The sequence below is a fragment of the Lethenteron reissneri genome, chromosome 29 (genome assembly GCF_015708825.2).
Source record: "Lethenteron reissneri isolate LAM-NWPU_2019-01 chromosome 29, ASM1570882v1, whole genome shotgun sequence".
In the NCBI taxonomy this organism is placed as follows: domain Eukaryota; kingdom Metazoa; phylum Chordata; class Hyperoartia; order Petromyzontiformes; family Petromyzontidae; genus Lethenteron; species Lethenteron reissneri.
Genome location: NC_083807.1, coordinates 2,182,021 through 2,254,109, shown reverse-complemented (window position 1 = coordinate 2,254,109; position 72,089 = coordinate 2,182,021). Strand labels below are relative to the sequence as shown.

Below are 72,089 nucleotides of genomic sequence, written 5' to 3'. Positions count from 1 at the left end.
GTATATTTGGAGTTTGCGTGTCCTCCGCTTTTCCACCCCCAACGTTTAGAATCAACATCACGCGTTTAGAGCGTTTGGCTGCTGCTCTAAATTTCCACGCGATGATCAGCCACTTCGTTGAGCTACCATCTGTGGCCAGGTCGCTTCTAAACAAGAGCTACATAGCTCAGTGGACCTTACATGGTAAAATAAAATAGATAGCATAGTTTATAGTTTAATTAAAATCAGCTTCTCCCTCCCACTACCAATTCCCCCCAACCCCTCCCCATTGTCTCCATCCTCCATTCATTGTCCTACACTCACCACACGGTCACATCTGCTGCCGATTGACGCCCTTAATTCAGCCAGGTTGAGCGACTATTGAGTGACCGGGGGTAGACTCATTTTGCAATCAAGACCAGCACACAAAATCCTCTCTCTCTCTCCCCTCTCTCTTCTCTTTCTCTCTCTGGCCGCGGCTCCAAATCCTCGCGCCGTGTAACGCGATCTCAAAACAGACCCCGACTGCGCTCTTTCAAATTCGTAGAATGTAAGTCACGCGGCTCACCGCGTTATTAAGACCGCTGTCCTAAAATTACAACTGCGGGGCTATTGAACGGCGCGACGATCGGCCGTGGCAATCGGCCAGGAAGGTTCCCGCCGCGCGTTCTATCCCAAAGAAGAAGAAGAAGACGAAGAGAGAAAAAAAATCTCCGCCGCGAGAAATGTTGCTAAATATGTTGCTTGCGGCGACAGCGGCCTCCAAAAATATTATTTTGACTGCGTGCGAGGCGGCTGCGAGTTTGTCGGGGTAAACGCCGTTCCGGATTAATTCTCAGCGGCAGCCGCGCCACGGCCCCTTGCCAAGAGAGGGCCAATGCCAACACTTCAGGTTACGCGGTGGTGCAACAGCAACAATCCTAATCATATTACTATTAGTGGTGGTGGTGTTGTTGTTAATAGCGCACCGCGGCGTTACTGAGCGGCCGTGCCGCCGGAGGAGTTCCGAGGCGTTGTCGGCTTCGCAGCCCCCGTGGAGAGGAACGGGAGACGAGACTCGAGGTGGAGAACGCTGCTGCCGTGCGACATCGACCGCCGGATGTGAGCGTGGGACGCAGGGGCGGGGCGGCGGCGAGGGGGGGGGGTCGTTGTTTTATTTAGAACTAAATCCGTTCCGTGTCTTCATTTTTTTTTTCAAAAAGTTTGAGAATCGTTTGGTGATGCCGTTTGTTTTTCCACCTTACCAGGCCGGGAACCGTTCGTCGTGGTGTCGAAGCACCTCCTATGAGCACGAGCGGCTACGTACGGTGTGAATGAAGTTCAACATACAAACATGCACATTCTCCGAAAGCAGCTGTCGTGAGCATGGAGTCGAAACAGCAGCTATAACTAACGTTCGCAGGCCACACCTTTTCCAATAACGATATTATGGAAATAAATATCGTGTCGACCAGGCATACAGTGACAGCCTTGCAGTGACTAAAGTTACCTACCGAGTGTGACCCGAAAATGGTAAGCAAAGTGGTAGTCTTCTTCTTGGTTCTTTCGGTAAAGTCACGTAGAAGGGAAATAATAAAATAATAATAAAACATAATAAAATACAATTCTCAAGACGTTTCGGCCACAACGCAAGCAGCCGTCCTCAGGTGAAGAACATGACTGTCGGAAAGACTGTACCGAAAGAACCAAGAAGATGAATCCCTGCAGTCACGAACGCTTTAAATTGAAATCAAAGTGGTAGTCTCCGGGCCGAACTTATCACCCCTCTACCACCCGATTAGTGCGACTAAGATGCTCGCAGTGACGCCGTCACAGCAGTCGTCCGCGTGGGACTACGATGGCAAGTACTCACACACAACACGGCCCGTGTTGTTTGTGAGTACTCGATGGCGAGTTGTTAACTCCCTCGCCTGGTCTACATGAGGTCGGTGTGTTCGATCTCGACTCCCTGACGATGCCTGCTGTATATTTGGAGTTTGCGTGCGTGTCTGTCTTCCCATGGTCGCGTGGATTTTTCTCCGGCTCATCCGGTTTTTCCCCCTCCACATTTTGAATCGACAACATCACGCATTTAAAGTATTTGGCTGCGATGAATGTCCACGTGATAAGCCACTTCGGCGAGCTTTCATTAGTGGTCAGGTCGCTTCCAAGCCTTTCCTGGTAAAAAAACAAAAACACACACATACATAATCCTTGCGTCTCATCACTCCTCGATCTGCTCAGCTGAAGTTCTTGTGTTGATTCTATTCAATTATTTATTTTGTCTGGACGTGCTGTTTGTGTTTAAATGCTTGCCCTGTACAGCGGTGTGTCAAGATGCCAAACTAAATAAGATATATGTGTGTGTATGTTTTACACGTTTCAGCCGTTTGTCAATCTACTGCTGGATGAAGGATTTCTCAATGCCCCGTGTGGGTCATGGGATCATTTGAGCGTTATCATCATCATCATCATCATCGTCACCGTCGTTTCTTATCTCGAGGTACCATACGCGCTGGTCAATGTGGGTTCAACTCGGGTTGATGGTGAGAGCTCAAATAAGGATCATGGTTCCTGTAGAACTGCGTTTTGTGTTTAGTTTGTTGTCCTTCCCCCGCACCTCCGATGAGCAGGGTTGGCTACGTACGGTGCGAAAGAAGTTGAACAGACGGTACATAACACAACATACAACAATAATACATAGGAGATGATGAGTCTCATTCGCAAGAGTGACCAGGGCCAACAAAATGGTACGGGGGAAGAAAAAAAAAGTTAAGGAAAGTTATAGCAATGAAGTAAATACAAATGAGCGCAAAAACAACTGAAATATAAACATTCCAAGTTCAATAAAAGATTCCATGTAAGAGTAGGTGTTACCCTTTCTGGCAATACAACAGGTGCAAGTTCACCACAAGGTGTCTGTTTGGTGTTTGAACGTCTTAACACATTGTTGTGTTGCCCAGAAAGGGTGAAACCTATTCTCATTTTTTATACGTTGATGCTGGTAGGCCATAGCTAGAAATATTCAATCTGATTAATAACTTTAATCGTTTATAAAGTTGGCATTTTGCTGTTTCAATGGACAAGCTGAGATTTACAAACACGACTTAAAGCGAATGCACTCCTCTCGCTTTGCCAACTGGAACCCCGGTGATTGTCCAACGATGTCCAACACAGCAAGAATCTATGGCGCTTCCTTCCAAAAACACACACACTCACACAACATTAACTCTTAAAATTACCACTGCGCTCCCACCTTCCCCCACGCCGACAGAGCCAAATCATTAGCCTAACGATGTCAACCCACAGCCTCGTTAAGTCATTAGGACCGGAGGAGACCCAATATAGAACAAATTCGATTTTCCTCAATGCTGTAGTTTCCTGGATAGCGATGTAAGTGCGTCTGTGTGTCTGCATGGGTATGCGTGTCTGTGTGTCTGCATGTGTATGCATGTCTGTGTGTCTGCATGGGTATGTGTGTGTGTGTCTGCATGGGTAAGTGTGTCTGTGTGTCTGCGTGGGTATGTGTGTCTGTGTGTCTGCGTGGGTATGTGTGTCTGCATGGGTATGTGTGTCTGTGTGTCTGCATGGGTAAGTGTGTCTGTGTGTCTGCATGGGTATTTGTGTGTGTGTGTGTCTGCGTGTGTGTGAGTGGCAGTGTAGCGGTTAGCGCGCTGCGCTATGAACCCGACGACCCAAGTTCGATTCCCGCTCACGGCCAACACCAGTGACGAATATCTGAACCGGTTCTTGGCCTCTCCTAGGTCGACTCAGCCTTTCATGAGTACCCGGTGCGGTGTGTAAGCATCGCCACTGGGGGAGACAAAGGCGGTCGGGCGTGGTGCTAGCCACCCCACCCTTCGTGTGCCGTGCTGGCCTTCATAGATGCTCGCTAACAGCACTTGCCCCTACAGTCTGCTCAGGCTATACAGGGGGATCTTTGTCTTTGTCTGTGTGTCCATGTGCGCTCGAGAGAGAGGCGGCTTAGTTGTTTATGTGCTAATGATGCAGAGCCGACACGTTTAGGGCAAACTTCAAAGAGCCCCACCAAAGGCGAGACAGCTTGCTTCCCAAGTCGCTCCACTTGCATAAACACACACAGGGCTCGGCGGGGAGCGGTGGCGCAGTGGTTAGCGCACTGCGCTGTGAACCGGGCAAAATCGAGTTCGATTCGCAGCAACGGCTCGCGTCAGTGGCGAGTGAAACCCGAAACGGTCCTGGGCAATCCACATTGTCGTGTTTGGTGAAGTATGGTCAGACATTGACAGACTGTATTAATAATGGCCTGCAATGTCATTATTGCCGTATTTTATACATTTGATTGATCACACAAACAGAGCACACGCAAGACAGGTTGACGCTCAAAGCTCCGCACAGATCGATCCAAGAATCCAAATTCCGCATTTGCTCAACTCCGCTTTAACTTCCAACGATCCGAGCAGATCGGGCAACATTTGGGGGCGGGGGGTGAATTGGCTCGGACTTTTATGAAGAAAAAAAAAACCCCGACAAAAAAATAATATTGCGATATAGTAAAGTGTGCTCGGTCGATTGACGACACGCCTGCGGAAGCACGTGTCACAGCGCACCACTGATGCTGTCTCGGAGCAGAAGTCCGACTGTGAAGCGGTGCCACTCGCCGACCCGAGACAGCCCCCCCCCCACCCCTCTGCCAACGTCTCCTGTCCATCTCTCTTCTCTCTCTTCTCTCTGGCCACAGCGACTCCGACAAGCTACTGAAGCTCCGAGGCTGCAGGAACGTGCCCCTCAAGAGTGCCCCCAACACAGCGCTCTACACGTGCTGTGTCAAGGCGCTCTACACGTGGCTGTGTCAAGGCGATGCATTCCCGGGACCTGGCCGACCTAACCGGACACAAAATGGAGAGACCATTTCTCTCCCCTCATTGCGGCCGCTCCTCAGTGGAAACAAATGTACAAGTCTCTGGGAGCCAAACGCTGCGGTGCCAGGGAGGATCTGCCACACCAATACTTACACTGTCAGTGGCTCAAACCAATGTTCCGCTTTTTGGGGGAAATCTTCAGGAAACTGGGGGTGCACTTCTACAACAGCAGCTTCGTATATGGGGTGGTGCCTTACCTGGCTAACAAGCGCCATGACCTCGCCAACTTCGCCTGTGCTCAGGCGAAGATGGCGGTGTACAGAACGAGAAAAAAGATGCTGGAGGGTGACACTGACGGCTGCTCTGTGCTTCCAGTGTTCATAGGCCGGCTCAAGGCGCGGTTCCGGCTGGAGCACGCAAACCACACACATGTCGGTGATGTGCACGTCTTCTTCGAACGCTGGGGAGCCGGACAAGCCCCTCTCTGCACCAGCGTGGAAGGCACCCTCGTGGTGTTCACCTTCTGAAGCGCTCGCTCGTCACCGTGGTGTGCGCGATGACCACCACCAACCACACGTGACTTTTCTTTCGTGTTGTGCGCGGTGCTTTTAGCGCCACAGCGCGTGGATTTGTAGCGTTAAATTTCATTTGTTTGCTGGTGACTTTGTGTATTTCATATCGAAATCGCCTCCAGTGCTTTTGCTGCTGGCGGCAATAAAAGTTGTTTAAAAGTCAAAAGTCTCGCACTCTCTCTTCTCTCTCTCGTGGCAAGCGTCGCTCGTTGCAGAGAAACCGCCGCTTTACATCTCCACAATCGTACACTCGCTGACGCAGCGATACTGACCACGCCGATAGCTACCCGCCTCTATAGCAAACCCGTCCCTAACACCTATAGCTATCCGTCCCTATCCCCTACAGCTACCCGTCCCTAACCCTATCCCCTATAACTACACGTCCCTAACCCTATAGCAAACCCGTCCCTAACCCCTATAGCTATCCGTCCCTTTCCCCTACAGCTACCCGTCCCTAACCCTATCCCCTATAACTACACGTCCCTAACCCTATAGCAAACCCGTCCCTAACCCCTATAGCTATCCGTCCCTAACTCCTATAGCTACTCGTCTCTAACCCCTATAGCAAACCCATCCCTATCCCCCTATAACTACCCGTCCCTATCCCCTATAACTACGCGCCCCCAACACTCACCCCTATTACCTGCCTATCCATAACCCCAACCCCTATACCCCCCCCCCCCATTCATAACCCTAACTCCTATACTTACCGTACCCCTAATCCTGGCCATCTCTAACCCGATAACTGCCCACCCCTAACCCCAACCTCTGTACCTGTGAACCCCAAATTGGTCAATCCTCACCCCGACGCTGTCGCCGCGTGGCAAAAGCTCCCACCCCCCGCCACCCCCCGCCACCCCAAAACGCCGGATTAGCCGTGCGCGGTTTCACCGATGCGGATCTCTTCTGTCCCCCCAACCCCCCTCGACCACCCCCCACCATCACCATCACCACCACCACCATCACCACCACCATCACCACCACCATCACCACCACCATCACCACCACTACCATCACCACCCACCCACCTCCCACCGCGCGTCTGCTCGAGGCCCCGAGCCCCGGAGGCGCTCAGCACCCAGGGGGTCAAACTCGGCGAGCGAGCGGAGAGGATTCAGAGCGATGTCCGTTACGCGCCGCGGATGGGGGGGGGGGGGGGGGTACGGCATAGCGAGCAGGTAGCGTCGCAGCCTCATCCATCTATGTCATTCCCAAATCAACCACCACCACCCCCAAGTCAACCACCACCCCCAAGTCAACCACCACCACCACCAAGTCAACCACCAACAAGTCAACCACCACCACCACCGCCGCTGCTCAGCATCCCTCGAGAGTCTGCGTGGTCTCTCTCCCCGTGGTCGCGTGGATTTTGTTTTCCCGCGGTCCTCCGGTTTTTCCCTCCACATTTGGAATCAACATTACGCATCTAGCGACGCACGCGTGGGGTCGAGGCGACGCACATCGGGTCGTGGTATTTACAATGACGGGACGGCGTATTTGCGAAACCACGTAAAAGAGAGAGACGCAATCTGGGTATTACAATAATAATTAATTATAGCGTCGTCCATGTGCAACCGCATCTCACAACGCCGACTGGAGTTGGTTTTGAGCCTCGGCTCAGCCACCGTGAGTTTAAAGAGAGGATTAGGGGCGGTGGTGGTGGGCACGTCGAGAACACACACAGACACACACACAGACACACACACACAGCCACACACACAGCCACACACACAGACACACAGACAGACACACACACAACCACACACACAGACACACACACAGACAAAACAAAGATCCCCCGTATAGCCTTAACAGAATGTAGGGACAAGTGCTGTTAGCGAGCACCTATGAAGGCCGGAACGGTACACGAGGGGGTGGGTGGCCAGCACCACGCCCGACCGCCTTTGTCTCCCCAGTGGCGATGTTTACACACCGCACCAGGTACTCATTTAAGGGTGAGTCGACCTAGGGGAGGCCGATGACCGGTTCAGATAATCGTCACTGGTGTTAGCCGTGAGCGGGAATCGAACCCGGGTCGCCAGGTTCATAGCGCAGCGCGCTAACCGCTACACTACCGCTCCCCACATTCGTGGCCAGGTCACACACAGCCACACACACAGACACACAGACACACACACAGACACACACACAGACACACACACAGACACACGCACACAGCCACACACACACAGCCACACACACAGACACACACACAGACACACACAGCCACACACACAGACACGCACACAGCCACACACAGACACACACACACAGCCACGCACACAGACAGACACACAGACAGACACACAGCCAACCCCCCCCCCCCCCCCCACAAACACCCACATCCTTCAGATCTGTGGCGATAACAGAGGTCCCTTGGGGTTCACTTGCCAAGCTTACAGACGGCATGTGCGAAACGCCGTCTCCCCCCCCTCCCGCCACCTGCCCCCCACCTGCGGCCCCCCACGAGAGGGAATCTTTCACCGCGGCTCCCGTGAACTTTCCACGGCCCTGTCAGAGCGAGCCGTGAGGACGAGTCGGGCGATCCTCCAATATCCGTGGCCCCAACGATCGAAGCGGGACTCAGGTCCCACCCCGGCGCCGATAGTCTTCTGCGCTGACTATCCGGGTGACAAAATAACAGATAGCATCATCAGCATCATCATCAGCATCATCAGCAGCATCATCATCAGCATCATCAGCAGCAGCATCATTATCATCAGCATCATCAGCATCATCAGCATCATCATCATCAGCATCATCAGCATCATCATCATCAGCATCATCATCAGCATCATCATCAGCATCAGCAGCATCATCATCATCAGCAGCATCATCATCAGCAGCATCATCATCAGCATCATCATCAGCATCATCAGCATCATCATCAGCATCATCAACAGCAGCATCATCATCAGCATCAGCAGCAACATCACCAGCAGCAGCAGCAGATGCTCGCTAACAGCACTTGCCCCAACAGCCTGTTACAGGCTTTACGGGATAACTTTGTCTTTTTTAAAATTACGTGGATGAACACCACAACAGCATGTGTGTGCTATAAAGAAGGCCCATTGCCCGAAACGTTCACCAAAGCGAGGGGGGATCTTGGGCCGGACGCGTCGCGAGAAGGGGCAATGACGAAGTAGTGCGTATGTAACTGTATACATGTTGACCTTCTTTCGCACCGTACACAGCCAATCACGCTAATCAGAGGTGCGTGGTCAAGACAGCCGATGGAGACGATCGATGTCCAGTGTGCTCTCTCTCTCCCTCAATCATTGAAGGTTGAAAAAAAAAACATTCCAAAATTGTTATCATTATTATCATTAAATAAGAGCGGCTGTGTTTTGATTTTGGCAAAGTTGCAATTTGGATAGTGGACACTTTTTCATTTTGGTTCTGGCACGGCTTTTGCCGTTTAGCTCATCCTAGTGCTGTCCTCCCTCTCGGGGGTCAGGGAGTCACGCACCACGTGCGTGGCACACGCGCAAGATCCGACGGGAGAAGCCCCCCGTTCCATAAATCTTGTTTCGGATGGGGATGATGGGCACCATGGAACTAAAACTTAACTTTTGATTCAAAGCTTTCGTGACTGCAGGGATTCATATTGTTGGTTCTTTCGGTAAAGTTACTTAGAAGGGAAACAGTACAATTTTCTTTCTGTGGTTTTCACGCCTGATGATGATTGCTTGTGTTGCAATCGAAACGTTGTGAGAATTGTATTGTTTTATATTTTTATTATTTTATTGTTTCCCTTCTACGTGACTTTACCGAAAGAACCAAGAATATAAAACTTAATTATTATTATTATTTTAACCAGGTAAGGCCCACTGAGATATATAGATGTGTTTTTTCAGAAGCGACCTGGCCACAAATGATAGCTCAACGAAGTGTCTCATCACGTGGACATTTATAGCAGTAGCCAAATACTCTAAACGCATATTGATTCTAAATGTGGAGGGAACAACCGGAGGACCCGGAGAAAAATCCACGCGACCACGGGGAGAGAAAGAGAGGCACGCAAACTCCAACTATACAGCAGCAGGCGTCAGGGTCGGGATCGAACCCACGCCCTCCGGCATACCAGGCGAGGTAGTTAACTAAATGAAGCGAGCCTTCTCCGAGGATGCATCCATGGACATCGGCCACGGTAATGCATCCCCGCCCATCTAAAATAAAAGCAAAGCGTGTTTATCTTTCAAGGCGAGATGGGTCTGCAAATATTGCCCGTTCCGACAACATAAGATTTGTTGTGAGTGGGGTAAGGCAACTGACCCTTGCGACCCCCAGTGGGGATTGCATGAGAAGTCTGGGGACTGGGGGGAGGTGGGGGGGTCGATGGGGGTTCAGTGGTCAGATGCATTACACGTCTTGAGTGATATTTTCCCCGTAAGCTTGCGATGTAAATCCGCGTTGAACTAAGATACACTTTCACTGAAGTCCTTTTTGTTACGTAAAAAAAAACTTGCCACTGGCCCCCTGATACACAGCAGAGCGAGATCCTCAGGGTGACTGCGGAAGGAATCAAAGTCAAGGTCACGAAGAGGTCACCGCACACTGTCATCGCTTCCTTCCTTCTGCCAGAACCCGCAGCAGTATCAGCAGCTGCACAGCCGACGTATCGTGACCTGCAATCACTTTTGGGTTTTCCTTTTCCCTCCACAGTTTGCTGAGAAGAGGCACACAACGTGAGGCGGCCAGCAACAAAAGGCACCGTCAAAGTTGTAATCGAGGAGATTGTAGCACGCGTCTTGAATTGAGCGAGGTTCATCTTCTTGGTTCTTTCGGTAAAGTCACGTAGAAGGGAAGTAATAAAATAATACAAATAAAACATAATAAAATACAATTCTCACGACTGTTTCGGCCACAACGCAAGCAGCCGTCCTCAGGTGAAGAACAGGGCTGTCGGAACTGTCTTTCCGACAGCCCTGTTCTTCACCTGTCTTTCCGACAGCCCTGTTCTTCACCTGAGGACAGCCCTGTTCTTCACCTGAGGACGGCTGCTTGCGTTGTGGCCGAACGTCTTGAGAATTGTATTTTATTATGTTTAATTTGTATTATTTTATTATTTCCTTTCTACGTGACTTTACCGAAAGAACCAAGAAGATGAATCCCTGCAGTCACGAAAGCTTTAAATCGAAATTTGAGCGAGGTTATTATTCATTACACTGGTCAATAACAAAAAAAAACTGGCCTGGACTTTTGCTTATTGCTTATTCCAAATCTGATCTCAGATTTGCTCTATCACATCTCATTTTTATGCTATCGGCATACCTCATTTTCATTGATTTGACCCGAAATTGACTCTGTCACTTATGATTGCAAGTTGTTGCGAGTCAGTGACTGCTTTAGTGTTCAAATATGGTGCTGTATTTTTAGGATAGTGTGTTTATAATATCATTTTATGTAGATATCCACATTTATTTAATATTTTTCTTCTGCAGTTTTTATTTAAAATGCAATATTTGATAACGGAACTTTCGTATCAAGTTGCTACGAGGGACTATTCGGGTGACGCGGCTTTTGCCACTGTGCAGCTCCCAGACGGTGGAACAACGTTCTGCGCCGTTGGTAAAAAGTCAATCAGAGTCGTTGAAGCTGTTGAAGCCGTCTTTTCGTTGAGTGGGTGAGTTAGTGGGTTAGTGGGTGGGTGAGTGAGTTCGTGGGTGAGTGAGTGAGTGGGTGGGTGAGTGAGTGGGTGTAGTAGGTGGGTGAGTGGGTGGGTAACTGAGTGAGTGGGTGTGTGAGTTAGTGGGTGAGTGAGTTAGTGGGTGAGTGAGTTAGTGGATGAGTGAGTGAGTTAGTGGATGAGTAAGTGGTTGAGTGAGTTAGTGGGTGAGTGAATTAGTGGGTGAGTCATTTAGTGGGTGGGTGAGTGAGTTAGTGGGTGGATGAGTAGGTGAGTGAGTTAGTGAATGAGTGAGTGGGTGAGTGAGTTAGTGGGTGAGTGAGCAGGCTTTTGCCACGGTGTAGCTCCAAGACTATGGAACAACGCGTTGCCCTTCCTCATAAATCAATCGGAGTCGTTAGATTATTTAAGTCTGTTTTAAAAACTCAACTCTTTAAATATCCTTCACCCCATGGCTAGTAATGACCGTGCACCCTGCAGGCTTCTGTTGATTTCCAGGCTTCCCATACACGGCGGGAGGCGCATTGGTGAGGAATCTACAGCTGAAAAATTGCGCCACTTTACAAATGCAAATTGTAATCATCATCGTTAATGAATTATAATTCACGATACAGAGGAGCGGCCACATCGGTCAGGGATGGGCGACCGTGGGCCCCATCGCGGCCTCATGGGGAGCCAACTGCCCCCCCCCCCCAAAAACTTCTAAGAACATAAACAGACAACGCACTTCGGAACGAACGCCTTACAAGAATCCCCAGTAAGACACGGGGACGCTGAGGCCAACGTAGCCCTCACCTCCCACCCCCCCCCCCCCGTCGTTTACAACCAAGTGGAGACGACTTTGTGCTCCAGACGGCTTTGCGGGGCTTTGCCGGGTCCGTGGGCGCGGGTCGGAGGCATTTTCTTTTATTTGCATCTCGCCTCGACCGCGTCCTGGAATCGCCACTGCCTGACGCGACCTTCACCCCTACCCCCCCCGTCTTAAAAACACCGCGTCAATTACAGGGGATAAGAACCTGAGCTCCCCGCTCTCTTAAGCTCATAAGCGCTGCCCTTAAGACTCCACAAAACGAAGACAACGATCCCCCGTGTAGCCTTAACAGACTGTTGGGGCAAGTGCTGTTAGCGAGCACCTATGAAGGCCGGCACGGCACGACAAGACGGTGGGTGGCCAGCACCACGCCCAGCCACCTTTGTCTCCCTAGTGGCGATGTTTACACAAAGCACCAGGGAGTCATTTGAGGCTGCGTAGACCTAGAGGAGGCCAGAACCGGTTCAGATAATCGTCACTGGCGTTGACCGTGAGCGGGAATGGAACTCGGGTTGCCGGGTTCGTAGCGCAGCGTAGCGCTAACAGCTACACTACCGCTCCATGCTAAACTCTCTCACACACACACACACGCATCCACACACACACACATCCACACTCTCACACACACACATCCACACTCTCACACACACACACATCCACACTCTCACACACACACACATCCACACACTCTCACACACACACATTCACACACTCTCACACACACACACATCCACACTTTATCACACACACACATATCCACACTCACACACACGCATCCACACTCTCACACACAAGACAAAGATCCGCCGTAGGTCCATAGAGACTGTAGAGGGCAGGTGCTGATATACATACTCGCGTGTAACTCACAAAGACACGCACACCACGCACGTACACGCACAACTCACGTACAAAAAACAAAGACACACACACACGCACAACACTCTCACACACACACAAAAAAGATAAAGATCCCCCGTATAGCCTTAACAGACTGTAGGGGCAAGTGTTGTTAGCGAGCACCTATGAAGGCCGGCACGGCACACGAGGGGGTGGGTGGCCAACACCACGCCAGACCGCCTTTGTCTCCCCAGTGGCGATGTTTACACACCGCACTAGGTACTCATTTAAGGCTGAGTCGACCTAGGGGAGGCCCAGGACCGGTTCAGATAATCGTCACTGGTGTTAGCCGTGAGCGGGAATCGAACCCGGGTCGCCAGGTTCATAGCGCAGCGCGCTAACCGCTACATTACCGCTCCCCATACACACACACACAACGCACACGTGTGTGCTGAGCCCAGGAATGTGAGCTCTTCACCCGCGCCGCCTGCTGCCCTTGGCGTTCGCCCACCTCCCCTCCCTCTCGCGCAGCGGCAATCGCAGCCCCAAAGATCGAACAGCGGAGTGGAGCGACGTCACTCGCCGGTCAACGCTGCGAGCGAAACGCCAAAGAGCGAACCACGAGTTCAGAATTTGATCGAGTGGCGTGCCAGACATGGGGCTCGTGAGGTTTGGGGGTCGAGCAATAGTGGTGAGGTCTGTTTGCATTGTGTGGTTATTAGGGGTCTAGCAATAGTGGTGCGGTGTGGTTGGATTGTGTGTATACTGCGGTGTGTACTGTGCTGTGTAATGCGGCGTGTACTTGTATGCTGCTCGGCGGGCAGCAGTTGTCGCACACAGCGAGACATACAGAGATACAAACACAGCTATATACAGAGAGAGAGAACGCAGATACATACACAGATACACACATATACATGCAGAGACACACACACACAGATATAGAGATACACACAGAGAGATACACAGAGACAGCATTGTGTGTACTGTGTGTACTGTGTGTGCTGTGAGCGCTGTGTGCGCTGTGTATACTGTGTGCGCTGTGTGTACTGTGTGCGCTGTGTGTACTGTGTGCGCTACTCGGCAGGCAGCTATTTCCCGGTGCGGTGACATTGTGAGATGAGGGACCGTGCGGTCCACGCTGCGCGATGTCGCTTCGTGCGCTTCCCCTCGGTTTCTTTTTTTTGGAACGCATCTACTACCGCATACAGCGAGGGTGCTGGGGGTACCTGTACAGGTAGTGCGTACAAGCCGGGCGGTGGGTGGGGAAGGCTTGATAACTCAGAGTAAATGTGCATGCTTCGCCACTCTTCGTCTTCTTTCGTACGGCGGCCGCCTGATGTGGGATGTCAGAGCCACGACTGCAATTTCACATTGAAGGTGGCCAAGCCACAGATGACCTGCGTCAGGAGCAAGCGGAGTGGGGTCGCTGTGATCTTCGCAGTTGTGGATCGGGGCATGATTGCGTCGTCACGCGTTGTGTTACGGTCTGTTCTGCATGGCCACAGTCGCACACTGCTCCTGGAGAGGTGATTTATTTATTGATTTCCCATGTGTGCATCGGGTAACCCGCATCTGCCGACACGGTTTGTGCAGTGGATGCGATTTAGGGTGGGACTTGAGCAGTTTCGTGAATGAGTCTCTATGTGAAGAGTTTATATGTGGGTCTGTGGTTCTCTATGTGAGTGTATCGGTCTCTATGTGAGTCAGTGGGTCTCTGTGTGAGTCTGTGGTTCTCTATGTGAGTTTATCGGTCTATATGTAGGTCAGTGGGTCAATATGTGAGTCTGTGGTTCTCTATGTGAGTTTATCGGTCTCTATGTGAGTCAGTGGGTCTCTGTGTGAGTCTGTGGTTCTCTATGTGAGTTTATCGGTCTCTATGTGAGTCAGTGGGTCTCTATGTGAGTCTGTGGTTCTCTGTGTGAGTTTATCGGTCTCTATGTGAGTCAGTGGGTCTCTATGTGAGTCTGTGGTTCTCTATGTGAGTTTATCGGTCTCTATGTGAGTCAGTGGGTCTCTATGTGAGTCTGTGGTTCTCTATGTGAGTTTATCGGTCTCTATGTGAGTCAGTGGGTCTCTATGTGAGTCTGTGGTCTGTGCTTGGCCAGATCCAGCCAGGGACGGCGGGAGCGTGCGGTCTGTGTCGGGGTGAAATCGGGGGGGGGGGGGGGGTCGAGAGCGGGGATCTCCACGGTTGGATTACGGGACCCGTCGTTTGGGACACGTGGGGGTGGGGGGAGGGGAGTGGAGGGTCACGCTGGTGCCAAGCCCCGTGCGCATGGCACGGAAGGCAAGGGCATGTGACCGGCACACAAGCCCCGGGCTTCTCAAAGAATGTGTCAGATGTGGGCTGGGTGGCTCGTAATGGCCCTGTTGGCGGCACTAAGCCGACGCAGCTGATGTATCCGCGGTTCGAATGCGGATTTAGCCGCCGGTAGATTAAAGCGGGTGTTGTCGAGTGCGACCAGTTGATTGGTTTCAGGGTCGTTCACCGATTAACTACATCGATACCCATATACTCACATAGAGACCCACGTAGAGACCTACAGACCCACATAGAGACCCACAGACTCACATAGAGACCCACGTAGAGACTCACGGACTCACATAGAGACCCACAGACTCACATAAACAACCCACGTAAAGACCCACTGACTCACATAGAGACCCATAGACTCACGTAGAGACCCACATACTCACATAAAGACCCACGTAAAGACCTACAGACCCACGTAGAGACTCGCGGACTCACATAGAGACCCACAGACTCACATAGACAACCCACATAGAGACCCACAGACTCACATAAACAACCCACATAGAGACCCACAGACTCACATAAAGACCCACGTAGAGACCTACAGACCCACATAGAGACCCACGTAGAGACGACTCACGGACTCACATAGAGACCCACAGACTCACATAAACAACCCACGTAGAGACCCACTGACTCACATAGAGACCGATAAACTCACATAGAGAACCATAGGCCCACACAGAGACTCAAGAACGCGCATAGAGACCCACACGCTCGCATATATTGAGCTGTGATTAAACTCGGTTCTCCAGTCCAGAGAGAGAGGATGGGCCTCAGCCCCGTCACTGGTGACTGCATGAAAACTCCATCGCATTATTGCATTGATTTTGTTTGTCACTCGAGTCAGACGAATTGCAGCTCTGAGGATTCAACTATTTGGTGCGCTGCCACGCGCTGAGCGATCCCATTGTCGGGATAATAAACACGGGACGCGCTTTGCGGATTAGATGTGCCGAGGTCAACTTTCCAGACTGCGACTTTTGCGTTCCATGATCATACATCCCTTGGTCGATCCACTGCTGGATGAAGGCTTCTCCCCCAATCCCCCCCCCCGTCACCCACACCCCTCCACACGCACCAATGCAGTCACAGGGTGCGTCGTGCCGTGCTTCAACACGCCGGTCTACGCGGGATTGACGCCTTCGAGGGTTCGAAGATCGATCCGAAGGGACCCACGCATCGCCGACGCAGGCTTTCGTGGTCGGTAATCGAACCAGGGTGGGCGGGGTTTAGAACCCACTGCGCGCTAACCACTGCGCCACCGCTCCACTCACAGCGGCAGCACCCGACGGAAACGCGTGGGGGTGGGGGGAGGGGGTCGAAGTGGGGGGGGGGGGGTGTCGGATCGGGGGGAGGGGCTAATGAGACGCCGCAGGCATCTGGAGTGTCGAAAGCCCCTGTTCACGTCGGCCGCGCTGGCAAGCGCTCGGTCGTGAATCAACATCCCGGGCGCGCGGATGCTTCTGCGCCCAACAGCGTTCAGCACAGGATCTCAGGACCACACACACCCAGCCATCGTGATGGGGAATCGAACTCTAGCGCACTAGCGCTTCGTGTTGTGTCATCGCCCCCCACTCATTTACCCACCCGCTCATTCCTCACCTCCCCCCCATTCACCCACGCACCCACCCGGTCACCCACCCACCCGGTCACCCACTCGAGGGCGGGTGAGCTCCTCGATGATGAAAGCGTCTCCGCACCGCTTTCATAAACTTGTCATCTCACGGGAGAAGAAAGCGCAGAGAGGGACGCCAAAGGGGGGAAACTGCAGCCAACGAACGTTCAAATACGACGCCCAAATATTTACAAAGGGGACCTTCAAAATGTCTCGCCCGAGCAGAACAGCGCTGCTCCGTCACTCTGGGTTTTTGTTTTGTTCCTGCGCCAAAAAAAAAATAGAACGCATCTCTCTTTGATACACCGATATTCGGACGGGACTTACACCAGGGACGTACATCTCGCGAGTTGGATCAAGGTGGGGGACAGATTTCAGTGGCGTCAAGATTCCTGCAGATGGTAAAATTCATATCGGTGCTAAGATTGATGATGATTGTAACGATGGTGATAATGATCATGTTGTAGATGGTGATGATGTCGATTGTGATTTTAATTTTGATGGTGATCTTGTTGCAGATGAAACGTTGTACCCGTGGTTATACCAAGGGAAGCGGAGTAGTCAAGGATGTAATGAATAGAGAATGAGAAAGGAATGGGAGAGAGAAGAGAGAAAAGGAAAATGGGAAATTAGAGAGCCAGCAGAGTTGGAAATTCCACAATTAGCTGTCAGCGGCTAGTTTATCCACAGGGCAACCTTTATCGACATCCCACAAAGAGGTACTAATTTTATCGACCCCGGAATGATGATGGGTTGGGTCAACCCCTCCCAAAGCATTTGACCTCCCACACGTGAAAATTAAAGTAGCATCAGCACCGTGCCAATCCGCATTGGAGTACTTGTAAGGTTTATGGACCAAAAAAATCGTCAAAGGCAAAAACACTTCCCTATTTATAACGGTGAACATTACTCGCAGCAGCAATGCCAACCCAAATTGTCCAATATTTTGTTTTCATAAATATGATTTAAAAAAATATATATAGCATGTACTTATTAACAGTGCATGCACTTCATAATTGTATTCTGCCAGGTCTTGGAGAGGCGAGGGGGAGCTATTGTTCCGCATGGCATGAAATACAGGGCTCATTATCGAGGCACACGTGCGCGCACTCACTCACTCGCTTGGCAGCGCCATAAACAGGGCGCTGTGTAAACCACCGCTGAATTTATCATCGCCAGCTGAGTTATGAACGGCGTGCGCGCGTGGAGAGTTTATGTGGCGTGCGCCGAAATATGTCACTGGGTCGTGCACGAGTGAATCACCGCGGCCCAGGTGCGCTCCTCGAGCCGTGGAGCCAGACGGGCTCGGAGTCTCAAGGGTTGTGAGTTAAATTCCCGGTTGGGGGGTTGACTCAGCCCATCATCCTCTCACAGGTCGATAAAATGACTGCTACCAATTTTTAGGGGAATTGTCGGCAATGGTTGTCTTATCAATTAGGTTCGCCCCCCGCCATAAGAATGTGGAATTTACACCCACCGGCAGAGCAGGGCTGTAAATCAGAGATGAGCAATCAATGGTTCAATGCTCATTTAAGTAGCAAACTACTTCGATTTAAAGCTTTAGTGACTGCGGGGATTCATATTATTGGTTCTTTCGGTAAAGTCTATTATTTCCCTTCTACGCGAAACTGATAATACACAGGTTTATGATTTCCCTTCTACGTGACTTTACCGAAAGAACCAAGAATAGCAAACTACTGTTTTGTTTTACTTTCGCCAGTAGCGAACCCGTTGTTACTCTGCAACAGGAAACAGCGAGACAGCAGCTGTCATGTCCATACTCTGCTCACAACTCTCATGGACACGGAGCACTAAAAGTAATCTGCCAGTGGCGTCACGAGCGGGGGGTGGGGACCGCACCAGGTGACACCATCAGAGGGGGTGACAACAAAATGGCTGCCGATAACAATTTTTGTCGCAGTGTTTCTGCAGAAATTTATAATTTTTCATAAAAATATCTCTGTAGTTATAACAACAACAATTTTTTATCGTAAGCCCAGCTTATTTGTATTGTATAAATATACCTACAAAGCTAAAACTCTATGCTAATTTACCTTTTGAACCTTCTAATGCGCTCCGGTCAGAGCTGTCATTGTTACCCAATCACAGTGACGCTTCGAGTCACGTGGTCTTGTCTGCACGAACTGTCGTGTTCGTTGCTGCTCGCGTTTTTATAGTCGCTGGTTTTGTCAAATTTTCTGGTGTTTTAGCTACAATATTGTGGTAATTAGTATTTGTAAACCTATAATCAATAACTTTTTGAGAATGCAGTAGAGAAAAAGGCTTCTCCTCAGTTACTAATAATGTTGTAACTAATAATGTTGTAATTCAATGTAGAAAGATTTTACAAAACTATTTTGTTGTTAGTATTCATATAATCTAAGAAATATTATCTTTAAGCAATTTACAACTATATTACTTATTATTCCATGATTAAAATTGATAATAAACTTACATGTACAGCACTTTTTTTATTATATAACCCTGATAACTAAAGAGAGAAATTGACAATTTAAAACATGAAGTTGTAGGAAATGCTATGTTTCTTGATACATGTTTAGAAATATAACTTAAATCTTAAATTCAGTTATTTTAATTTTATTCACTCTCTTGCAAATATATATCTGATTTAATGGGGTTCTTAAATGTTTTTACGTTTTATTTACTTCGAATTCTATTGTTTTCTTACCGAATCTTCACTTTAACCACAGTAAACTATGAAAAAGTACATTTAGGCTGTATGATATTGTAATTCAAAAGGTGTAATTGTAATTTTGCTCGTTGTTTTTGTCACTACTATGGCTATTACATTCAGTGATATACGGGAATAACGATTTACGAGTAACATTAGTCCAAGAAACATTACTAAGGATTCTCTATGGTCTGGTACGGGAGGAGGTCCTGCAAATTTGCGCGCGTTACAAATTGAACTATTATTATATTATTATTACCGCACTGGGTGACAACAACCCCAGTGACGCCACTGTAATCTGCTTAGTAGTGTCAAAATAATACGTCTTGTGAGCGTTCCTTTTTATGATCGCGAGAATGTAAAGAACATTCTGGCAAAATAATAATATTCATAGGAGCATACTCTGAAAAGTGAGAGCAATTTTAGATGAACGGTGGTCAAGCGTACTCCTACCTCTGCAGTGTTGCTATCTTTATTGATGCAGGGAGATCATTACAGTGGTTGTACTGAACTTCAATGCTCCCGCGTCTGTGCTACCCGCTTCACCAACCCCCGGCCCTAACCAGCGTGGTGAAGAATCGTCAAATTAACTCCCTCCCTACGAATGGGAAGGGGGGGGGGGGTGATAGGCCTTTATCCAGGAATGGAAAGCTCAGAAACCGCGTTATAACGGGCGCGTTCCGCGTTTTGCGAAAAGTATCCTCGAACGGAAGGACCGCGTTGCAGTACGTAGAGCGAGAAAACGCACTGTGTGAACTCGCGTTAAGAGAGGACTCGACGTACACCGGGAGACGCAATGGGGGGTATCTCGCCGCCTCGCGGTCACATCTCGGTATTGCGCGTAGCGCGAGCACGTGCAGAGGTCACGTGAGCACATGCGGCCATCGTTTACCATGAGCACTCCGGGCAGCCTGGCTGGTATCCGATACGTCATACGGGCGACGAGTTTACATTGTTAAGATGCTCGTGCAGGTGATGGAGAGCTGAAACGTGGCACAAAATATCGCCGAGTCTACCCTTAAATTTAGGAAAGTATTAATTAGGAAAACACACATTTCTTGGTTTCTTGACTGACTGACTGACCGTGCCGTGCAGGTCGTGGGGGTTATTCACCACCCTGGTTACTGCTTTATTTATGTCTATATTTACATATTGAAACAATCATAGCAGGTAAAGCCCACTGAGCTGTTTTTCAGAGGCGAACCGGCCACACATGATAGATCATCGAAGTGGCTTATCATCACACGTGGGGATTCATAGCAGCAGACACATAATGAAAGCGCGTGTTGTTTCTAAATGTGGGGGAGGAGGATGAGGGCAGAACCGGAGGAACCCGGATACAAATCCACACTGCGACCACCACGGAGAGAGAGAGGGAACACACGGACTCCAGATATAACGTGCTTCAAAAACATGTTAACACTTCTGAGAATTTGCAACAATACCACGAGAAATGTCCTCTGGAGACCACCTGGAGAAGATTCCAGGCACGTGTTGACAATGCTGGCGAACAAGTGGAGACTCCTTGACTTTTTGAAGCTATTAATATTACATTTGTTATCATGTTGGCCTATCATTATATTTTGCCACTGGTAAAGGAGGTCTCTTAGAGTGTATTATCCGTTTCTTTTTCTATTAAAAACGACAGTCCCATGTAAGTGTTAAACATTTTTTAAGCACGCTGTATACAACACCAGGCATCGCCAGGGTCTGGAAATAATCGAACCCACGTCCCTCCTGCGCTCCAGGCGAGGGAGATTACATCTCCATGTCGCTTGTGGGTTGCTGGAAGGGGTTGGTGTGGGGGTGGCAAGAAGGGAGCTTTAGTTGATCGATGTTTTGGTCGTTCCCAGACATGTGGCAGCTGTGGGGCTTGGGTTGATTTCACTGGAAGTGCGGCAGGGCCAGCCTCAGGTGCCAACGTCGTTACCAAGTGATCGTGCTGTAGATTTGAATGGAAAAAAAGCTTGAAAACTCACCACACTCGTCTCTAATATCGCCCGAACAGAATATATAATCATGAGATTTAATAGACGACGCTTCGGGCATTGCACCTAAGAGAGGCCAGAAAGTTGGCATATTGTGCCTATATATTTACAGGCGCAATAAGCAACGCTTTTGTTAATACTCCCTTTAAGCACGATACGATCCCATCACTGGGTGGACCGAGTACTTTGCCTGGCGTGCAGTGTGACGTTGAAGCCAGAAAAAAGCGCGAGGCGACCAATCAGCGCCGTAGTTGCCTTACGGTGGGGGGGGGGGGGGGGTTTCTGGACTGGAGGGGACTCTCCACCACCCCTACACCCCCAATATCAACACTCCCCAAATCGCCACTAAGCGACGGCGACGTCACCACGGCGCCCGTGCCAGGCCAGGTGCACTTTGAGGCCACGTGAAGCGTCGAAGGCTTCGCTGGCAGGAGGAGGTCTCGGGACAGACCCAGCAGGTGCCACGGGTTGGCTGACTGAGATGACCGGTAGATGCACCGTCAGCTGTACCCCCATACTGTGCCAACTTGCTGTATAAAATAATAAATTAAATAGTAGCATACTACGACATTTCGATTGCAACACAAGCAATCATCAGGTATAAAAGAAATAGCAACAAAAATCTAACCAGAAAACTATAGACAGACATATAAGCAGACAGATATCACAAAGATACACAGAGAGAGAACACGTATCGGCACAAAGAGAGAGATCGTCTCTGTGACGAGGCCTTAAATAGAGAGAGGGGGGCGGGGGCGGAGAGAGGGAGGGGGCAAAGAAAAAATTAGCATGTCAATGAGTACGACGATGTGTGGTACGGTACGCAAGCTTGAAAATTACGAAGACGACGCATGGTACGGTACGCAAGCTTGAAAATTAGGTGAACGGGAGAGAGACACACTAAAATTAAATAACCTAGCAAAATATCGAAATGTAATGTAATGCAACACAGAGAGTCGGTCAACACACAATTAACGCATATGCGTTAATTGTGTGTTGACCGACTCTCTTTACCGAAAGAACCAAAGAGTAATCCCTGCAGTCACGAAAGCTCCAAATTAAGACTGTCGTCGATTGTTAAACGGTGACCGTGCCTCGTGGCCTTAGTTGTCGTCGAGTGTAAATGGTGACCGTGCCTCGTGGTCTTAGTTGTCGTCGAGTGTAAACGGTGACCGTGCCACGTGGCCGTAGTTGTCGTCGAGTGTAAACGGTGACCGTGCCTCGTGGCCTTAGTTGTCGTCGAGTGTAAACGGTGACCGTGCCTCGTGGCCTTAGTTGTCGTCGAGTGTAAACGGTGACTGTGCCACGTGGCCTTAGTTGTCGTCGAGTGTAAACGGTGACCGTGCCTCGTGGCCTTAGTTGTCGTCGAGTGTAAACGGTGACCGTGCCTCGTGGCCTTAGTTGTCGTCGAGTGTAAACGGTGACCGTGCCTCGTGGTCTTAGTTGTCGTCGAGTGTAAATGGTGACCGTGCCACGTGGCCTTAGTTGTCGTCGATTGTAAACGGTGACCGTGCCACGTGGCCTTAGTTGTCGTCGATTGTAAACGGTGACCGTGCCACGTGGCCTTAGCTGTCGTCGAGTGTGCAGGCGGTGCGACTGCTCTGAGGCCCGCGGTTTGATATGGGCCCAGGCGCTGGGCTACGCAAAAGAGGGGTGGGTGAATTAGATGGAGGGCAGAAGTTAGGGGGTGTTTCATTTCATGCACCGGACCAGGGCCAATGCCAACCACGTGACGCCAATGGTTCCCATGGCGACTTCCTCGCACCGCCATTGATCTGTTTTCCTTTGTCGCCTTCGTTTTCCTCTTGTCCAGAATAAGTCGAGCAACTTTCACCCTTTTCCAAAACGGAACGATGTCTCTGTAGCGGCCACCGGTGGAGTCTTGCGCTGTGAGGTATGACGTTTTTTGTGTGTGTCTACCACATAGCCGTACTTAGTACCGCTTGCGATTCAACTAAATCTGTCACACGTGGTTGAATTGCCACACCCCCTTCACTTAGTGACGTAGATTATCAGTGAATGGAAGTCTGTCCGCGATTGGATGGAATCACACGAGGGAGCACGTGGAGATCGCGTACCCGTAAAACTCACTCACGACGCCCTAGTTACGTTCAACAGCGTATGAGGGGCGTGCACGTGGTTGCCTTATTTTGTTTGTTGCGGTTGCACCCGACTTAAGAGCCGCATGGCTCACAGGGCTACACCTAATAGATGAAACTTAAAAACTTACCTTTAACCCGTCCACCGAGAAGGGCACGTGTTTTTGTTTAAATGGATTTTTCATTCGTATCATCGACTTTCATGAGCCTCGGCCGTAAACGAGAAACCCGCTACTGTCTTTATTAAATATAAGTACGGTGTGTAAAACATCAGCACGAGGGAAGACAAAGGCGGCCGGGGGTGGTTGTGGCCACGGTGGTTGTGGCCACGACCACGGGCTGATGCGCCGTGCCGGCCTAAACAATGTCTTCGCACACAGCACTTGCCCCAAAAATCATATGGAGGCTACACGGGTTATCTTTGTCGTGGAATATATATAGTAAACTTATATATGTGTTGGGGGGGGGGGACACGTTATTTAGCACAGCTGTGAGCCAGTTGAATGTACACACACTCCCGTCTCCATCACAACCACGAGTCAGTCATCCAAGTCACGACACGGACCCATTGCCACCCCCCCCCCCCGCATGTACACATTGAGAGCGTAGAAGCGCAGTGGAATTCAGTTACCGTATTCTCTTGATTACGGAGTACTCCGGAAAGTAAGACGCGCCCAAAGCTCGTGCACTGTGTCAATAGAGTTGCAGTAGAAACATTGATTCACACACACACACCTCCTCCACCCCGCACCTACGATTAACACGGTTGGCTACGTACGGCGTCGAACGAAGAAATTCAACATACATACGTGCCTACCGGAGTATAAGACGCAGCCTCCATATTTTGCTATCGCTATTCCTCTTCCCTGCCGAAATTTGTACATTTGCATCTTACGGGCAAACCAAAGAATGTTTTCCAAAATCTCGTAAAACTATTCCCGGTTCCAAAAAAAAAAAGAGTAACTCAGATAAAGTTTAGAGCTTGCAAAAATCCCAGTTGGATCGGCGTGATGGCGAGACCGTGTTGTTTTTTCTCTCTCTCTCACTCTAAATTGTTTTTTTTTGTAGCCGCTGGCTCAAACGGCTGTAGACGACTGCGTCACGCTCGCGAGAGAGAGATCGAGAAACAAAACGCACAACTACTCGGGTTGTTTTGCTTTTTTGTTGTCATTTTGTTGTCGTCTTCCAAACGTCGCCTTTGCTTCATTCCCAATCGCGCTACCGGCGTGCCACGCTTCGTTAACAATCTCCGAGCTCGGCCAGAGACAGCCGCATCACCGCCTGTTCGAGAAACGGTCCGCGGAAGCAGATAGCACCGAACAGCTTCTGAGATCCAAAACCCCACTCCTCCCTTCCCCCAATCCATCACGTTACCCCCAAACGCCTCCCTCCCTCCGCCACCCCTCCCCCGAGCCCTCTCCTCCCAACGCAGCCATAAATCGCGCTGCGTGTCAGCCCGTTTCGTCTCGCTGCTTTAGGCTTACTAACGAATTAATGGAGACTAAGCGGGAACAATGTCTCCGTCCTGTATCTGTCTCTCCACTTTAGTAGCGGTCATGGGGGGGGGGGGGTCGTAGTGGGGAGCGGTGGCGCAGTGGGTTAGCGCACTGCGCTACAACAACAAAAATCGATCACCCGATTTCAATTCCCGCTCACTGCCAACATCCGTGGCGATAATTTGAATCCGTCCTGAGCCTCGCCTTTCTCGATTCATCCTCAAATGAGTACCTGGTGCAGTGTGTCAACGTCGCCACTGGGGAGACAAAGACGGCCCTGCGTGGTGCTGGTCACACATCCCCCTCGTGTGCCGTGCCGACCTTTATAGTTGCTGCTAGCTAACAGCACTTGCCCCAACAGTCTGTTAAAGGCTGTACGGGGGATCTTTGTCTTTGGGGTGGTGGTGGGGAGGGGAGAAAAAGGTGGTAGAGGCAGGGGGGGTTGGGTGGGTGTGCACGTGACGTCACGGTGTGGGGGGGGGGGGTGGAGGTTTCTTATCCAAGCCACTCTCGCGTTCCACTCTCATCCCGGGTGCGCGCTGTTGGTGCGCGTGCGTGCGCGTGTGTGTGTGTGTGTGCGCGCGCGGGGCTCCACGTGACACCTTCTCCCGCGATTGAAATCGGCGTGGGAAAAGTTTAATTGTCGAACAGATAAGAAGTTCACCATCGTCGTCACCGTCATCGTCTACGACAGCCTCATCGATAGCATCTACACCAGCATCATCTTCTCTCGCGACATCTACAAATAATAACATCGACATCATCTGCATCATCATCATCCACATCGCCTCTAGCGAAATCTGCATCGTCTGCACAAACGAACATCCTCATCTTCATCCATATGCATATCGAGCGTATTTAGAATGCCATTAACTTCAGTTGCAACATCGACATCATCTGCACTTAATCGTATCGACATATCAATCGCAACGTCTACATCATCTACGTAATCTGCAAATTCCATCGACATCATCGACAGAAAACATTGACACAGTCTACGTCGTCTCCATTAAACCAGTAGCCACATCATCTACAAACATAATCGAGGCGACACAGACCATCTGCAAGGCCATATACATAAACGTCATCTGCATACCACCAACATCACCATCCCCAACATCTGTAACAACATCATTTCCGATTAATGTTGAGAACATTCAATTCAAAGGCCATCTGCAACAACATCGTCATCATCGTCGACATCATCTACAACATCGTCTCCGGCAACATCTACAACCTCGACATCTACAGCAGCAGCATCTACATCAACGTCTGCAGCAGCATCTAGATCAGCGACAACAGCAACACCATCGCCATCAATATCATCAGCAGCAACGATGGAACGTTCAATATGAAGTTCATATACACACTGTAAGCACATGGACATTGTGCTGCGGTCGTGTGTGTGTCTGTACAAGTTTGACTGTTGTCAAATGACACGACGATTTGTCAACACGATCGACTTCCCGGGATATAATTGATTACATCCACTCCGGATCGCCAGGAGATCTTCCTCGAGCCGACCGCCAGCGAGAGAGAGCGAGAGCAACGATTACCATGGTGGTCATCTTACACGCGTTGTTATCCTGCCGAGAACGACGGTGATGGTGATGATGATCAGGAAGATGATGGTTGTGGTAGTGCCGAAGACGCCGGAGTTGATGATGGCGATGCCATAGATCCAGAAGACAGCGTGGACGATCACCTCCAGAGTTGTCAACCCTCAATCCTTCTAGTCATCCATCCGTCTATCCATTAGTCCATTCACCCAATAACTTCCTGCACCTGTCAATTCTGCTCGATCGTGTGTTCGCCCATCCTTCAAGCTAGCCACACACCGACCTATTCACGCGTCCGTATAGTCGTCATCTATTTATCTAGTCACCCAATCGTCTATGCGTCCACCTATTCACCCGACCAACGGCTCAAAAATCAGCGTATATTGACACACCCATAGAGTCACTCACTCACCCATCCATCTATTCATTCGATAAGCACAGCGTCGATTCAACTCTTCACCCATCGAACTATTCGTTGCTCTATTCAGCCGCCAGTATTTTTCTTGACACACTCGCGTGTCCACCCCATCCGTTAGGTCGCCTATATCCACTACCACCACCACTACATCTATCCACCACTCATCAATTCGTCTCCGAAAAAAACTCAACCCCCCTCGTTCGCTCATCTGATCACCAACTTTCGCGCGTCAACTCATTCAATCGCCTATCCATCCATTCGCCTGCCTATTCGTTCACCTCACACCAACACCTCCTCCTCCTTCCACTCTCATCGGTAGCAGGGTAGCAGAGTCATAGCTCGGCTCGTAGCCCGCCGGCCCGCCCGCGATGTCTTCTCTGGGCGCGCTGTGTCTCCTCTGTGGCGCGTTGTGGTCCTCGGCTGGCCTCACGTCGGCCAAGGGCACGTTCCAGCCCCTGGGATACAACCTCTACTCGTGGGGCTCCGGGCCCTCGCACCCTCCCGGAGTTGGATTTCGACCCCACAACAAACACAAGTAAATTTGTTTTGTTGTTGTTGTTTTCTTTGCACGTTCGTAATAGCCTCAACGAGATTGTTGGGGCGAGTGCTGTTCCGCGAGTGAGCAGCCTACGAAGGCTGACACGGCACGCTAAGGGTGGGTGGGGGTGGCAGGCACCACGCCCGGCCGCCTTTGTCTCCCTAGTGGCGATGTTTACACACCGTGCCAGGTGTTCATGCTGAGGCTGAGTCGACCTTAGGGGGAGGCCCAGGACCGGTTCAGATAATCGTCAATAGTGTTGACCGTGAGCGGGAATCGAACTCGGGTTGTCGGGTTCGTAGCGCTAACCGCTACACCACCGCTCCCCAAGCTCGTGCAGTCACACACTGCGGTGAGATGGGGGGCGAGCTAATATCAGACTCGGATGTAATCTCTCCCACGGTTAGGACAACGTGAATGATCTCGGGCCAACAATCTGTGTCGTAAGACCCAGGCCCTCCGCCACCCCGACGAGGTCGCCGCACATTGGCGGAGGGAGCTCTTACGGCGCACATTTGGGCAGCTCGTTACGTTCGCCTGACTCACGGAGAACGATTGCAAATCGTGAACACTGCCCGCGATAAATAAAAAAAACCAAAGGTGCTATAAACCAGATATCCGCCCGTTTGGCTCAGCGGCGAAGCAAGAGGCTCGCAATCGTAAAAGGGTCGCTAGTTCACATCTTGGCTGGGGTGGTTTCACTCAGCCCATCGTCCCTTCGGAGTTGATTAAATCGGTAGCACTTTGCAGGGGAGTCAACGGTGGTTGCCCTATGGATATACCCGCCCCCTCGCCACGGGAACGTGGAATTTCCACCACGGGTTCGGCACTGCCAACGGTAACTTGAACTCCCTCGGCAATTCTCATTTGAGCAGGAGATCACTTTGGAGTGTGCGGTGCTGTGCGGTTGCGTTGTGGTTACCGAACTGAGCAGTTCAATTCCCGGCCAGGGCTAACATCAAGTGGTGATTAATCTGAACAAGCCATGGGCCTCCCTTAGGTCGACTCAGCCTTAAGTTCGTACTCGGTGCAAAATATCAGTACGTCGGACGTGTGCGTTATGCAGTATTGTATAAACGGTACGTATTCATAATTGATTCATGAGTTATAGGCCACATAATGATCTGGTTAAAGATGTGTCTCCATCACCCTACGGAGCCACAGGTGGACAGACACAGGTGAAAGTCACCATTGGGTTCAACACAGATAAACTAGTTGTATTATCAGTGTGCACGTGTGTCTTAGGTTGGGGAGACAAAGGCGGCCGGGCCACCCACTCCCTCTGTTGGCCTTTATGGATTATAATAGGTGTTAACAGCCAGCAACCACGCCGAGCCGCCTTTGTCTCCCTAGTGGCGATGTGTTAACACACCGCACCAGGGGCGTATTTGAGGCTGAGTCGACCTAGGGGATGCCCGGGACCGGCGCAAACAATCGTCACTGATGTTGGTGGCTGTGAGCGGGAATCGAACTCGATCCCCACACACAGAGAAAGATCCCCCGTATAGCCTTAGCAGACTGTTGGGGCAAGTGCTGTTAGCGAGTAGCACCTATGAAGGCCGGCACGGCACACGAGGGGGTGGGTGGCCAACACCGCGCCCGGCCGCCTTTGTCTCCCCAGTGACAATGTATTTCTTTTTTACACACAGCACCAGATACTCAATTGAGGCTGAGTCGACCTAGCGGAGGCCCAGGACCGGTTCAGATAATCGTCACACAGACACACGCTGACACACACACACAGACACACACTAACTTACACACACACGCAACACGCGAGCACGTGTCGGAGTTGAGTGAAGGCGGAGGAGGCGCGTCCAGGGATGATGAGGAGGAGAAGGAGGAGGAGGAGGGATGAAGAGGCCGTGTCCGCACGGACCCGAGGAGACTGCGATCCCGGACTGACCCACGTGTAGCTCCCCCCTCTTCATTAACGTCTCTCGCGGCGTAACCACTACCACATGTGCCCGTTCCTCTGTGTGTGTGTGTGCCTGCGTGGGGAGCGGTGGCGCAGCGGTTAGCGCGCTGCGCTGCGCTACGAACCCCGGCGATCTGGGTACGTATCGCGCTCGTAGCCAACATCAGTGACCATTATCGAAACCGGTCCTGATCCTCCCGTAGGTCGACTTAGCCTCAAATGAGTACCTGATGCGGTGGGCAAATATCGCCACTGGGGAGACAAAGGCGGCCGGGCGTGGTGCTGGCCACCCACCCCGTCGCGTGCCGTGCCGGCCTTCATAGGTGTTCGTTAACAGCACTTGCCCCAGCAGTCTGTAATGCCTATACAGGGGATCTTTGTCTTTGTGTAAGAGGGTATACGTTTGAACTGGCTTGGGTGCTCCATCATTGATCCTGACGGGCCATCACCCCCCCCCCAATCCCCCTCCTTCCTCTCCCTCCCTCTCCTCCTCCACCACTCCCCCAGACGTAATCACCAATCAGGCAGTCAGTCTGAGGTTACGCAGCCACGCATTCTAGGTCGCACACACACGCAGTGCTGCATGCGTACCTGTACACTAAACGCGGGTCCTTTTTATTATTATTTCATTACACGCGTTTATTTAACTCACTCTGTCTGTTGTCGTATCCTCAAAACATCTTGTGACTTAATTTTTACCCACTTCCCAATGTGCTATCGACTGCAAACTTGGTATACTTATGTCATACTGATGACAAGACTATATTATATCATTAAACTACAATTTAAGCAATCTTTTGTATGACTTATGTTTCGGCTTGGGACTAATTGTCCACACTCAACTGACGTTGGCTGTAAATCACCACGGCCCCTGAAGTTATGGCAAGCCTCGGGGCCACTTTCTGGAGTCGTGGAGTTCTGCCATTACTCGTACGGTACATTTAATTAAAGCGTGTTTTTAAGAAAGTATTTTTTTAAATATTACTTATTCTGTTGCTGTCAATCCACCGCTGGATGAGGGCCCTATACCACACGCCGTGCCTGGTCGTGTTGGGGAGTATTTTTGACCATACTTCACCACGCTGGTCGGTGCGGGTGTGCCCGATGGCACAGCTGTGCGCCTCGATGTGTACAGAGCGTGCCAGCAATGTCGTGAACACGTGGACGATGGGACAGCGAGCGGAACAAAAGTTTGCGCAGGGCAGCCGTGTGTGGGGTGGAAAGGGGGATCAGGAGCACGATGATAACCCGAGGCGGGGGAGAGAGCTACGCGTGAGGATTTATAATAATCACTCACATTTGTAAAGTGGCGCATTTCATCCGCCGTCTATTGGAAGCCAGAAAATAAACAGAAGCCTGCGGGGTGCCCGACCAGAGCGAGACGGGCGGTGAAGGCAGGACCCCCCCCTCACCCCCACCCCCTCACCCCCACCCGTCACCACCCACCACCTCACCCCTACCCGTCAACCCCCACCACCTCACCCCACCCCCTCCACCCCCACACCCACCCCCTCACCCCCACCCCCAACCCCTCACACCCTCACCCCCTGCCCCTCATCCACTCCCCCACACCCCCTCACCCCCACCCGTCACCCCACACCCCCACCCTCTTACCCCTCACCTCCTCACCCCCTGCCCCTCACCCCCTCACCCCTCACCCCCACCCCCCACCCCTCACCCCCCAGGACCCCCTCGTCGTGGGCAAGCCCTCATCCAGCAGCGGGCGAGCAGAGGGCACGTGGCACGCGCCATCTCTGTGTGATGGTGACGCGTTGGTGTGATGTCATGTTTTCGTATGATGATGATGATTGAATTACGTGATGGTGTAATGCTGCGATATTGTTATCACTCACCCACCCACCCTTTCCTGCGCCTTATATAGGAACGACGCTGTGATGGTGAAGTGGCGATTGGTGTTTGTATGGAGTGATGTGATGCTGTGGGCGGTGTGATGCCGTGGTAGCGTAATGATGTAACGGTGTTATGGTGTAGTGTGATGCTATTATTAGTACATGACGACATGACGCTGTGATATTACTGTAAGAACCGGTGTGATGATGTGATGATGTAATGCTCCGTTGGTATGATGCCGTGACGGTCTAACACTGTGGTGGTGCGACTACGATTAGCTTCCCGGCACCTCCGATTAGCGCGGCTGGCTACGTACGGTGCGAAAGAAGTTCAACACACGCGATGTGATGCTAGGATGGTGTGACGCTGCGGCGTTGTGAGTATAGGAACTGGTGCGAGCGTGCAATGAAGACGTGATGGTACGAAGCCGTGAGGCTGTGACGCTGCGGCGGTGGTGGTGGTGGTGTGACTCCAGGAACTGGTGCGCCTTCGTGGTGACCAAGAGCGTCACGTGCGTCATACAAAACGGCAGCGATGCCCACGTGAAGGCCGAGTACCAGCCCTGCACGTGGGGACTCTCCAAGTGCTCGCGAACTCTCACGTGGGTCAACGACGACGATGATGACGATGATATTGACGACGATGACGACGTCGATGATGACGACGACGACGATGATGACGACGACGATGACGAATATGACGACGTCGATGATGACGACGACGATGACGATGATGACGACGACGATGATGACGATGACGACGATGATGACGACGACGCTTCTCCACACCGCCCCGTGCACTGTTTTATAACGGACGAGTAACGCGTTATAACGGAGCGCTCTGTGTGATAACGGATGCGTACCGCGTTATAACGGGCGCGTTTCGCGAAAAGTTATTCCTAGCAGGGAAACCGTGTTATAGCTAAAATGTGTTATGTGAACAGGCGTTAATCGAGGACTTGCCGTTTATAACAGGCGACGTTTCGGGCGATGAGCGGGAATCAAACTTGGGTCGGCAGGTTCAAAGTGCAGTGCCCCAACCCCTCTGCCACCGCTCCCCGCACGAACACACAAACACAACTGCCACGTGTGTCACTGCAAGAGGCCGCTCTTAGTGACATAATTGACTGAGCACCTTAATGATTTGAATATTAAAAACACGGCTGTTGTTTCCCGGTGGAATCTCCCTATCCCCTCCCCCTCTAGTACCTGATTAGTGCAGCCGAGATGACGAACGTCGTAGCGATGTTGTTTTTTTAACAAATCGCGCCCTCTGCTCACGTGATCCGGCAGATACCGCGTGTACCAGCGGCCCACATACCGCGTGGGCTACAAGTCGGTGACCGAGCTCGAGTGGCGCTGCTGCCCTGGCTACCACGGGGTCAACTGCCAGGACGAGACGGGCGGCCCCGGGGTGGGCACCGGTGGGGTGCCCAGCGGGGTGCCTGGTGGGGGTACTGGAGGTGGGCCCGGTGGGTACACCGATGAGGTCCCGGGGGGCTCCGTGGACGGAGTGCCTGGAAGACCGCACACAGGCGATGGAGGAGGTCGCCAAGTTCCCAGCCAGAAGATCGACGGACCTGGTGAGACGAGGGCGGAGGTGGCGCTGTCTTCTGCCGTGTGGCAGGAGGGAGAGGCGATGGTCATCAGCAGTTTGTTCGGCCCAATCCTTCGGGGGTCAGAAACCTGTGGCTCCTGAGCCGAATGCGGCTCTTTGCCTGCTGCGATGTTCGTGTGCACGTGGCTCTGCGTGTTTAGTGGCTCTGGGAATATTTTGGGAAAGGGCAGAACAACGAAACAATGGCTCTGCTTCCTCTTCTTCTCTGAAAGGTTGTCCACCTCAGCACCAATCCACCTAGAGGCTGTTATTATATATTATTACAAAAGTTGTTATTCTGTTACACTGTTGTTGTTGTTGTTGAAATCACATCTCATGGTGGTCGTCAAGGGGGCCCCAACTCGTAGCTCTTGCCACCAGAGGTGCCCCCACACTCGTTACGCGACCGCCACACCAACCACCATCACCACCATCACCACCACCACCATCATCGCCACCACCACCACCATCGCCACCACCACCATCATCGTCGCCGCCGTTTATCTCCACCCAGGCGGCAGGGCCCCCTCCGACCTGCTGGGCGAGCGCGTGTCCCGGCTGGAGGAGGACAACCGGCGCCTCACCTCGTCGCTCGAGACGCTGCGAGTCTCCCTGGCCGGCATGGCCGATCGCCTCCGTGCGGCCGCACAGGAGGACGCGAGCCGCCTGCTGCTGGGCCTGCTAGAGAGCGGCGCCAACACGCGCCTGCCCGAAGGCACGGCGATCCGGGACCCCGAAGGCCTCCTGCCCGACCTGCGCGCCTCCGGCCTTCGGCTGGGGCCCAACGGGCAGCTGGTGGCGCCGGGCCTCCAGGAGGTGGCCTCCAAGGTCACACACGTGACCGACGTGCTCAAGGTGGGTTGGACGGGGGCGGACGGGTGCCGGTTTAAAAAAAAAACTACAGGAAAAAACTAAAATAATGTTTTTTTTCTTCTTGGTTCTTTTGGTAAAGTTGTGGCCGAAACGTCGTGAGAATTATTTTATTATGTTTTACTTTTATTATTTTATTATTTCCATTCTACGTGACTTTACCGAAAGAACCAAGAAGATGAATCCATGCAGTCACGAAAGCTTTAAATCGAAATTTAATGTTTTTTTTGTCGTAATAAAGGTTTTTGGGTTAGATATGAATGTGTTGTAACTCTCCACCACCCGACGCAGCCAATCGCCTGATGATGCTGGATGTAATTACCAGCGGAACGTCGTACTACTCAAGTTGTAAATGTTGTGGATTTACTCTCCAACGCACCGGTGGGCTGAAGTAGTGACTAAATTGCGTTTTGTTTACGTGACAAATCCCTTACTAATTGGCCGTGTCAGGTGGTGGAGGGTTACGACACATTTATACTTACGCGATCTAACCCAATTACGTTTATGATGAATAATATTGATCGCGAAAGTCTAAGTGTAAAATAAGGCCCCACTGAACTGTATAGCTTTTTTTTCAGAAGCGACCCGAAAAATCACAAATGACAGCTCAACGAAGTGGGCTTATCATCACGTGGAAATTCATAGCAACCAAATACTCTAAACGCGTGATGTTGATTCTAAATGTGGAGGGAAAAACCGGTGGACCCAGAGAAAAATTCACGCCACCACGGGGTGAGAGAGACACGCAAACTCCAAATATACAGCAGGCATCAAGGTCGGGATCAAACCCACAACCTCCTGCATACCAGGCGAGGTAGTTAACATCTCGCCACCGTGGCTAAATGTAACGATTGTAGTAACTGAATACCGATTCGAGTTTTTTTTTTTGTCGGGGCGTCTTAGAGCTCTGTACACGCACACGTGCCCCCCCCCCCCCCCCGTGGATTGTTATCCCCTCCCCTCGCCTCTCCTTCCCGTGTCTCCCCTCCCCCTCTCGTGATCCCCAAGTGCCCCTCTATCGCTGCTGTCACTCATTCCTCAATATCGCGCACGCCCCTCGGCGTCTAAACCGACTCGTTGTGGATCACCGTTTTTTACACGTTGGCAAGCGCTTTGGGCGAAGGCGCTCTGTAAATATAAAATTAGGTTAGATAATTCTGACTTCCTCGATTTTTGCTTGACGATGCTTGGCACGGTTCCAAACCCATCGGCGCGTGTGTAATCGGCGTGTGTGTAACCGGCACGTGTGCAATCGGCGTGTGTGTAATCCGCGTGTGTGTAATCGGCGCAAAACTTAACTGTGAGAATGATTCCGTCAAACTCAACGGTGAGTAAGCTGGATGAACGATAATGATCGGTGCGTTCAAAAACGCTCGTCCGCGTGACGATTTAATTCGTTCGTGTTGTGTTGGGTGGTGGGGGGGGGGGTGACTTGACGACACAAATGTGGTCAGATCGTGGCGTGACCTCACGTAAAAAAAAAAATCTAGCTGCGAATCACCATCACGACCTATCGCCATCATCGTCACCGTCATCGTCGTCGTGACGAATCGTCCCCCTTCTCTCCTCTCGTCCCAAAACAATGCAGACGAAGAGCGAGGCTCTGGACGAGCTGCAGGGCCTGGTGCTCGACCACACGCACAAGATCCAGCAGCTCATGGACATCAGCAGGAACGGCGCCGACTCGGCGGCGGGCCACGACCTCTCGTCCATCGACGCGCACCTCCAGAAACGCATCGACGACGCCAGGGCGCAGATCCTGTCTGGCGTCGAGCAGAAGACGTCGGCGCTCAAGTGCAGCTGCGACACGCAGCTGGTGGTGCTGCAGCAGCAGGAGCAGCGCGACCAGCGCGTTCAGGACGCCCTCGACGGATTCTCGGGTCAGCTGGACACCCTCCGAGCGCGCCTCGACGCGCCAACCGGGTCGGTCGGCGGCCCCGCGGCCGGTGGCGCCGGCGGCGCGGACGTCGGCGGCGACTGCTGCCGGGACCTCGCGTCTCGCCTCGGCGAGCTCGAGTCGCGAGTGTCGCTCGTGGGCGACGCTCACGACACGCTCAACGCTCGCCTCGACAGCGAGGTGGAGCGCCTGGGCGGCGTGGCGGGCGGCGCGCTGCCCGAGGACGTGGACGCTCTGCTCCGGGAGCGCTTCGACGACCTGGAGGCGCGCATCAATGCGAGCGAGAAGAACGCCGAGGTGCACTGCCAGTACGTGCAGGATGTGCTGCGGGGCCAGTTCGCGGCCGACATCGACGGCATCCAGACGGGCCTCGACAGCAAGCTGCAGGGCTTCGAGGACAAGTTCGTGAACATCATCACGGAGATCGGCGGCCAGGGAGGAGGAGGAGCGGGAGGCGACGGGGCTGACGGCGCGGGCCTCCTGGGCGCCGAGCTGGGCGACCTGCGGGCCCTCCTCGCCGGCTTCGCGGCGAACTCGTCGGGCGCGGCCGCGCACCTCGACGGCATCGAGGGTCGCCTGCGGGACTTGGAGGAGGTGTGCAGCAGCAAGTGCGTGGTGAGCGAGCCCGAGCTGGAGAGCATCAGGGCGAGCATCGCCGACTGCGGCGCCAAGCACGAGCTGACGCTGCTGCGCCTGGAGCGGCAGAGCCACGCGCTGCGCGTCGTCAACCGCAGCGTCCACGAGCTGCAGGCCCGGCGGCCCGACGGGGGAGGAGGTGGAGGAGGAGAAGGAGGAGGTGACGGGGACGTGGGCTCCCTGCAGGGCGAGCTCACCATCCTCAAGGTGAACTTCAACGCCTTCAACCGCACACTCAAGGGGCTGCGCGACGCGGCCGCGCGCCGCGAACACGACGAGCGGCCGTCCGAGACGTCATCGTCGTCATCGATGACGACGACGGTGCTGGAGGAGAGCGAGCGGCAGCTCGTGCACGAGGTGGCGCAGATGCAGCGGCTGCTCAGCGACCACGGCTCGCGCATCTCGCTCGGGGACCGGCGCGCCCGGGGGCTCCGCGCCGAGCTGGGGAAGCTCGCGGGGCAGATCGTGGCGGAGGTCGGGCGGTGCAAGCTGTCGGCCAAGGCCGCGCACGAGGAGGTGGGGGCTCGCGCTCGCCGCTCTCGCGGTGGCGGCGGTGGTGCTGTTGAGAGTGGTGGTGTTGATGATGGTGGTGGTGTTGATGACGGTGGTGGTGCTGATGGCGGCGGTGGTGGTGTTGATGGGGGTGGTGGTGTTGATGATGGTGGTGTTGATGATGATGGTGGTGGTGGTAGTGGTGGTGGTGGTAGTGGTGTTGATGGTGGTGTTGATGATGACGGTGGTGGCGGCGGTGGTGTTGATGATGACGGTGGTGGTGTTGATGACGATAGTGTTGATGATGACGGTGGTGGTGTTGATGACGGTGGTGTTGATGATGACGGTGGTGGTGTTGATGACGATAGTGTTGATGATGACGGTGGTGGTGTTGATGACGGTGGTGTTGATGATGATGACGATGGTGGTGGTAGTGTTGTTGACGACGGTCGTGGTGGTGTTGGTGGCGGCGGTGGTTTTGACGACGATAACGACGGCGGCGGCCGGCGGTAGCTCCTTGCGACGACACGCGACACGTGACGACGTGACACGTGACCACGTGCTGCCACGTGCTCCGCCGCGCCGGTCACCGACCGTGACGAGTCTCCCGCAGGTGCACGGCTTCGACGGCCGCGTGGCGCACGTGGAGGACGCCTGCCACAAGCTGCACGCCTTCTCGCAGAGCCTGGACCGCGTGCGCGACGCCACGGAACGTGCCGCGCACGACGCCCGCTCTGATATCGCCCGCCTCGAGCGCGCCGCCGTCTCCCAGCAGCGCGACGTGGCCGAGCTCAAGGGGGCCATTGACGGTGTGGAGGGCCGCCTCCGAGAGGTGGCGGCCGCGGCGAAGTCGGCGTCGTCGTCGTCGCTTGCGCCCGGGGCCCCGTCCGGTGACTGGCGCGGCACGATCTGTCGGTCTCAGATCTTTCGCGTGTGTGCGTGGATCTTTGTGTGAGACTCTGCGTGGATCTCTGTGTGAGACTCTGGGTCTCCGTGTGTGTGCATGGATCTCCGTGTGAGACTCTGGGTCTCTGCGTGTGTGTGGATCTCTGTGTGAGACTCTGGGTGTCTGCGTGTGTGGATCTCTGTGTGAGACTCTGGGTGTCTGCGCGTGCGTGGATCTCCGTGTGAGACTCTGGGTGTCTGCGTGTGTGTGTGGATCTCTGTGTGAGACTCTGGGTCTCTGTGTGTGTGCGTGGATCTCTGTTTTAGTTTGTTGTGGTGGTGGCACACTGCGCTTAGAACCCGGCGACCAGAGTTCGATTCCCGCTTGCGGTGCGTGACGGTGCGTGAAAGTGCGTGACTGTGCGTGACGATCCGTGATGATGCGTGACTGTGTGTGGCTGTGTGTGTGACTGTGTGTGACTGTGTGGCTGTGTGTGTGACTGTGTGTGTGACTGTGCGTGTGCACAGGGGCACTTGCTCCCCACGCCCCCAAGGCGGCGGCGTTCTCCGTGTTTCTGTCTTCGCGCTCCGCGGGAGACGTCGTGAGGTTCGACCGCCTCCTCCTCAACGACGGAGACAACTACGAGCCCACGACAGGTGCAGGTCCACCCCGCTGCATCCACCCCGCCGCGTCCACCCCGCTGCGTCCACCCCACGGTGTCCACCCCTCTGTGTCAACCCCGCCGTGTCCACTCACCCGCTCACTGTGGTTTGGAGCTCATAGCCGCAGTCGCACACGGGAGAGACTCCCCGATTCTCCACTTGTGGTCATGACGATGATGGTGACGATGATGGTGAGGATTGTGATGATAGTGGTGACGGTGATGTTGGTGATGACGGTGAAGTTGGTGATTATTGTGATGATTGTGATGATGGTGATGTTGGTGATGATGGTGAGGATGGTGATGATTGTGATGATTGTGATGATCGTGTTGACGGTGAAGATGGTGACGATGGCGATGATTGTGATGATCGTGGTGATGGTGAAGTTGATGATGGTGAGGATGGTGACGATGGTGACGATTGTGATGATAGTGGTGATCGTGGTGACGGTGACGTTGGTGATGATGGTGAGGATGGCGATGATCGTGGTGACGGTGACGTTGGTGATGATGGTGAGGATGGCGATGATCGTGGTGACGGTGACGTTGGTGATGATGGTGAGGATGGCGATGAGTGTGATCCGCAAGGTGCACGCTTGCAACAGCAGTGGCATTGGCGGTGATGATAACGACAACAACAACAGAAACATCAACAATCGCAACGATGACCGCCGCCTCGACCCGGCGTTCCCCTTCTCTCCCCAGGCATCTTCCGCGTGCCCTACACGGGCCGCTACCTCGTGAGCGTCGCCCTCCCGGCTCGCACCGGACCCTCGGCGTCTCGCGCGACCCTCGTGGTGTCCGGCGAACCCGTGGGGCGGATCTCAACGGCGGGGGAAGGAGAAGGAGGAGGGGGAGGAGGAGGGTCGTGGCTCAACCTCGGCGGAGAGCAGAAGGAGGTTGAGGAGGAGGAGGCAGCCGCGTCCTCCTCCTCTTTCCTGGCGGTGCTGGGTCTCCACGCGGGCGACACCCTCTACGTGGCCAGCTCGCTCGGGCACGTGGGGCCCGGCGCGACGTTCAGCGCCGCGATGCTCTACGAGACGCAGGAGGGGATGCTGTGAGCGCGCGCGGTGTGACCGCGTGCGTGCGCGCATGTGTGTGTGGATGTGCGTGTGTGTATGTGCGTGTGTGGATGTGCGTGCGTGTGTGTGCGTGTGTGTGTGTGGACGTGTGTGCGTGTGTGTGTGCGTGTGTGGATGTGCATGCGTGTGTGTGTGTGGACGTGCGCGTGTGTGTGGATGTGCGTGCGTGTGTATGTGGATGTGCGTGTGTGTGTCCGTGTGTGTGTTGATGTGTGCGCATGTGTGCGCGTGTGTGGATGTGCGTGTGTGTGTGGATGTGTGCTCGTGTGTGCGTGTGGATGTGCGTATGTGTGTGGATGTGTGTGTGCGTGCACGTGCGTGTGTGTGTGTGGATGTGCGTTTGTCTTTGCGGGGGGGGGGGGGGGTTAGCGCGCTGCGCTGCGAAGCCAGCGACCCGAGTTCGATTCCCGCTCATGGCCAACATCGGTGACGGTTTTCTGAACCGGTCCTGGGCTTCCCCTCGGTCGACTCAGCCTCAAATGAGTACCTTGTGCAGTGCGTAAAAAATCGCCACTGGGGAGACAAAGGTGGCTGGGCGTGGTGCTGGCCACCCACCTTCTTGTGTGCCGTTCTGGCCTTTATAGGTGCTCGCTAACAGCACTTGCCCCAACAGTCTGTTGAGGCTATGGAGTGTGCAGGGCTCTTTTGTCGTTGTTGTATCTGTATGTCTGAGTGCCGTGACGGCTTTCATAGGTGCTGCTCGCTCACAGCACTTGCCCCTACAGTCCTTTAAGGCTATACGGGGGATCTTTGTCTTTGTCGTTGCGTTAGTGTGTGTCTGTGTGTGTATGTCAGCGTGTGTCTGTGTGACGATTATCTGAACCGGTCCTGGGCCTCCGCTAGGTCGACTCAGCCTCAATTGAGTACCTGGTGCTGTGTGTAAAAAAATTACAACGCCACTGGGGAGACAAAGGCGGCCGGGCGCGGTGTTGGCCACCCACCCCCTCGTGTGCCGTGTCGGCCTTCATAGGTGCTACTCGCTAACAGCACTTGCCCCAACAGTCTGTTAAGGCTATACGGGGGATGTTTGTCTTTGTGTAGTGAGTTCAACTGAGTCGCATACGTACACTTGGAGGAATTTATTTAACTCCAACACACGGGGTAACTGCCCCTTAACAGAATAACAACCTTTGGTGGTGATCACCAGGCTAAGGGTCCATAAATAAATGACGTCACGCACCTAGGGGGGGGGGGGGTCAGACATTTGTGACGATGTGTGACGAAGGGGGGGAGGTTGAGAAATGTGACGTCACATCAAAATGCGCAACTTTAAATAAATATAGACAACACGTTCTACTTAATTAAATAGACGTTTTAATAAATGTTTTCTCCTACAACATCAGAATGCAGCGCCACATTAAATACTGTACGCACTACAATGACAATAGTTTAAAGCGATTTGCCGCATGTTTAAATTTTCAAAATGGAAATATGGTTTTGGGGGGGGGGGCAGAGCTTTGTGACGTCATATTTGAGGGGGGAGTCTGACTTTTTGTGACGCCGTGTGACGAGGGGGGGTAAAAAATCGTCCAAAATCGCGTGACGTCATTTATGGATCTGGACCCCGTGACCACCCCTATCCCCCTTTGTAGACTTAACTGGTCACGTGTCCTCTCGGGTCAAACAGAGTGCCACGACCTTTAGTAACCTCGTGCCTACGGCCGGCACTCCCACACCTTGTCCTGTAGGGGCTGGCACTGCACGCCTAGGGCGTGCAGTGCCATCCAGCACGATCCATCAGCGCTCACCGGGCCCCTCTAGGGCCGGTACTACACCCACGTGTAGTACCGGCCCTATGTCGCTACATTTGTATAAGTGTCAGTGTATGTTAATGCACGCTTGCGTGTGTGTGTGCGCATCTGTATATATGTCGTGCGTAAGCGTGCGTACGGGGAGCGGCAGTGCGCCACGAACCCGGCGAGCCGAGCTCGATTTGCCACTCGTCTGAACCGGTGCTGGGTCTCCCCTAGGTCGACTCAGCCTTAAAAAATGAGTGCTGCGGTGCGTAAACGCCGGAAACGGAGCGTGGGGGGGGGAAGCAGCCGGCCGGGCATGGTGACGGCCACACCACCCCCTGGTGCGCCGTGCCGGCCTTAATAGGTGCTCGCTAACAGCACTTGCCCCAACAGCCTGTTAAAGGCGATAGGGGGGGTTGTCTTTGTGTAAGGGCTGTACATGTGTGTGTAGTGTAGCGGTTAGCGCGCTGCGCTACGAACCTGGCGACCCGAGTTCGATTCCCGCTCACGGCCAACGCCGGTGACGATTATCTGAACCAGTCCCGGGCCTCCCCTAGGTCGACTCAGCCTCAAATGAGTACCTGGTGCGGTGTGTAAACATCGCCACTGGGGAGACAAAGGTGGCCGGGCGTGGTGTTGGCCACCCCACCCCCTCGTGTGCCGTGCCGGCCTTAATAGGTGCTCGCTAACAGCACTTGCCCCTACAGTCCTTTAAGGCTATACGGGGGATATTTTGTATCTATCTATCTATATTCCCGCTGGGTCTCCTGGTATTTGTATGACTTCGCCAAGCACGTGTCACCTGCACCACCCCGCGCGCGCCCCATCACCAAAAAGCAATCCGGACTCCGCTGGGCCTCGGAGGCGTCGCTCGCGAACGGGCGCGGGGCAATTCGCAAGAAGCTGCCCGGCCACGCGCACAGGGTTTAGGAGTCCAGCAAAAGCCCGACGTCGGTGCGACGTTATCCCGACGTTGATGCAACGTCGGGGTAACGTTTCCACGCGTTGACGGGGCGTATGCACGTGTAGCACGCGCTGACCGAAGATGGGTGAGAGGGCCCTTCTGTTTCCGCGTTTGTTCGTGGAGCGCTTGAATTGCGTTGGATTATAATTATTATCAAGGCAAGAGCCGCTTTCGTGGCTTAATGAGTCGTCCATTTAAGTAACAGCAACAGTAGTAATTTGACATAAAAATCGAGACTCTCAACACGAAACGTTGTCATCGTATGGTGCTATCACTCGCAACGTCGCGGTTCACCGGCGAGATGCTGTACAAAGTTGGGGGGGTGGGGATGGGAGGGGGGTTTCACCTATTTACCTATATCAGTAAGTCATCTATAAGACGCAGATTTAAATTGTCTAACCCTCGCGCTGAGAGCGGTCGCCAAATATACGACGATGGTGGTGTAAGGGTGGCCACGATGTCCACGAGACTGTTTTGCGTGGTTTTTTCTTTTTTACAAAGGGTTTGTTTTTCGTGGAGCTGAAATAATTGTTATATTTTAAACGCAATGGTTTATATATAGCATATTGTTATATATGCATCTTTGAAGCTGTATTTAAGAATAGACCAGATAACAAAAAAAAACTTCTTTTGTATCGCCGAACTTTTGTGTTTTTATACAACAAATAAACATCGATTACAACTTTGGTGGGTGGAGAATCGTCAATTTGTCAACTGGACCTCCGCCATCCGCACATCTCAACATCTTCCTGGCTCCCATCATCTTCTGCCCAGCTTCAACTCATTTCTTCAGAACGGCTTTGTGTGTTGAGTGTTGGTACATTTGGGTGTGGAATTGTCCCGGTCACCCCTCCACCCGTATTGTGTCGCTCGGACGTCCACTTACAGGGCCATCATGGACCAGTTCCTGTGACATACGCCGACACAAAGGGGATTGTGCGATGCCCTGCGAAACATCCGAATGGATTCTTCACTTCATGAACACAGCACGCAGATAGCACAATCGCGATACAATTGGAGAAAAGGGGGACGATTGGAAACATAAAAAAAATAAAAATAGGCAAGAGAGGTAAGGGGCCGTCCATAAATGACGTCACGCACCTGGGGGGGGGGGTCAGACATTTGTGACGATGTGTGACGAGGGGGGAGGGGTTGAGAAATGTGACGTCACATCAAAATGCGCAACTTTAAATAAATATAGACAACACGTTCTGCTTAATTAAATAGACTTTTTAATAAATGTTTTCTCCTACATCAGAGTGCAGCGCCACATTAAATACGCACTACAATGACAATAGTTTAACGCGATTTGAAGCATGTTTATTTTTTATTTTGGGGGGGGGCAGCTTTGTGACGTCATATTTGAGGGGGGTCTGACTTTTTGTGACGCCGTGTGACGAGGGGGAGGGGGTCAAAACTCGTCCAAAATCGCGTGACGTAATTTATGGACGGCCCCTAAACGCAACTGGATCATAATTTCTTTGGAACGCTTTTTGGGGTTGAGTTTGTCCTTCCGACCGCACCTCCGATAAGCACGGTTGGCTACGTACGGTGCGAAAGAAGTTCAACGTCGACACACAACTACTGTGGGGGACACGAGTGCCTTCATCAGCCACCACCGACTCGACAGCTGCCACTTTGCCCCACGAACTCCCCCCACTTCGCTCGCTTCCCAGCCGCAGGGGATCCGAAATGCCTCTGCCACACTTCTCACCCACACCTCGACATGAGACCACATCGCCCCGATCCCTCCACTGGCTCAAGATCCAATCCCGGATCAATGTCAAGATCGCACTCTGTAAAATCCTCACCTTACTCTAATCCCCTCCACGCACTCTCCTACCTGTCCCCTCTCATCTCACTCTACCCCCCTCCACGCACTCTCCTACCTCTCCCCTCCCATCTCACTCTACTCCCCTCCGCGCACTCTCCTACCTCTCCCCTCTCATCTCCTCCACGCACTCTCCTACCTCTCCCCTATCATTTCACTCTCCTCCCTTCCACGCACTCCCCTACCTCTATCCTCTCATCTCACTCTACTCCCCTCCACACACTCTCCTACCTCTCCCCTATCTCACTCTCCTCCCTTCCACGCACTCTCCTACCTCTTCCCTCACCTCACTCTATTCCCTTCCACACACTCTCCAACCTCTCCCCTTTCTTCTCACTCCACTCCACACTCGCTCCACTCCAGCAGCCAAGGCGTTCTGTCGAAGTTCCCGGTCAACCTCCGCTCAGTGGGAGGTCGCTCCTTCTTCTCTGCTGCCCCCCATCGCCTGGAACTCCCTACCTCCACCGACCGTGCTGTTGACTCCCTGCCCTTGTTGAAGTCCATCTCCTCTGCCTCTCACCGTTGCTCTGCAGCGTCTCTCGCTACACGCACGGCAAATCTACGTTGTCAAGTGCACCGAATGCCACGGCCACTGATGGGAGGAGCCAATGAAAATGAACACACGCTACATGGCTACAGAGCAGCCTTAAACTTTATTCGTGATATCATGGCACATTAATGATTATTTTAATACAGTATTTCCCTTTTCCCCATCTTTCACAGAAAGAATGTGGACATAATACAACTCTCAAGGTAGTTTTTGTTATTCACAATAGCTGTGTTTATACATACACCGTAGATAATGTGTATATATATACTACACGACCGATATATGTTTTGCAATTATGCACAAAGCACCCGATTCAAAGATCTGTGCGTGTGCCGGCTAAAGCGATTCGGTCTTCGGAGCGACGAATCCAGCACCACACACGAGCGTCGCTCCGCTTTGGCGGCCAACCAGACGCCAAAGAAATCAGCGCGGTGCCCCTCAACCACGCAGCAGCAGCGGCAGCAGCGACGCCAGAGAGAATTAATCCGGCAGAGTTCACCTCTCTCTCTCCGGGGAAGTTATCGGCAATAAGCACTTCGAGTACCGTAAACAACACGGGCGTGTGCCGCCGATTCCCTTCGATTCACATCTTGTCCACTCCCGTCGTGTCCCGCCCGCCCCACCTCGACTCGCATCGTTTCATGTGCAGGCGCAAGAGACTCCTCGGTGAGTGCGGCGGTCGTGAGGTCCCTGAGTCGACGGTGTCTCGACCGGGGGGGGAGGGGGAAGAAGCGGCCGGGGTTTTAGAGAAACAGCTCTCACACGGCGTCTTCCGGTCGCCGCGTAGTCTGGAAGGATGTCCGACGTTTCATTCCGTGTGGGTGGGGCGTACGACGAAAATCCGCGCGGTCGGGGTTAGCAAGCGAGTTCGTCTCGGTGTACACCGATTCTAGGCAGCGGCCGTCGCGCGGTTCCAGTCGTCGTAGGCCTCCGCGACCTGCCACCCCGGCTCAGAAGGTACGACGACGACAGCGAGCGTCGTCGCCCAACGCGAAGACTTAGAGCCGCGCGCGCGTCTCTCTTGCTCAGCCAGGCCACAACTTCACCGCAAGTGCCGCCTGAGCGACACCGCTGGGAGGAGGAGGAGGAACGCAGCGCACGCACGAAGCCTTCTCCCCGTCGCGGCGTCCGTCGCTCGGGTTCCAGCGGAAAACTCACGAGCGGAGTTCACATCGCGCAAAAGGGGTTTTAAATCCTTGAGCAACATTCAGAGTACAACTGGTTTTATTACCCCCCACCCCCCCACCCAGCCGCCCCCCATTTAAAACAAGACGGAAATCCAAGCGGCTGTGAAACCCACGTGTTCCGCGGAGGCAACAGGAAATTATTTTCGCCTTCCATATATTTTTTTGTTCAACATTCTCCCCCCCGACTCGCGACGCGGGGAAATTGGCCGGTAGAGACAAAAGTCTCTTTTCCAAGTGCGACTTAGGCAGCTCTCATATCCGTCTGAGGCGGCGACAAGCCAGCTGTACACCACGTTCATCCTCCCGCTCTCCGCTTGGGTCTGGTCCGCTCCATGCCACTCTGCTCCACATCCCAGCCTCGTGCGGTGTTCCCATCTCCGCCCCTCCCACCCCTCCTCCACAGAGGCCGCAATCCATCGGTCCCGCCGGTCTGTCCGTCTGTCACAGCGGCTCGAGGTCGACGCTGGGCATCGGGCTGCGCCAGTAGGTGAACTGGCTGAACTCCTCCGAGCAGGGGAACGCCGCGGCATTTTCTCTCATCATCAGGGGGAACATGTGCTCCACCAGCTCGCTCAGCTTCACGTAGCTGTGGCCGCAGCACGCAGCAGCAGCAGCAGCGTCGCGTGGCAGGCACGGGGGAGGAGAGGAGGACAACGTGCGGATGGGGGGAGAGGAGGAGGATTTGAGGGTGGGTGAACAGGATGGGAGGGAGAGCGGAGGAGGAGGATGGGAAGAAAGAAACATTACACTCAGGTGCAATGCCACGTCTAGAAGCATTTTCTCACTCGAGGTATTTCAATTAATTGATTTAAGTTAATATTCACAACCCACCACACCGTCCCACAATGTCTGTGTGTGCGACTGCACAGTCACGTTGTAAACCCAAGCTGTGCAACGGATGCGATAAGCTAGGGGGCAACACTCAACCCCCCGTACAGATGGACACAGATGGCGATTAGTCCACTCGTCGTAGCGCCTTCCGCTGGCGAGCCAGGGTACGGCTCGACTCCTCGACGCCCACGCGAAGGGAGTTTCACACCATGTCTGCGGTGATCCAACAAGCCTAGCTGCTGCCTCTACAGTGCTGGACTACAGAGCGTCACCACCACCGCCAGGCAGTGTACACTGGTGTGTATGTTGGTGTGTACGCTGGTGTGTAGGTTGGTGTGTATGTTGGTGTGTATGTTGGTGTGTAGGTTGGTGAGTACATTGGTGCGTACGCTGGTGTGTAGGTTGGTGAGTACATTGGTGCGTACGAGTGCTGGCATCACTCACGAGGACTTGCAGCTCTTGGTCGGCTCCTGGATGAGCTCCCCGCGTGGGTTCACGGTGAAGATGCGGCTCTCCTGAACCCCCACCTGCCTGTAGGCGTACACATCCTGCCGCCCGACGAGACAGCGTCAGCACCACGGCCAGCACCAAGCACCCGCAACTGAACTCTCGCGTAGACTTAAACAGGATTCGCAGGCTTGCATCGGACCAATTAGATTTCCGTGGGGTTTATCGAGTGTGTCAGTTGTACGCGCACGGCTCGGAGCGCTGTCGCGCTGCACTTTAGGCGAGTCCTTACATTGGGGCGGTTTCCGAAGGCGGCGTAGAACGGATGCGAGTCGGCAGGGAAAAGTCGTCCGATGTCACTCAGACACGCGATCTTGAACTTCTCCGGCTTCTTCTCGATCACCTCCCTGTTGTGGACGACAGAGGCACTTCAGGTCGTCATCGGACCGCTCTACAGCGCGGTCACTCTCCCTCCCGGGCGTCCATTCATCCGCTCCATAACCGCGTGCCGGGCCGACTCCACAAATCCCGGTCTCAATCGTAGCACGCAAACTGAATAATTTAATGCGCGCGGTTGGCTACGTACAGGTGCAAAAGAAGATTCGACATACACACACATACATACGACGCTAAAAGAAGACGTGCTCTTGGGCTCAATTATCTATTTGCTGTACGTGCATAGTTACTGTCGGAGTAAACGCTGAGTGAGTCCTCACAAGCAACGCACACCAAACAGTACACATGTCTGTACTGCCACCTGCTGGTCGCTCCTGAATGTTTGCCTCGACGCACAGAGCCGCGGGGAAAAGAAGATTGTGAGAACCGTGGAGAAAATCTCCCACCCACGATCCCACTCTCTGTGCTGCCATCACCTGACTACCTAACATCTCGAGTGTGTTTGGAGCCTTGCGAACCCCGTTACCATCCCCTTAGCTCCAAAACACCACATCACAGGTGCGCTACTAGTCGTGGTACGAAAGGTACTAGTACTGGTATTATAGGTAATACTACTACGTGTATTATAGGTTGTACTACTAGTAATAGTATTATAGGTACTAGTAGTAGTGGTATTATAGGTACTAGTAATAGCATGGGTATTATAGGTACTAGTGGTAGGAGTGTTATTAAAGGGACTCGTCGTAGTAGTAGTAGTGGTATTATAGGTACGAGTAGTAATAGCAGTTTCGACTTAAAGCTTTCGTGACTGCAGGGATTCATCTTCTTGGTTCTTTCGGTAAAGTCACGTAGAAGGGAAATAATAAAATAATAAAAATAAAACATAATAAAATAATTCTCACGACGTTTCGGCCACAACGCAAGCAATTCTCACGACGAAACGTCGTGAGAATTATTTTATTATGTTTTATTTTTATTATTTTATTATTTCCCTTCTACTTGACTTTATAGTAATAGCAGTATTACTATAGGCACTAGTAGTAGTTAAAGGGACTCGTCGTAGTAGTAGTGTTATTATAGGTACGAGTAGTAATAGCAGTATTATTATAAGCACAAGTAGTAGTATCACAGGTACTCGTCATAGGCACTCGTAGAAGTAGTCGTACTAGTATAGGTAGGAGACGGCTTACCTGTGGAAGGCTCTGAAGAGGCTGCTGGGGGAAAGCAGTAGTGGGCCCTTGGGCAGCATCACGCCCTGCTCGTTCACCCACTCGAGGTAGCTGCGGGTCAGGTCCGCCATGCCGATAGCACGCGCCGAGCAGTACAGGAACTTGTAACCGTTCCTGAGGACAAAGCGTGCGCACGCACGCAAGACGGAGATCATCCTCCCGCACGCGTCGCCTTTAACGGGCCGCCGGGGCAAGCACTGTTCAGCGAGGAGGGCCTACACGCAGGCCTGCGTGGCACACGAGGAGGTGGTGTGGCCGGCGCCACGCCCGGTCGGCTTTGTCCCACCAAGTGCTGAAGTTTAGACACCGCACCGGGTACTGGTGTTATTAAGGCCGAGTCGACCTAGGAGAGGCCTAGGACCGGTTATGATATTCGGCAATGTTATTGGTCGCGAGCGGGAATCGAACTCTGGTCGCCGGGTTCGTAGCGCGTAACAACCGCCGATCGCCACTAAGTGACGGTGACGTCATCCCAGCGCTTGTGCCACGCTAGGTACACTTTTGAGGCCACATGAAATGTCGTCGCGTAACAGACCCAGGTGCCATGGCGTGACTCAAAGAGATGACTGGCAGATGCAACAACTGTGCTCCCCACCGCACACACACAAGCAAACAATACACAAACGGGCGAAGATACGCGACAAACAGGAGAGACTCACTCGTGGATTTTGTGGTAGAGCTTGGCGATGCCCTCGTGCGTCCAGTCCTTGCCAAACTGCGGCAAGATGTGGCCCAGCGTGTCCGACCTACGGGACGCGCAAACATTCATCGTTTGTCAAGAAGCGTTTCACTATTCACCTCCAGCAACCACGTTCAGTTCACCGAACGTGGTTGATCGACATCGCCGATTAAAAATAATTACGGCGTCACGAGACGCGGCGCGCACGCCCGGCGAACGCGGTCGTCAAGGGGGTCAGAGTTCAGGGGGGAGTAGCGGAGGGAGGGAGGGGCCCGAACGTCGGCCGAGCGGTGTGCGCGCACTTGGTGATGGTGCCGTCGATGTCGGATATGATGACGCGGTCGTTCCAGTTCCACAGGTAGATGGTGCCCTCGCAGCGCGTCGTGCCCTGGAACTGCGTCGTGATGCTGAACGTCGCGCTGTTGGGTCCCTCACGGAGGTTCAGCCTCGCCTGCTCGCCCACGAAGGGGGGAAACGTCGTGTTGGACGTACGCACGCGTGCTGAAGTTCTTTCGCCACCGTACGTGGCCAACCGTGCGAATCGGAGGTGGTGATGTGATGCTGTGATGGTATTACGCTGTAATGGCATGACGCTGGGCTGGCGCGACTCTAGAAACTAGCGCGATCATGTGATGATGACAATGTGATGCTGGGATGGTTATGACGCTGCAGTGGTGCGATCGGAGGCACGTTGGATTCGATTCCCCAGCGATCAAGCTCCACCGCTGAGAATCAACAACGGCGGTTCGTCACGTGGTGATCACGGTGGCAGGGAAATTGCATGGACTACCGGGGAATGCGTTCTGGCTTCCTGGATCTCGAGTCCTGAAGATGCTCGGCACGAGTTTCAAGCGAAATGTCGCGCATCTCATCGCTGGTAAATTTGGGTGAGGATTTGTCTCAGTCACCCCTCCACCCGTAATGTGCAGATCGGACGTCTACTTGCAGAGCTCTCAAAGAGCGGTTCCTGTGAAATCCGCTAACAGAAAGGGATTGTGCGATGCCCTGCGAAATATCCGAATGGATTCTTCGCTTCATGACAACACAGGACGCCGACAGCATAATCGCGATTGAATTGGGGTAAAGAGGGACAATTGTATAATAACAATTAAATAAAAAATGGCAACGGAGGTAAACACAACTGGAGCGTAATTTCTTTTGAACACTTTTGTGTTTAGTTTGTTGTCCTTCCCACCACACCTCCGATTAGCACAGTTGGCTACATACGGTGCGAAAGAAGAACACACAAATAGTGCAGTTATTGAATTGTACATTCGGCGTCTGCCCAAATCTGTGATAACCCTCAAATGCTTTCACGATGGCCCTCCTAATGAGAGTGGGGATGGGCACGTACTATTTGCTCCGACGAGAGACGCAGAGACTTCTTGAAGGAAATGCAGGTCAAGGCCTCCTCCAGCGAGTCGGACGCCACCACCCGCTTGGCGTCGCACTCCACGAGTGCCAGCGGCTCGGCAGAGATCACCACCTCATCCACCAGCCTGCAGGGCAGCAGGGGCAGCAGGGGCAGCAGCAGCAGCACGGGCAGCAGCAGCAGTGTCAACAACTAGAGAGAGGAGTGCATTTTATCAAAATGGAAAGACGGAGTGTGGTGGGTCCACGAGGACTGGAGTTTGGGAAAACCAAAACCCTGGACCAGGAGCAGCAAAAGACCTCGCCGGTCTCCGCAGGCTTCCCGTCGCACGAAGCTAAACTCACACTTTACGCGGTGGGCTGTTTCATGGGAACGCCGTGCGCGATGACGTGGGCGCCACGAATCGGCGTTCATGATGACTCGAGAATGAACGAGCCCTGAATCTAATCAGTGCGACGATTGCGACGTGGAAACGACCTACGGCCACCACCCCCCCCCCCCCCCCCCATGTCAATTTCCTGCCAGCCAGCGGGCGGCATTTTTTATTTGAGAGTCAACAAAACGGCCGCTCAAAGTTCACATGCGCATCCCGCGCGCGCAACACCCCCCCCCGCCCCCCACCGCCGCCCCCTCTTCGTTACACAACGGATCACGAAGCCGCGAGCGTCCCAAGGTTTTATCGAGTGGGCAGATAACAACGTGGCGGGCAGATAACAACATGGTGGGCGGAAACGGGCAACGCGACCCCCCCCCCCCCCCACCTGCTGCCGGCGTCCACCTTCTCGGCTGGCGTCGGCGAATCCGGCGAAACGTTCCCGTTGGCTGCCGTCCCGCCGGCCTTGATTTCCTGCGGCACGGCGAACAGCCGGGGGGGGGGGGAGGCGAGGGTTAGAGGTGCAGCCCCGCAACGTCTCGCCCGTGCGCCACGCACTGGAAAGAAGGGGCCTCCTCCCTCCTCCAGCGGTGGGCGTTCTACAGCGGTGTTCTTTACTCTTTTTCAGAGGGTAGGAGGGGGGCGGCCTACACTTTCGGCGATAAAACATCGTCTGTATATTTACTACACAGGGGGCTTCAAAAAAATGTTAACACTATCTAAAAACTATCGTTCTTAATGGAAAAAGAATGGATAATGATTGATACACTGTAACATGATAACAAACGTGATGTTAATAGCTTCAAAAAATCAAAGAGTCTCCACTTGTTCGCCATCATTGTCAACACATGGCCTGGAATCTTCTCCAGGTGGTCTCCAGAGCCCAGAGGCACATTTCTTGTGGCGTTGTTGCAAATTATCAGAAGTGTTAACATTGTTTTGAAGTGCCCCGTACTGCATCTGTTTTGCCAGGTAAGGCCCCACTGAGCTATGTAGCTCTTTTTCAGAAGCGACCTGGCCACAAATGATAGTTCAACGAAGTGGCTTGTTGCGTGGAAATTTATAGCGGCCAAACACTCTAAACGCATGGCGATTCTAAATGTGGAGGGAAAAACCGGAAGACCCGGACAAAAATCTACGTAACCACCGGGAGAGCGAACATGCAAACTTAAAATATACAGCAGCAGGCGTCAGGATCAAACCGACGACCTCCAGTGTACCAGGCGAGGTAGCTAACATCTCGCCACCGTGGCCGCCAAACATTTTAAACCATTGGGATTTGACAGCAGCATGACGACGATGATGATGATGGGTTTTTTTTCACTCTTTGTATATCGTCAAGGGGCAGCACATCTGGGGCCGCACTAAAGGCCAACAAGGGCCGACCAAGTGACCCGCAGGCCTTGCAATGAAGTATTTTCTTAGGTTTTTTTCGGTAAAGTCACGTAGGTAAGTCAACCATTCTACACAACAAAGACTCATTTTCTGGCAGCGATTTCAGCCGCATCATCTCTACATAACAAAAGGGTCAGTCCCTTTCACGCGCACATTTACATCAGCCGCACCTAGTTTACACAACAAAGGCTCATTTCTAACAGCGTGCTTCAGCCGCACCGAACCTCACAAAAATAATATTCAGGGCCTACCTTGGCTCCTCCCACCCTCAACCAGTATATATACAAATACTGTGTTCTTGGAATTTCTCTCACTTGATACAGCTATCGTGCTGTGACGGTTCCACCTGAAGACGGAAGCTTGTGTTGCCTCCGAAACGTCGTGATTTTTATTTTATTTTTATTTTACTTTTATTAATTTAATTTTTTACCTACGTGACTTTACCGAAAAAAACTAATAATATGAATCCTTGCAGTCACGAAAGCTTCAAATCTAGACTTGCAATGAAGGTTGGTCTAAGAGAGCCCCTCACGAGGACATCGCTGTGGCCTGCTCGTGCACACCGGCCACAACGTCTCGGAAGAGATGGGAGCAACCCCATTCGTGCCGCTGGGCGGGCAGAGGCGGTGGGATTTTAAGAAACTCGCCCCGTTGTTTCAACTGCCGCGCCGGGAGATTTAACCGGCGACCCGCTGGGTTGCGAGTGACCACGGCCACCGCGGCGACAACCTGAGTGACACGAGGGGGCGGGAGGTAGCGAAACTAACGAGGAAGTGGCTGGGCGGCTGGTTTATTTTTAGCAGTTCCTAACTCGTGCGGAGATAAGACTGGGGTGTCCATGTGACCGCAAACTCGTCGCCAATGTGTCTATGCATGTTGAGCTTCTTTCGCACCGTACGTAGCCAACCGCGCTAATCGGAGGTGCGGGGGAAGGACAACAAACCGAACAGAAAAATTCAGTCAAGGAAAGCAAAACTGATACGTTCAAAAAGCAACACGGACAAGACGGCTACGAAGGCAACCAACACATGCGTGCACGCACGACCGCGTGCGCGAACCCCCCACCGTGGTGTCCTTCCGGCTCCAGAACCACCACCCGCGTCCGGGCTTCTTGGGCATCTTGTCCTTGACCAGCTTGTCCACGGTGGTCTGCGCGCCACACAAAACGCCGCCTCCGTCAACGCCGGCAACAACGGATGCTGCTGCTGCCGCCACCGCCGTCGCCTGTGCCGACTGAGGCCTCTCTCTCCCTCTCTCTCGCAGAGCGCCGACGGCCATCAAAGGAAACTAACGCCGAAAGGAAGCGAACCCGAACCCCCTTGATCTCTTAGCCACCCCCTACCACCTGACATTCGATCGCACTCTTAGGCCCGGTAATGGGCAGCAGTGGATTGATCATTGCTGGCCCGATACGGATGATGTAAACTCATTTCTTTAAAACTGCTTTATGTGTTTAGTTTGTTGTCCTTCCCCCGTACCTTCAATTAGCGTGCGAAAGAAGTTCGAGATACATACATGATGACGAATAAATACTAATGTACTGAAAGCATCGACTTCTTCGTCATGATCATCATCATCATCAATGTCATCGAAGTCCCAAGGTCTTTCATCGCCAAAACAGCTCGTTCAAACAGCACAACGTTATTTAGTTTTGTCGATGAATAAACCGCTCTCCACCCCCCCCCCCCTGCACACGATCTTAGATATGTACACAAGGGGCGGAGGAAATACCTTGGGCAGGCCTTTGTGAAACGCCTGCATCGCCAGGATCATGGGTGCTGCCACTGCCCAGTTGTAATACCTGCACGGGGACAAGAACATCCGCTCACGATCGGAAGGTCGCGAGTTCAAAATCGCGGTTGGCAAGCTGTCTCAGTCCACGATGAGATGAAAAAATTGTTAAGTTTTATTTCTATATTTTTTTGTTTAAAGCGATTTGTTTACCTTCCCGATACTTTTCACTCCTGTCGTGTGTTTTGTATTGTTTGTTGTTGTAACATTCTGACCCGCCCACTACTGGACATGTGATAAAAGAGCTTTACGACAGCTCATCAGATTCCTCCGGTATAAATATTCCGATTCTGATCATCCTTCCGAGTTCGATAAAACGGGAACAACTTTGTTGCCATTTCAGTTGCCATGCGCTTGTCCGATGGGCTGACTCCCCGCCCCCCCCCCCCCCCCCGCGCCCCCCACCCAGCCATAGGAAAGAATTCGGGGGGCGATGGCAGTGAGCAAGACACGAGTGCCAACTCGCGGACACGTTCACCCTGGGCTCGCCTCGTGCTGCCCGTCGGCGGCGCGCTCCGATCGATAATGGCCGTGGCCTGCAAGGGAGGGGGCCCCGAGTCACTCACGCCAATCACGGCTCCCGCCCGGGGGTCGCCCGCTGACCGCGAGCGCCCGTCGGCGGGCGCTGACGAGCGGACGCCAAATCGATGGGCTCTGAAGTGATTTACTGAAAGGGGCTCAGGCGAGGCGCACGAGGGGCTGCCGTAAGGGCGGGCGATGCCGACTCCCTACAACGCTCCTCGTCACGAGTGAATTACGCGGCACTTTGAGACGAGTGTTAATCGCATTCCAACATGAGAAATATTGTTACCACCTCCACCCGCCTCGCTACCTCCCCCCCCCACCACCACCACTACCACGCCCCCCTCCCGCCGCCGCCCACCATGAATTCCAATTGTGCCACCTGCACCGCAAGATGACGATTCCATTCAGGGAGAGGCATCGCGCTCGCTCGACCGAGGAACATCCCGCGCCGTCCACGCATCTCTCACTTGTTCTGTATTCTGATGACGAGGTTGGGGTCGTCCAGGAGGGCTGGGTTTTGGGTGAGGTCCGTGTACTGGATCACCCGCTCTTGGAACTTCTCTGTTGCGAGGATGAGGTTGGGTTTTGCGAAAGACAACGACGATAACAAGGAACAAAAAATCAGAGGCTATTAAACGATGCCCATGTCGCAAAATAGACCAGCGTCCCGGCGGACTCTGGCCTGGTCGTGGTCACACGGGGACCTACGTAATGTACAAGTGTGCAAGGATAGTACGATCTTCGCGAGTTTTGCGCACAATACACAAGTTATTACATACTATTATTAATAGTGTGATTCACATGCTAGATGCATTACACATATGCATGTATGCATGTGTGTGTTGAACTTCTTTCGCACCGTACGCAGCCAACCGTGCTAATCGTAGGTGCGGGGGAAGGACAACAAACAAAACATAAAAAAGCAGTGGTTGGCTACGTCACGGTGCAAAGGAAGTTCAACACACACATATATATAATTAACCTCCACGGGCCCCAGCGGCACCGGTAGGCGGCCAGCTGACAAGAACAGCTGTCGCGCGGCTATAACGGGCGGCGCGGGCGGGCGGACATCCGCACCTTCGGACACCTCGGCGTTGTGGCACAGCCCCCCGCACAGCGAGAGGCCCACGGAGAGGGCGTCTGAGTCGGAGTCGAACTGGCACTCCGTGCCGCTGTCAACGGCGCCGCCACCACCGCCGCCGCCGACGCCGACGGCTGTGACGGTGGAGGGGGGCGAGGGGCGGTCGGAGCGCTCGCTTCTCACGTCCGACCCGCTGACGCTCCAGCGCCGGCCCAGCTCTCCCTCCCTGGGAGACGGCGGGCAGGAAGAGCGGCGGGCGTGGTTTAGTTTCAGTTTTTAGTTTTATTTATTAGGTAGAGCCCTGTGAGCCATGCGGCTCTTGACTCGGGTGCAACCGCAACAAACAGAGACGTGAACAGAAAAATCCAGGAAAAAACAGCAAAGTCTTCCAGAAAAAAGCACCGCATGTCAACGCTACGTGCAAAACTGCCAGTGGGATGCAAGTCAAACAATAACAACCATGAGACAATGTAGATTAGATTTATCAGGCTAACTCTGTACTACAACAAACAAACATGGCTAAACCATACGTTTTGGAAATCACCAAAATAAAGTTATAAAAACAATGTAACAGTGATCATAGGAACTGTGATTCAAATTTAACAATAAACGATATACATAACATGGCGGGGTGGGGGGGTGTGCAAGGGTGGAGAGGGGTTGGGAGGGGTTACAAAGTATGGTGATCGGAGGGGAGGGAAGGAGGAGGTGGGGACCAGTAGGGTGGTGATAGGTAGTGAAAGTCGCGAGAGTCATCACACCAATTGCGAAATTACAAAAAAAAAACACAAACACACGATGCGCAAAAGGTGGCAACGCATCACGAGTGGCACTAACCTCTTTGGGAAGTAGAGTTTGGCGACCTCGGGGTCAAGGGCGGTGAGGTCGTCGAGGTAGATGTCCGAGGGGCCCTGGTGTCTGCTCCGCTTGGAGGCGTCTGCACAGGGGTGGGTGGCAGCAGCGCTCGATCATCGTTACGATCACAGCGGCGTCGTCAGCCGACGCCATTCACTGCGGCCCCCCCACGGGCTCCCGCGAGCGCTAGTGAAATGAGGCTCACCTTTCTTCTTCGACGACGACCCATTTTGGTCTCCGTCTTTCGCAGAAGACGGAGCCTTGGGCTCCTGGCAGGAGGCGGCGGCCGCTGCGGCAGGCGGAACGACGCTTTCAACAGACTCGCACGCGGGTGACTTGCCTCCCGCTGTCGCCTTTCGCGTCGTCCGACGACGTCGCGGGCGCCGTGGGGGGCACCGTCGACGTCGCGGGCTGCGATGGGCGCCGTGGGCGCTGTGGGTGTCGCGGGTTCCGTGGGCTCCGCGGGCTCTGCGGGCGCTGCGGGCATCGTGGGCTCCGCGGGGGGCGCCGTGGCGGGAGTCTTCCGTGCGACCGCCGTCGTCGTCCTCCCTGCCGTCCATCCCGTCCTCCTCCTCCTCCTCCTCCTCGTCGTCGTCCTCGTCGTCGGCGGGCAGGGGAGAGGCGCAGGAGGCATGGGCCGGAGACTCGGAGCCCGAGGCCGCGTGGCTTCAGGTCGTCGGAGCCGACGAGGCCCGAGTCGCCGGGGTCGGAGGGGCACGGAGACGGGGAGTCGGCGGGGAAGGAGCGCTCAGCCCGCCGGCACATCGACGGACGCCGCCGGCGGCGAGTCCACCGACTTCTCGCTCTTCTTGTACTGCCGAGGTCGCACAGCGTGGCGGGGGAAAACACAACGAGCAAAGGTTGTTTTTTCTTTTTGAGGGTCGACGGCTAATACTAAAAACTTTTTTTTTTTAACCAGGTAAGGCGCACAGAGCTATGTAGCTCTTTTTCAGAAGCAACCTGGCCTCAATGGATAGCTCAACAAAAAGCGGGTTATCATCACGTGGACATTTATAGCAGCCAAGTACTCTAAATGCACGGTGATTCTGAATGTGGAGTGAAAAACTGGAGGACCCGAAGAAACATCCACGCAACCATGGGGTGAGAGACACCGGAAACTCCAAATATACAGCAGGCGTCAGGGTCGGAATCGAACCCACAACCCCCTGCATACGAGGCGACGCAGTTAACACCTCGCCACCAGAATCCGCAGGTGCTTGCTGTCGAATCCATACGGGCCAGCCGAGCGGCTCAGCGGGAGAGCGAGAGGCTCGCAATCGGAACGCCACGTGCCCATCATCTCTCCGGTGGGGGTGGGTAAAATTGAGTACCACTCGGTAGGGGAAGTCTACAGCGGTTGGGTCTTTTGGAGAGACTCGCCACCAGCAGAGGAATGTGGAATTACCGCCACTGGCTCAGCGCTGTACAGGAATTCACTTTCATCTAAAACCGCCTTCACATTGGAGCATTTTTATTGCAAGAGTTGTAATGCGCCGCTGCCCATTGCAGACGGACTGACGGACAGAGCCAACACATTAACGCTCTCTCTATCTCACGAGTACTTCTTTAAGTGACCGGTTCACCACCACACCTCGCCTCACTACTCCCGTCCTTGCACCGAAGCTCAGGGTAGAACCCTAGGCAGCAGCGCCACTCAAAATCTGCTTCGGACAATCAAAGGTCTAGAATTGTTACAGCCTCACGTCACTATACACTGCACTACAATATACTATACACCGCACTACAATATACTACACTACAATACACTATACTGTTACAGCCTCATGTCAGTGCTCTGCTATCGCCCCATCGGTGTGGAACTCTCTCGAATCCCTTTGCACATCAGCAATCATCGAATGCACTCCAAAGGCCCTCTATCGGTCTGGGTCAGGCTTTCGAGTAGCCCTCGGCTTGGCTCCGTGCCTCCAGAGTGTTGATTTGCCTGCAGCATCTGGCGCAGTATAAATGTCATTATTATTAAGAGGCGTCGCCGGTCAATCGTTGCAGCAGCACCATGTTACCTTCGCGGCCTCTGGGAACTCGCCCCAAGTCCACTGCATGGGCAGCTCCGGGCGCATGGCGGCCTCCGAGGGCCGTGTCACCAGCTCCGAGTCGCTCTTCGGCGACGGCGGTCGGCACTCGTCGGGGCTGGAGGAACGGGGCGAGGCGGAAAGTGGGGGGGGGGAACGCATGTCAACAAAGCGCGTTCCAAACACGGACATGTTTGACTTGAGATGAGATGCAGCGACGCTAAGGGGCCTCCGAGTTGCAGGGGGCATTCAAGCGCCGCGTAAACACAGAGATGATCATCATGATAATTATTTATCAGCGTTGTCAAACGGGTAGGACAAACAGCAGTGCTGACCCCACGGTTGTGCTCCACTCGCCGTCAGAGAAGGGGTGGATGGTGTCGCTGGAGTACGACGCGGCCACCGCGGTCACTTCCGGCCTGGACACCTCCAGGCTCGTCGGCCTGACATGCAGGCCCAAACAGAAGATGGTGAGAATTCACCTAACGAACGTCAGTCCCCCAACCAGTGCCGATGCGCTTCTTAAAATCGATTTCGGCGTCGGGCCAAGTGACGGTCTCGGCAAAGTATCTGTCGCCAAGCCCCTCAACCGCCCCGACACACAGCCAAGACAAAAACGAAACCGTCGCCACGCGCGACGAGCGCTTAACGCCTTGACCTCTGACACCCAACACAAATCCAGGAAGCCATTCCGACTTTTTGGATCTTCCTAACGACAGCTTTGGCATCCTTCGGCCGAAACAACAATCGGAATCGGATGTTTATTTAACGAGGGAAGCCCACTGAGAGCTGAGAGGCTCTTCTTCAAGGGTGGAACGGCCGGCAGACAACACGAAACAATAATTCGGCGGGTCGTTAAACGCTCGTGCGCGTGAAGATTTAATTAAGTTTGGCTAATGTCGGGTGGTGGTGGTGGAGGAGGCTCTTGCGACAGAAATTTGAGCAGATAATAGCACGGGCTAGCCCAAAAAAAAGACAATTACAATTTGTAATACTTGCTGGCAAAATGTATGCGTTTAGTGTTAAATATAGTCAGAATGTCACATTTCATACATAGTCTTAGCACTAGTCAAAGACAACCCTGTGCAACTGTAATCGAGGCTTGATCGAGGGGGTTTTCACATTCAGTTACAAACCCTTAGGGATCCAAAGGTTGCTTTAGTGAGCATCTCAGTAATTTGGTGAGAATTTTGTTTACTTTTAATCGACAAAATGTTCTTCTTTTGTACACGGGGGGAAGGGGACCAATACAAACTTGATCTTTTTAAATGTTTTTACATCGTGCCCCAGAAGATCAACAACACCACAAACGCGCACGTTCACACCAAAGCACACGTGTGGGCTTTTTAACGATAATCTCATAAGCTCGAACATACTCTCCTAGGGTTGACATCTTCCCCTCGATGACGCCCAAAAACATGCGGCGGTCATAGGCGGCCGTTTTGGCAGCCAAGGTGCCTGCTATAAATTCTCCCTCGTAAGCACCTTCAGCAGTTAATCCCAGGCATCACACACATGCATATGTAAAAATAAAACTATTAACTAATTTTATTTTACCAGGTAAGGCCCACTGAGCTATACAGCTCTTTTTCAGAAGCGATAGCTCAACGAAGCGGGTTATCGTGTATACATTTACAACAGCAGTCAAATATTGTAAGACCAATGTTTCGAAATGTGGAGAAAAAAACTGTAGGACCCGGAGAAACATCCACGCGACCCCGGGAAGAACAATGCAACCTCCAAATATACAGGCGTCAAAGTTCGGGATCGAACCCACGACCTCCCGTATACCACGCGAGACAGTTAACATATCGCCACCGTGGCGCCCATTAATCCGATGTTAATTCAGGCGCTCGCCACATCCAGAGCTGGGCTTATCCCGATTGTACAAAATCGATTACTCGACGAGATCATCGCAAGTTCTAGACACAGGTAGGACGGCCACCCTGTTCCCAGGTCGCGCGGCCCACCTCTGAGCGATCTGCCTCGGGGCCTCCTCGTCGGTGCTCATCTCCATCTCGAAGATCTCCCCGTCGGACGGCTGCTGCTCGCCGAGCTTCTTCATCTGCCCCCCCATCTCCGACCGCTTCCGCCGCTTCCTCCTCCTCTTGGGGGCCGAGCCAGGGCGGCGCAGCGAAGCCGGAGACGGATCCTGGATCGGCCAGCGGAAGACACGGCGAGGGAGGAAGTTCCGCCTCCTCGCGGTCGGCACCTTCACCGGCAGCCTGCCGGGGAAACAGCAGCAGCAGCGAGGACAACGATGGACACCGAGATCACGACCCTCTTCTTCTCCCGTGGACAGGAATCCAACTCACAGTCGCGGATCACCACTATGCTACCACTGTCCCCACACGTACACACACACAGACAAACAACAAAGACAGCAAAGACAACAAAAACACCCCCCTCCCCTCCTCCCCCCTAAAGCCTGTAACAGACTGTTGGGGCGAGTGCTGTTAGCGAGCACCTATGAAGGCCGGCACGGCACACGGGGTGGGTGGCCAGCACAACGCCGGACCGCCTTTGTCTCCCCAGTAGGTGAAGTTTACTATACACTGCCCCAGGTACTCATTTGAGGCTGAGTGGAGCTAGGGGAGGGCCTGAAAACCGGTTCGGATATTCATCGCTGATGCGGGCCGTGAGCGGGAATCGAACCCGGGTCGCCGGCTTCATAGAATGGTACACTATCCCCACCTTGAGTTAGGGTGGTTTATTGTTAATTTATTGTTAATTAAAAAAACTAAACTCATTGTGCATCAAGGGCGCTGTCCAATCGGTAGCACTGAATCTGAATCATCTTTCCAGTTTAAAAGAACGATCTGACGGTCTGCCCCTGCGTTGCAGTCATCGATTCACCTCCCGCTCTCAATGTGCCGCTACAGTGATCACTCTGTGTGCGTGTAAATCATCGTCATCAACATTTTCTTCCTCTTGGCATTCTCCCCACTCGTGCGGGGGTGGGGGGTCTACCATCCTGACGATTCTCTTTCTCCACTCATTCCCGCCCCCTGGGCTCCACTCGTTCCGCCTCCATGGTCCTTCGTATCATCATGGACCACCTCCATTCTATGCGGGCGCCGAGACGCGCCGACTGTTACCGTTTCGCATCTCCAACTCGGCCGCAAGCCGGAAAAAAAAAAAAAAACTGGCGCGTGACAAATTCGACTCGTCCAGCCATGCCGGACGGAGAAGGGCGGTTTCGCGGCGTACGTTTGCCGGACGATCACGCGTGTGGCCTTAACACACGAGACCTAATGCTGGCCGCGGAAACCCGGCGTGTTTGCGCGTAACGGCAGCGCTGCAGGGAAGGCCGCCGTGCGGTCACCTTGCCGAGGTGTGCGGCCATGAGAGCGGCGCCTTCCGTGTTGATGGGCGACGTGGCCAGGTGGGCAGGAACCACCTCCTACGTGACCAACACCAGCAGCAGTGGCATCGTCGTCGTCATCATCATCATCAACAGCAACAGCAGCAGCATCATCTTTAGCAGCGGAAGCAGCATTACCCATCATCATCGTCATCGTGGTTCAATTCAGCAACAGGAGTGGCATCATCATCATTAGCATCGGCAATTGTCATCATCAGAATCAGCAGCAGCAACAATAGCAGCATCGTCATCACGATCGGCAGCAAAAACGGTGGCATCAAAAGCAGAAGAAAGAATAGGAACAGAAAGATCACCAACATCATCATCAGCAACAACAACAACAGTGCAACTAAACATTAACTGAAGCTCATAACAGGAGCATCAGCAGCAGAGCCACGAGTTTCTGTGCGCCTGCCTAACTGCGTGACATGCACCGTTTTTACAGCCCTGAGGCACAAACACGCGGCGGGCCACGCCCGGCTAGGCGCGGGTGACATGCCGTGGGTTTTATCGCGCCGTGGCCATGTTCATTGGCAGCCGCCAAACCAAGCAGGTGTGGCGGACCCACGCCTGTGAGCCAGACATTTGGCGGCAGTGGGTCGGAGGGTGTCGTTTTCGGAATCGGAATCGTTTATTTATCCTGGAGGAATCCGATGAGCTAGAAAGCTTTTTTTCACAGATGGCCAGTCGGGTCGGGTAAGAACGTCACAACAACAAACAGTACAACAACACGATAGGAGTACAAGGTAATCAAATCACCCCAAACACATACAAATACAACTCCCCATCATACCAGACAAAGCCCACTGAGGCATAAACTTATTTTTCAAAAGCGACCTGGCCACAAGTGATCGATCTACAAAGTTGCTTATCATTTACACATTTATAGCAGCGAAATAATCTGAATAGTCTGAACGTACATTGCTAAATGTGGAGGGAAAAACCGGAAATACACGGCCAACTCGCACATTAAGTCGCTGGTTTAGATGCGAACATGAATCTGCATTGCGTCATCACTGCCGTCCCAGCGTGGATGAAAAAACGTCGAGTCTGTCCCGAGTACGTCCGACACCAAACTCCGGTTATTGTACGAGCTATTCTCTCCAATTAAGAAATGCGGACAATGTATTTGTACCTGAATGACAATCCCAATAGGCTGACAGTAAAAAAAATAACTTATCAATTATTATTATTACATGAATGATTACCCAGATCTTAAAAAGTCTGTAATGTACACCCGAGATCATTAAATGTCCCGTCTGTGTCATCACTAAAGAATACAGGAGAACCCCTTTTAACGACCACCCCTGTTAACGACTAATCGCTTAACGACAGGCCTCCATAGAGCCCAAAGTGGTTCGCTTACCGACCATTCCCCTGTTAACGACGGGCTTACGACGAGCACGCGACCGTCAATTTCGGCCAATCGGTGAGCTCAAAAATAGTCTGACCAGTCCTCCCCCAATCAGCGACGTCCATTCATGAGCGTTGGGGCATTGTTTACATTCGATGCTATCGGAATTAATTAAGCCTTTAACGTGTAATTCCTATACTCGCTGAACAACCTAATCACTCAACGACTAGTTTTGTCGAATCAACTACCGTCGTTAAAGAGGGGTTCTACTGTAAAATTTCAGCTTTAGGTCCGTCAGGCCAAGATATGTTCTGGAGCGACGTTTCCCAGCGGCATTGGTTCGCGCTGAAAAACAAACGGGCTGGTTTCGACTTCTCTGAGTCGCATCAGCAGGGAGTGGGGGCCAGGTAAAGAAATGCCACAGGGGGTGACGTGGCGCCGTCCGTGAAAACACCACGGAGGGACTGCTCATCAAAGTTCGGGGGAAAATTCATTCTTGTGGTCTTGGCAGACAGTGAGTAATTCAAATTAATTATTGTGGTCTTGGCAGACTGCGGGTAATAAAAAAAAGTGAAAGACCAGACATGTGGTGTCTGTGTCACTGCCAGGAAAATATAGAAGGAAATACAAATTTTGGCCGCTAGCTAACAGGCTTTCTGAGCCAACGCTTTCCAGCAGCAATTAAATAAGCAGTAAACCGTGGGCTGGTTTCGACTTGTATGTGTCTCGTCAGCGGCCTTCAACAAATGCGTCCAGGTTGCCCGGTGCTACAAGCAACAGCTGTCCCCACAAGCAATGACAATTATTGGAAAATCGCCGCTTGGTCAATATCCAAGTGCCATTGATTTAAAATATATAAAATGACTGAAATCCTGATTCCTATTAAAATTATAATTATCTGTCGCTTTGTATTGCTAATTGTTTTGAAGCTATTGAAGGTGTTTTTGGTTTTCATTGACGTTTTATACGACATTGATATTTTTTCACCTCGTCACAATTAATAATTAAATATCGACATATATATACTTTTTTTGCCCAACAGATGGCAAGTATCATTGAACCGTCACGTGCTCATGGAGATAAAGGAGAGTAATTAATTAACAAGTTAATGAAAGAGACAGGCAGCGTCAATGTGCCCCCAAATGAGTAATAACTAAAGTATAACGGTGAGTGAATTAATGACTAAACAATTGGCTCTCTCAATCATAAAGTGCCATGTTCAATCCGCTGCTGGATAAAGGCTTCCCCAAAATGCGCCGCCATCTCTCGCGACATCACGATGCGAATGGTGTTCTCACCCGGCTATAAACAAAGTGCACGAATGAACGCGCACATTATGTCCCAACGAACTCTCGCCTGGCCGCGTATAAAAGACACCGACGAATTCATTAAGAAATTAATGAACGAGCGTTCGAACAGCGTGGAGGCCGAACGGCAAAAGTCCGTTCCCCTGCACGGCCCTACGCGGTGGGGGGCGAGAGGTGCCCAAGTCCCATCCCTGGGCCTTCAAAACGACACTTTTGCAATCGCGACCGGGACGGCTTCCAAGCCTTCCGCTTACAATCCCTCCCTTTGTTCCCCGTGCCAGTCACCGGCAAAGGAATTCATCAGCGCTGGGAAAAACTGGCTCCCTGTTGGGTGGGTTATTCGTGGTCGCGAGAGGCAGGTGATTAGCGCTGTGCGGCGCGCCCCCCGCAACGATGACTGGACCACCTGTGAAAAAGAGCTTCATGGCTCATCGGATTTCTCCGGTGTAAGCAAATATTCTGATTCTGACGACGACAGCCCCCGCGACGCAGCCTTCGCGTCGATGCCTCGAGCGCCAAGGCCGCGTCGGTAGGCGCATTAACGACTCCGCAAATTCATGTCCTAAAAATTATGCCACTTTATATAACCGCTGTTGAGACTCGTATATATTTTAGCGAATGTGATATCGGCGCAGCTGTGGCTCAGCGGTAGAGAGAGTGGCTGGCAAGGGGGAGATTGCGAGTTCTGTGGGGGAGACCCTGTCAAAGGTCACGGTTACAAGCAGAAGTTGAGCACATTCAGTGGAATGCATTTGTTAAAATGACGTAAAAATATTCTTCGAAAGTGTCCACGCATGAGACTGTTTCCTTCTTTCATACGGCTCATGTAGATGCAGAGCAGCAACTACAATTTCACATGCAGGTGTCAGGAGCAGCGTAGTATATCGCTGTGATGTCTCCTTCTTCGTATTTGTGGATCGGGGCATGATTGCGTCGTTAGACGTTGTTACGGTCTGTTCTGGATGACCACAGTCGCAGCACTACTACTGGAGGGTTTTTAATTTTCCATTTGTGCATCAGATATCCGCATCTACCGCCATGGTTTACTGCAGTGGGATGCGGTTCAGGGTGGACTATGAACTTTATGGAAGATCAAACCCAGGGAATTTTCGGGTTGGGTCTTTCACAAAGTGTCTGTTTGCGAGTTCAATTTAACTCCAATCAGCTCTCCAGGCTCCACCAGGGGGTTGAATCCGCATTGCTTAAGGTTAAGCGCATCGGTCCAAAAGGGGCTTGCGTGACTTATAATGTCACGTGCGTCGTCTAAGAGGCCGATGCGGATCAAGATTCCCCGGGGCATGTGTCGCCCGTACGTGCCGAGCCGTGGGAAGGTGTTTTAATGCGGCTCTCACCCCATCGTCGTCCGCCTCCTGCACGAAGAAAGCCTCTCCGTTGTCCCCCAGCTTCATGTGCAAATCCACCGGCTCGCCATTGATCTCTATGTCAACCTGCGCACACAATGCAACGGGGGGGGGGGGGGGGGGGGGGTGGGGCGAGGTTTAAACTGAAATAACTGAAACAAAACAAACCATGCAAGAAGCGTCCACTGAGTAAGCTGTGTATCTCTTGTGCAGAAGCGACCTGACCGTCACAAATGGAAGCTCAACCAAGTGGCGGCTTATCGTCGTCGTGGAAATTTAGAGCAGCCAAATGCTCTAAAATGCGTGACGTTTATTCTAAATGTGGAGGGGAAAAAAAGCGGAGGAACTCGGAGAAAAATCCTACGTGACCACAGGGAGAGAAAGAAAAACACGCAGACGCCAAATATACAGCAGGCGTCAGGGTCGGGATCGAACCCACGACCTCCTGCATACCAGGCGAGGTATTTCACATCTCGCCCACCGTGATTTGTCTAAAACAGAGTCAATGACTGACTGTGTTACGGCTTTTCGCCTTCTGCCAGTGGAATTTCCCTAACGTGGTGTTTCACATCAAGAAAAAATGTGGTCGTATTGATCAAGCGACTGATTAATCTCACGGATTTCCTTGCAGGGAACCGAGACGCTGTATGAATCATTTCTTACGAAATACGGGGTTTTTGGTACTTTGGTTGAGGCCCAGTTCTCACGGGTGGTTTCCCGGAGTGAAATGTCCCCCCCCCTCCACTCCGATTTGCTAGAGAGCAGTTCAGCTTTTAGAGAGCTGTAAACAATCTCGCGACGTAAGCAACGGCGATCATTTGCGATGCGTTTTAAGCAAAAGCAGAACCGAAAAAGCAGAAGTTCCGGAAAGAGGAGTGGGAGGTGAGTGGAAGGTGAGCGACGTCGCAATGACACTTAAAGAATTTCTGATCGAGGAGGATATTCTAAAAGCAATGAGGGATTCTTTTTTTTTTGTAAACAATTTTGTTGTCATTCAACTGCCCTGACGTTGGCCAATTGAACTGGCATGCACCCCACAACCTCGTCGGATCTCAGAAGCTAATCGGGTAGCAAGCCTGGATAGCTGCTTGTATGGGCATTGTGGGCAGGCAATGCACCAACATCCTTTGTTGAACTGAACTTCTATGCTCCCGTATTTATGCTGTCCACATTCACAAACCTGCATTGACCAGCGTGGTGCTGAAGGCTGGTCCAACAGGCCACGTGATCTGCTGCCAGGTCACAGTAATCTATCTGGCAGCTACACACGTGAGCTAGATTCATCGCTCCATCTCCACAACCCACGTGCTCTTCGGGGTGTTCTCTTCTTTGGCTGCCACTCCACCACCATCACCGTCACCGCCGCCGCCACCACAACCATGACCACACCACTGTCAGCACTACCACCCCAACGCTGCCACCACCACCACACCACTATCACATCACCACAACTACCACATCCGCTACTGCCACCACCACTTTCACGACACCACTCGACATGCAACCACTACCGCCACACCACTACCGTGACCACCACCACGATCATATCATCAACACCACCACCACCACCAACAACAACAACCATTCTTCACCAAGTGGTGGTGATGTAACCACGGCGCTTGTGCCAGGCTAGCGCACTTTGAGGTGCACTTTGAGAAACACTTCAAAGTCCACCACCACTATCACACCACTATCACCACCACAGCCATCACCACGCCTCCACCGCGCACGCCACCACCCCCCCCCCACCCCCCTCGCGGACGCAGCGTACGTACGACTTTCTCCCGCGAGCGAAGCACGCCGAGCTTGCCGAAGCGCACGTGGATCGGGGAGCACTGGAACGAGCCGTCGGCGTGGCGCACCACCACGGCGTCGATGCAGCCGGTCAGCGTGGCCGGGTTGAGCTCCTTGTAGAGCTCGCGCGCCGTCACCACAACCTGCCCCGCCAGCTGCCCGATGTAGTTCATGGTCTGCGCCTGTAGCACGCGCAGAGGTGGGGGGTAGGGGGGGGGGGCGTGTTAGGGGAACGGCCAGGCGTAGCTCGCGATCCAAAGGGGATCGCGCGGGGGTTCAAATCCCGGGTGGAGTTGGTAGACTCGGCCGATCATCCCGCCCTCCGGGGTCCAAAGCAAAGACTCGAGTCGCCCGCCCCCCCAACCCCAACATGGGAACGTGGAAATTCCACCACTGGCTCAGGGCTCAGGAGACGAGCAACGCCTGCACCGCCTTCTCAGTGCTGTTCGTTTGAGCAGGGGAGCAAGTTTGACGATAGCTGTAATAAGTGGCCCACGGGCTCCTGTACAAATTCTATCTTCTATTTTACCAGGTAAGGCCCACTGAGCTCTATAGAGCTTTCTTCAGAAGCGACCTGGCCGTCACAAATGATAGCTCAACGAAGCGGCTTATCGTCGCGTGGAAATATATATAGCAGCAGCCAAATACTCGAAACGCACATTGATTATGAAAGTGAAGGGAAAAACTGGAGGACCCGGAGAAAAATCCACGCGACCACGGGGAGACACGCAATTACAAATATACAGGCATCAGTCGGGATCGAACTCACAATGTTTTATACACAAGGCGAGGCAGTTAACATCTCACCACCGCATTCGGCCTGCGAACATGCGCACGCAGCCATCGCAAGCAGCTGGGCTAAATACGTGTGCGGGATTACAGCGCCTGTAAAACCGCTACTTTTACCACCATGCTGCCCTAGACATTACCGGGGACACAAAGCAGTGGGGGGGGGGGGGGGGCCACGGGGCTGGGGGGGGGCATGGGAAGGTGGGGGACAAGCTTTGGCAGCCAACGCCAAGGGCTTTTACCGGGGCGAGCGTGACGGGACAGACACCGGCCCGGCAGCGCGGACTCGCAACTAACTGCCAGATGAACTTCGGCACGGATGCGGAGCGCGCTGTTTCATAACCGCTGCCCTCGCAGTCAACTTCTAGAAATAAACCACAGTGTGGGACCACTGAGCAACCACGCCACGTGCCACTACCATGTTTCCCTGCCGGGAAAATTCCATTTGCTGTGTTTGTTTGGCTTTTCCGTGGTCGTTATGTCGTCGCGGTTGCGAAAATCGTGCCACTGCCGGCGGGCTTGCAGTCCATCTACAGACGGAGTCGAGAAACGAACCTTTGCGAATTGGAGCAGAGAGCGGTGCATCACCCTTTGTCGGGATGGGCCCTCCCACCCTCCCACCCCCCCCCTTATCCCCGTAGGATGAATCTCATCCCACAAGATTAGCACAATACTCTTTGGTTCTTTCGGTAAAGTCACGTAGGTATAAAAATAAAATGAAATAAATCACGACGTTTGATTTTCTGTGCTCCGACTTTCAGGTAGAGAAGCTGCAAATGAGTGACAATTCCTTTGTGTTGTTCATCCCAAGAGAGCTATGATAATAATACTTATGAATTCAGCGGCTAAACATTCAAGGCGATTTGTTTTTACGCAGCCATTGAGAAGCAGGCTGAGATCATCAACCTGCACACACTCGACAACCAGATTTTTAAACACGGCCAGATGAAATCTGGATTCACGCGCCAGAATCTCCACGGTGCAGGCTCAGTGTCTCCAACGCAGCACTAAGTGGCCGAAATGAGCGATCATTCGGTTCATTTCGCGGCCATATGCCTGGGGAAACGATGCCTTAAAACCAATCAAAGCATCGATTCGTTGAGGATTTCAAATGGGACGAGCGTGGCTAATACGACGACACAAGCCGCACGTGGGTTTTCACGTTTATCCCGAACATCCATAAAAATCGTGACCTACACAAGTGTGCGGCAGACGAGCTTGCATGTCGCCGAGCTTCCGATTCCCAAGCCCGAGCGTACAACGGGCTCACCCGCAACCTGACAGCAGCCTCGGCCAAAAATAAAACTGCATATATACACACGCGACACCAAATCCGACTGCCACCGTTTCAAAGATGTAAAATAAAACGCTCGAAAGGAGCTACAGTAATTAGCCCCCCCCCTCCCCCGGCTAAATTGACGTCACGCGATCGCTCGTTACACAAACCGCACACCGCCAGCAGCATCCTCCTCCCCCGCCACCCACAACCGCCCCCCCCCCCCCCCCGGAAGATGTGGCTGTCCATCAGGGGCTGAACTTTAGAGGGAAACAACACGGGGTCACAAGTGTCCCCTTTTGGCGCGTGCAAGATGGGTAGACGTGCACCGGCGTGCAGCAGTCGCTCTGCAAATCTCGGTTTGAAGGGGGCAACGAAAACACTGGGAAAATAAAGGGAGATACGACGCAAAATGTGTTAACGTATATAGCGTTAATTATTAAGTTAATAATTGTGTAAATAATACGAGTAATAATATTAACGCGGGGGTTCATTTGTAGAGCAAGAGATGTGAAAAAAAAGCTATTGGGTCAATGAGGAATGATGTAGCTGCCTTTGGCTTCATCATCATCAGAATCTCCATCAGTAGCAGCAGTATAGTCACCAGCAATAGAAGCAATGCAATACAGTTTGCATCGCTGTGGCGAATATAAATAACCAATGTAAATAAACATTTACTCTAGAACTTATATTCAGGACGATGGGAAATAGTTTTGTGACAAACTTAGGCCTGCATCTAGCAGACAGTGTCCTTGCCTCCGGACGGCTGGCAGTTCCACTTGAATTGTGATTTGGAATGACCTCAAATTGCCAACTCCAGAGGCGATGCCACATTGGCAGTGGCGCACAACCACAAGCAACAAACAACTCAACCGCTCTTCTCTTGCACTTGAGAAGAAAGGCTATTGCCTAAAGTATACTTCAGCATTATTGACAAATGCGTTGAGTTGTATTTATGTCACTACGCAGACACGCTGCGTGTTCCATTCCTTGTGGTACGGGTTGGGGGGGCGGGTTTATTGCTGTCAGCGCGTTTTTTTATTGCAACAAAAGCCAGCGGGTGACTTTGACCAAAATCACACGGAATGCGTCCGATCTCGTCCGATCTCCAGCGCCAAGGAGATTCAAACCTCCGACAGCGCACGGACGGGTGGCCGCCAGGCACAACAGGTGCTCAGCAAAGTCACAAAACGGCCCCGAAGGCATCCACCACCACCAACCACCACCACCACCGATCCTTACCTGCACCACGAGGGCAAACAAACACGACATGTCCGTGAAAATGGAAACATGCCAAGGCATTGTTGATTTATTGCGTCTCTCTCGACCATTTTCATCAATGTCCCCAGGCGTGAAAACACCGTCTACATCAGCGACATGCCGTCATTACTGCTAATCTCTCGTCCCAGCAGCGGAAGGAAATTCCTCATTCCTATGGCAGGTGCGAGTTAGTAGATAAGAGGAGCGCGCTGCTTATAAACGTTTGTAGAGACGTACGAATTAGCGTGTGGCGCGGTGCGCCCGGAGACCTGGGTTCTAACCCCGGCCCACGGCTAACATCAGTGGCGAGAGAAATGCAAAAACCAGACCTGGCAAAATGCTCGCCAACCCACACTGACAAAAGCGATGAAGTATGGTCAAACAACAGCCATAGCTGACGCGGCGTGGTGAAGTATGGTCAAACAACAGCCATAGCTGACACAGCATGGAGGGGCCGAAGGCCTTACTAAGCAGTGGATTGGCCAAACAGCTGAAAGCGATAACACACATTGTTCATAAGTAACCGTGCGTGTACTTTTTGTTGTTGCACTCTGGGCTTTTCAGCTGTCGGCGTTGTCGTTATTTAGATTCCAGCACTGTACCAAATTACGACACACGCAGGGCAGCCCCTTTAACCCACGCTTTAAGAGGCGCAAATGGTTATTACAACACACGGCTGGGCTGTCTGGCCAGACGTTCTTCCGTCACGCGACATTTGAGCAATAATTTCTGCGGGGTGGCAGCATAAGTCAGCGTGACATCCCTTAGACAGTGGCGACTCGCAAAAAAAAATTATCTTCGTAAACTCGATAAGGGATGCACGTTGCACACACACGCCTGCTGTATACTTGGAGTCTGCACGTCTCTCTCGCCGTGCGGGTCCTCGGGTTTTTCCCTCTACATTTAGAATAAACGTCACGCGTTTAGAGTATTTTGGCTGCTGCTTTAAAGGCCGACGTGATAAGCCACTTCGTTGAGCCAGGTCGCTTCTAAAATAGAGCTACATAGCTCAGTGGGCCTTGCCTGGTAAGATTACAAAAAAAATGTAAC

General features: G+C 52.7%; 1 protein-coding gene and 1 pseudogene across 1 annotated transcript; one reads left to right on the top strand and one right to left on the bottom strand.

The window, feature by feature from the left end:
* The first annotated feature begins 25,369 nt into the window (after positions 1-25,369).
* Positions 25,370-42,648, top strand: LOC133349123 (EMILIN-2-like). Its single transcript, XM_061562330.1, has 8 exons — positions 25,370-27,370; positions 31,618-31,743; positions 32,435-32,724; positions 33,253-33,593; positions 35,197-36,657; positions 37,247-37,523; positions 38,047-38,175; positions 38,886-42,648. Exons 1-8 carry the CDS (start codon positions 27,204-27,206, stop codon positions 39,239-39,241), a joined length of 3,147 nt encoding a protein of 1,048 aa, XP_061418314.1. The 5' UTR covers positions 25,370-27,203; the 3' UTR covers positions 39,242-42,648.
* A 1,779-nt stretch (positions 42,649-44,427) lies between these two features.
* LOC133349147 (phosphatidate phosphatase LPIN2-like) lies at positions 44,428-67,896 on the bottom strand (annotated as a pseudogene).
* Positions 67,897-72,089: the final 4,193 nt, after the last annotated feature.

Excerpts from the sequence above, each read along its gene's own strand:
- LOC133349123 (XM_061562330.1), top strand. The coding sequence starts at position 27,204 with ATGTCTTCTCTGGGCGCGCTGTGTCTCCTCTGTGGCGCGTTGTGGTCC. Across the intron at positions 31,744-32,434 it reads AAGTGCTCGCGAACTCTCAC|ATACCGCGTGTACCAGCGGC; the intron begins GTGGGTCAACGA and ends GTGATCCGGCAG. Across the intron at positions 32,725-33,252 it reads CCAGAAGATCGACGGACCTG|GCGGCAGGGCCCCCTCCGAC; the intron begins GTGAGACGAGGG and ends ATCTCCACCCAG.